The 72,089-nt window shown below is 36.6% G+C and overlaps 1 protein-coding gene across 1 annotated transcript; it reads right to left on the minus strand.

The window, feature by feature from the left end:
- Window positions 1-28,046: 28,046 nt before the first annotated feature.
- LOC133324209 (glutamate receptor ionotropic, kainate 2) lies at window positions 28,047-41,194 on the minus strand. Its single transcript, XM_061533054.1, has 11 exons — window positions 41,102-41,194; window positions 40,925-41,014; window positions 40,696-40,853; window positions 35,231-35,906; window positions 34,998-35,167; window positions 30,689-30,949; window positions 30,494-30,625; window positions 30,236-30,434; window positions 30,061-30,172; window positions 28,411-28,530; window positions 28,047-28,349 (listed from the first exon to the last, which is right to left on the minus strand). Exons 1-11 carry the CDS (start codon window positions 41,105-41,107, stop codon window positions 28,054-28,056), a joined length of 2,220 nt encoding a protein of 739 aa, XP_061389038.1. The 5' UTR covers window positions 41,108-41,194; the 3' UTR covers window positions 28,047-28,053.
- Between the last annotated feature and the right edge of the window lie 30,895 nt (window positions 41,195-72,089).

Here is a 72,089-nt window from a genome sequence, read left to right on the forward strand (position 1 = left end):
CATCAGTTGTTTTCTTCTTTTGGCTTGCTTCAAGTGTGTTCGACGTGCAAAACTCATTGATCGGTCCACAACACACCGCAGCACACAGCAAACAGGTGATGCTAGAGGTAAAGATGTAACAAATGCTGGTCCCATTGCATCAGCATCATCGACATCTCGATTCGCTTGTTTTTTTTTTCAATATTTCGAGGTTATCGTTAGCTGGATAACACATTTCGGGAATTACATCAATTTTTGCTAACCATAGCAAAACACAAGCAAGAAGCAAAAAAACCTGGGGAAAACAAACAAGCTAATAAATGGTAACATTTGCATTTAGTATTTTCCACATCCGAATTTCGACGCCACATCCGTTAAGGAAATCAAAAATGTATTTTCATATTTCCAGTGCTATTAAAAGTGATGAACAAAATATGCTAATTACGTGTAATATTGTGGGGATATGTATGTTTGGATGTTTGTATCTATATTATATAACAGCTAACAAATGTTTTGGGGAAAATCTGTTTAATATTTTATAAATTACATAAAAATAGCTGTCTGGATTTTTTTCCTATTTAAAAAATACTTTAAAATAGTCCTTCAAAATATATACCTTTAAATAAGGATCTAATATTGGTAGAAATCCTTTATTAAGTTCATATAGCCTATCATTCTGTTTCAATGTCGGTATTTTGGGGAGTTTGGACACGTTTATCAATCAATTAGACTGTAGCTTTATATTTTGTATTCTCATTGGGTGTCAAAAATTCCTATCACAAACTATCAATATCGGAACCAATTTTTACAGAGCTCATATAACGTTAAACCCACTTCAGTGGCCATTTTCAATATGGGAGTCTGCGAGGAATATCCACTCATGGTAAAGAGGTGGAAATTCCCTTTTTTAAAAACATTCGAAAGGACTTATGTTATATAGGAAACATACAGAGGATCTTACATACATATACCAGATGTTAAAAGGTTTAAAACTGTAAAGGATCGTATGTATATAGGATAGCTATATGGGGAAAACATTACAATTTTGTTGTAATGTGACATAAAGAAAACACGAACACATATTACGTGTATATGCTGCAAACCGGCTCAGATATAGATCTCATATATATTTCCCAGTAATTTAATGTAAATAAAAAGGCAACTGTTCAACATCTGCCAGATTGATGGGAAATTTACATAGGAGACTAATTTCAATCTATAATAAGATGTGCCAAATGTGGCCTAAATCGGTTCCACAATTGTCCGCAGTTCAGAATGACATGTCAGGAGAATTGATTAAACTCGAATTAGATTTAGATATAGCTACCATTATATCTGGTAGCTATATCTAATTCTAATTGTTCGTTTTCATTTAATTTAATGTAGTGTAGAAATCTTATCGGGATAATGGTGGTTTGAGTTATGAAAATATGACTGTTTAATCAAGGTGCTGAATATGCCTGATCATCATTAAAATTTGTGTCATTAATGGTTGGTTCAAATCGGACATTCAGTTCTCCTGATGCTGGATTTATAAATATAGAACATTTTTACCATTTGAGGGGGAGGTACCAAAAGGAGTGAACCAAATGTGTGGACTTGATCTAAGCTTTCAAAAGGCAATAGATTGTGCACAGTTTGGTACAGATCGAACATTCCATTCGCCTGATTTTGGATTCATAAATATTGACAATTTTGACAATTTGTGGAGGAGGTAGCGAAATTCTCCATCTTTGAACTTTAACTGAGTTTGGATACTCCCTTTGAGAGTTATGGTGCTCACCAGCCAGACTGAAAAACGGACGAACATTTGTAAATCGACTCTAAATTGTCTAAGACGGATTAGGTCCACAGAAACATGGGGTCTAAAACCTCATTAGCCATCAGGGTGAGAGTATAAAAATGCCAGGGTATGAAATTGAAGATGTTGACCTCCAATAAGTTAATAGGTTGCAGATATCGCAAAATATTGCCCAGGTTCGGAATAAAAATGGGCAGATTGTTTACGTTCAGTTGCGACGGAAATGTGCCCAACGTACTGCATTGAGCTTAGAGTGATGTATATTGACTTCTGTTTAAATAGGTTCAAATGTAACCTCTATATATTTTCGTCTGATTTCATATAAGTGCATGAAAGCACATGTGTTTCAAATGCCTGTTCTATCTACATGATATTTTACACCGGGGCATATCTTGTATGTACCCAAGTAGAAGGGAATCATATTGTCAATCCGTCCCACTTTCTTTACTGGTTTTACATATAAGGTTACCAGAATTTTCAATCATTTTATCGTGTGATTAAGCTAAATGTCTAGTCTAATAATTATGTTTATCAAACCTGATCTTTATCATATATCACGGAAATGAACTTTAGGCAGTATCATTCAAAACCATTCAATCTACGTTGATCTATAAAGAAGACAAAAGGGCTCCATAGGAAGCCTTTAAAATATGATTGACTAGCATATGCCCGCTACTTCGTTAGCGAATATGGGAAATATTTAAACACGTATTAACATATTATTATATATTCATAGAAAACTACATATGTCAGAACAAATAAGCAATCCACACATTAATATCGACAATAAATTAAATTTGAGTACTTCGAGCTCTAAAGGTTCACCAAAATCCAAATTTTACAAAATTTAGTTCCATTTAGCACACATTACTTCCATAAGTACCCACCTCAACCATCCAACAAAACTTTCTGCGTACCCCGATCCTACACCCCCACAATGATTCCAAATATAAATTTCAAGATTCCCACTCTAATGGTTCACCAACAATTCAAATTGTACCAAATTTAGTACACAGCAGTACGAATTTCCAAAACTTCTTACTTAACCCAATTCTACACCCCCACAGTGAACCTAAATCCAGAATTTCAGAATTCCAACTCTATCGGATCACCAACAATTCAAATTGTACCAAATTTAGTACACAGTAGTACGAATTTCCAAAACTTTCAACATAACCCAAACATTCGAACTCTATCGCTTAACCCACAATTTAAATTGTACCAAATTTAGTACAAAATTCCAAATCTTCCTACATATCTAACTTCAAATTTCAGGATTACCGCTTCATCGGTCCACTAAAAATTTAAATTTTACCAAATTTAGTAACATTTAGTATCCATAAGAATTAATTTTTTGAACTGACACCATTCATGCACCCCAGCAATGATCCAAATTTCAGGATCCCAGCTCTATTGGTTCAACCGAATCCAAATTGTACCAATTATAGTACGATTTTGTACTTTTCGTACACATAAGTATACAATTTTCAAAACTGTGTACATTCTAATCATATTTTCCGGCGGTAATGTTAATTTTAAAATTTAGGATTTTAGCTCCATTTGTACGTCCAATTAAAAATTGTACCCAATATAGTTCTATATAGTACTTTTCGTATACATGAGTACACGATTTAATAACCACCTCCTTATATCGACATTACTTCTCAACCTTAATTCGTATTCCAAATTTCAAGTTTTTAGCTCTATCCATTCACATGCTACGAAAGTGTACCAAATTTAGTACATTTAAGTACTTTTCGCATACCTATAATTCGAATGTCCAAAAACCTCTTTGCTATATCTATTTTACACTCCATCAGTGACCCACATTTAAAATTTAAGAGTTCTAGCTCTACAGGATCGCCAAATACAAATGGTATCACATTTAGTACTTTTCGTACCGTTCTAGTACGCATTCCCAAAAACATAGCCCAGGGTCACTTTTGGTCTATATAGTACTTTTCGTATACATGAGTACACGATTTAATAACCACCTCCTTATATCGACATTACTTCTCAACCTTAATTCGTATTCCAAATTTCAATTTTTAGCTCTATCCATTCACATGCTACGAAAGTGTACCAAATTTAGTACATTTAAGTACTTTTCGCATACCTATAATTCGAATGTCCAAAAACCTCTTTGCTATATCTATTCTACACTCCATCAGTGACCCACATTTAAAATTTAAGAGTTCTAGCTCTACAGGTTCGCCAAATACAAATGGTATCACATTTAGTACTTTTCGTACCGTTCTAGTACGCATTTCCAAAAACATAGCCCAGGGTCACTTTTGGTTCAAAAATGACAGATAACCTTTGAACCAAAAGTAACCCTCTCCCAAAAATTCAAGATTCTATCTTCAGCCGTTTTGTCTGGGCGTTGATGAATCGTTAAATCAGTCAGTCTATTACTTTACTCTTTTATTTGTTTAGATTAGAAGACATTCAGAGGGACAATTTCATTAAGAAAAGTCATTCAGAAAATTATCTCTAAGAACCGACGTTAAGAAATCTTACAGAATGTCTTATATATATGGAAAGTTCAGAAGGTCTTGTATGTAATTTATTCCATATATATTTATGTATCGTTCAAATGTACCGTCCATAGAAGACCTTAAAAGCACTTATTTGTATAAAATACTTTTAGAATACATTCTGCTTTGAGAAGGCTACCATTAAGGAATTCGCCGAACATTCAGGCATTGGAAGTACACATAAAGTGTTGTTTATTTTTTTAATCAATTTTAATAATGGATAAGTTTAAAAGTGTGTGATTGGCTACGTTCTTTAATACCGTTAAAGCCCACTTGTGCCTAAGTGTAACTAAAGTCTAATGGCCTACCCTGCCTCATAAACAAAAATAAAATAATACCTTCCAACACCCCCGTAATAAAAACCAGTGAGCGGAGCAGTATAGTCGGACGGGGCCGACCATACGATACCCTACACAACTACCACGAACTCTAACTTTCTGAGGATGTTTATTCCGAGTCTGAGTAATATTTCGTGATATTTGCCCCCTCTTGTCCGATTAGAGGTTAACAACACCTCTTCCTTACTATTTTCGAATATGCAGTACAGTCCTTCTAATTACTTGTCCAGATTACCTTCACGGTGGGTTGTGTTGTGATTTTTGGATTATACTCTACTCGAAAACACACAAAAAATTATATTCTCCGTCCATTTCATCCCAAAATTTTAATCTGATCATCACCGAAAATTATAGGCGTTGTTCTTGACCATAACTGGAACCTCATGAACAATTTCAAAGCCATCAGCGCGATATTTCTCCCTCTAATGTGGTAATGGGTTACTGAATAATATCTGAATACGTAAGCACCTGTAAATATTTGACTGTAACTCCCACATCTGAGTAGATAAATCACTATATTTGGTATCAATTTAAAGGCCAACCACTCCTCTTGGATATGCTATCAACTCCTGGGGTCTACATCCTCCAGGAGTAAATATATATGCCATAGAATACAAATTTTGTCATTTTTCACACAAAAGTCAGGGTCCATTTGACCCGCTAAATATTGACCGATCTTTATCAAAACATGCATGCTTATTCTCTGGCCCGATCCCCTTCTCCATGCAAAAGTTCGTGGTGTTTGGGCCATAATTGCGGCCTCTGGAGCGACCAGAAAAACCGACAAAAATTTAGTATTTGGTCCATTTCATCCCCTAAATATTAACCGATCTTTTCCAAAAACAATAGGGGTCGTCATTGGCCAGAACCCAAGTGCAAAATTTCGTGAAGATTGGTCCATAACTGTGGCCTGTATCGTGTTTACAAATTATAATGGACAGACGGACGGACGGACGGACGGACACTCAGCAGTCGAGATAACAATCGGTATACTTAAAATAGGACCAATATTTCGCGGCGTTACAAACATTTGAGGTGCACAAAGCTATAATACCCTGACAACATAGTTGTGTAGGGTATAATTACTAGCAATCAAAATGAGATCAAATTGCTGTAATACTTGAGTTGATAATTTGTTAATAATATATTTAGGGAATTCATTTTCATTGCTTCTAGGTTTAAGAGATATTAGACGCCCCGAAGAAAATAAAACGAAATTGTTTAACAACAATTTTATCTATGTTTAGTTCATGGCATCAAAATTGCAGTTCAATTGTTGGAGGTAATAAAAACAAGAGCACACACACACACAGGAACAGTGGTTCAAAAAAATATATGGTGAAAAAAACGTTGTAAAGAACATTGAAAAAACTTATTGTTAATCAAATTAAGAATAACATGAGATCGGTAAATCAATGGTATGAGAGACCATCAAGAGTTTCTAATCATATACGGCAGCAAAAATATACAGTGACATTTCGGCTTTATTACAAAAAGTGTCAAAAATACTTACAAAGATCTCAATCGAGAAAAAAACAACTTCGATTCCGACCAACTACTTCTAACAAATGTACATAGATCTAACTGTTGTTACACAGTAGGAAGGGCATTCCAAAAAATCATTACATCATACTGATGTAGCACCATGCTACATCAACCAGGTCAATTTTCGCATCTGAGGCTAGTAAAACACCAGGAAATGTGGCTTAGAAATATCTCCATCCTTTAACCCTACGGTCAATAACAAAAAAAGTATACGTAGATCAATAACCGTGGGACATTTGTACCCATCCAAAGATAGCTCTGTAACTCATTAAAAATTGGACTATCGTGAGGTTTTTTGTTTGAAATTAGTCTATACGGATCTGATCTAGATGTAGGAACTCAAAATTATATATACATTAAAATAATATATACTTAAATCCATGCTTAAATGAAAGGGTTAAGCTTTTTTAGTTATTTTTTATTGGGATCTTATTTAGGTGTTCCTCAACCCCTCTGCAAATTTTTGTGGCCCTCAGGGCGACTCGTGGAAGTCAGAAACTACCCTGGTTTCCCCTTGGTATACAGGGACAAAAACAATGATTATTGTATATTATATGTGGAAAATATTTATAATTTTTTTCTTCGATTATGTGTAAAAATACCTCAAGAATGATTCCTCAAAATTTGATCCAAATATCTCCATTATTAAAAATTTTACAGCATTTTTATTCAAAAAAAAAGTACAAATGTACCCGGTTATTGACCGTAGGGTTAAGTATGAAGCGGATTAAAGCACGGCGATTAAAGCCCCGTACTTTTGTGAAAATGACGTGGGATAAACATTCAGGGGGAATTTATTTTCGCATCGAGAGATGATTAACACTTTTTTAGGATCGGAGTTGGGCTAAGACCTCAAAAATATCTAAATATCAAACGTATTTTGAGTTTGAGACAATACTCAGTGCGCGATGTATTTTTTCAACACGATGTACCCACTTAATATCATGTATTGTATTTTGTATTAAATATTTTTGACAACCCTGTGCAACATTATATTGTTCCCAAATGAAGACCAACAAAATATTGGTCGCTGGCAACAAGGCGTAACATTAATTGTAACGACCAACCGGTTACAGCCTACAATAACTGCTGCATTCAAACAGACAGTTGCATTCATGCATTCCGTCATAAATTTGTAACATTTACCCTCCGCCCAGCACCGCACCACCTCACACATACCCACCATTGAGAAGAAGAAACAGAGTGGCAACAATTTGTTGAGGAAGTACCGAAAAACTAACAACGGAAGACTAGATGAACCCAGTTGCAGCTGCAGCAACTATGACAACCATGCAGCAGTGCAAGGCAAGAAAAAACACAACAACTCTCTCGGTTTTGTAATATGAAAAATGTTACAACAACTAGTTGTTGCAACAAGAAATAGCTGACGTTGTTTTTGCTGTTGTTGTGTTGCATTTTTCGTAGCCTGTGCCACTACCATTTTTAGCCAAGAGGCTCGTGTCATCATAACTTAATTCGAAATGTAGAGTTCAGGTTCAGCGCCAGGAAATAATATAATCATATGCCACAAGAGCAACTGCAGCAACAACAGCGACTGTGGCAGCAAGGCCAACGTTTCTTATCAATGCAACAATAGCAGCTGCATCAAGTTGAAACCATAACGAAAATGAAATGATTTTTTTGTTGCCATTTGTGTTTATGTCTGATTATTTACTTGGTCGAAAAAAAATTAAGCTGGCCGTCTAACCATGATTGCCATGTTGTCCAGACCTTATATGGAGTCTGAGCTAACATATTTCATTGTTGAGTTCAAAATTTTAATTACTAACCAGATTTGTTTTCAAATATGTTTAAGACATAGTCCAATCCCATGGGGAAATAGATATTTTTAAAGTTCATAAAATATTTCAATCACCTGGGAAAACGATTCCTCAAAAACTGGGAACACAAGAAGTACAATTAAACAAGTAAGAGAATAGTTAAGTTCGGCCGGGCCGAAAATTTTCTTCCCTCCACCACACGACTTTATATTGAAAAATAATGTTCAAAATTACATACTCGTAGGTTGTAAAGCTGGAGTAAGTACTTCTAGATACCGATAATGAAACGGGACATTTGTAGGGGAGCTATTTAAAAAATAACCAATATAGAGTAATTTGTAGAAAGAAGCTTTTTTTATCCGTCAGTAATCCGATTTCCCAAATTATAGAAAATTCAATTAAAACCTTTAAAGTTAAACTTAACTTGGACTTATATAGATAAATTTCCACAATATGAATATTGAATATTTGAATATTTTCTGCAAATAGCAACGCATAATGCGATGGAGAATTATTGGGAGAAAAGGTGAGAGGAGAAACGCATTTTAAGAAAGAAGAAGAAGAAAAACGGGAGCATGAACAAATCGAGATGTACAGGAGCCAGAATGAGAACCAGAAATTTTACCTACAAGTAAAATACCAAACCGAAGGCTTTGGTGCAGGCACAACTTCCTGTAGAGATGAAGAAGGAAACTTGGTGACAGACAGAGGTAGAGTGCTGAGGATCTGGAAGGAGTATTTTGAAAAGCTTCTTTTATCAAATAGTGGTGGTGAATGTGCTATCCAGTGTGCTGTGTGAACGACTGAAGCCAATGGCCAATGACATTATTGGGATTTTCACTCTGCGCCAAATCCTGAAAAAGACCCACGAAAAACATTCCACCTATTCGTCGATTATAAAGCCGCATTTGACAGCCCTATCCGTTCAGAGGTATTTAAAGCCATGTGTGCGTTCGGCTTTCCTGCAAAATTTATACGACTATTTAGGATAACTTTAAGTGGCTCAAGGTCACCAGGAAAGGACATATCGGAGACCTTCAATACCGAACGGGGATTCAGACACGGTGACAGTTTGTCGTGTGACATTTTAAACATCTTGCTGGAAAATGTCATACAAAACACATGATACTATGGTCTAAGTAAACAGTTTGGGAACTAGGCTACCTGCCGCCAGACCAAATGCACACTTTACAAAACGCTGATACTACCCGTGCTGTTATATGGATCTGAAGCATGTGTACTTGCGCAAGCAGATGAGAAAGATCAAGTAGAAGACAACATCTCGGAACATGGTCTTTCAAATTGGAGTAGATGCGCACAAGGCAGACGCGCTCATACATATTTTTTAAGCTAGGCATATGGAACAACCGGTAGAACAAAATGAAAAAAATCGCCTTTGGGCCTCGGGCTACGTCGTTGTTTATTACCCATCCCGACAGGTACAGTTCAATAATCTATGTATGAAGCGAATTGATATTCCATACGATTTTGTGTGTACCCTTGTATGGGAGCTACCCGAATTTGGTAAACAATACAAATCCGATGTACCAATTTTCAGCGATTTCGGTTGAAAAAAGAGCTCAAGAACCCCAAAATACCGAAAATTGGGAGGTAGCCTTATATGGGAGCTATTCTTAAACGTGGATTGATATAGCCCATCATCGAACTTGACCTGCCTGCAGACAAAAGACGACTCTATGCAAAATTTTGGCGATCTACTCAATTCGTTTAGACGCTAGAGTGATTACAACAGACAGACGGACATGTCTAAATCTTGCTTTATAATGTCGGAAATGATTATTTCTATGAGTTACAAATGGAAAAACAAAACTAATGTACCATTCATACTATGGTGGAGTGTATAAAAATGCGAAGTTCCCTTTATAACGGTACTATTCCAACACTTGTACCTATATTTCCATTTACATTACCAAACATCTTAGGAATATTATGGTGTCTTTTACAAAACATTTTGACGAGTTGCTCACAATTTCTTTATGGAGGGCACACACTGAACACACAGTGTATTGCGCTACGTGTTCCATCCTTGTCAGAGTTCATGCCTTTATTTAATTGATTTATTTTTCAATTCTACATTGATTTTATTCCGTATATTCCTTTCATATAAATTAACTAAGTGAAATAACAGTCACATCCCCAACAGGCAACTGTGGTAATCTTACAACAGTTTGATTGAATTTGATGATTGCACTTTCAAATCTGTTCATATTTGCATCAGTTAAATCTAATCCATGCAATCTGTATTCAAAACGGAAATGTTCACATCAACAGAAGAATCAACATACAAACAACACGAATTATTTTACTTGTTTACATGTCATAAACATAAATACCAGCATCATACACCACTCAACATTCAACAAGTACAATGTCAGACGAAATCAACATGAAGTTTTGTGAAATGACCTTAAGAAAAATAAAATGCATCATTGAATAATGTGTGGTCAGTGTTGAATGTAAATTTTTTTGGCCACTATTGGTGCATAGGATTGGAAAAAACCATAAAAAATAATATATTGTAACTAAAAATGTCGGGAATAATATTAAAATTCCATACAAAAATATTTTTTATAAAGTAGTTCTCAATTTACGAAATATCCAAAAAAGTACTAAATATAGTGAAAACTGTATTGAGCGATCGGAAGGAGTTAGAGTCGTACCAGAATCCAAGGGAAATAAGCTAGATTTATTTAATTGAATGTGGTTCCCTTTATATACCCTCCACCATAGTATGGTGGAGGGTATAAAAAATTGTAATAACTCTAGCTTCTAAACGAATCGATATCACCAACATTTCTTTTGTCTGCAGGCAGGTCCAAGTTTAGACATAGCTCCCATATAAGCGTACCCCCCAATTTTCGGTATGTTGGTGTTCGTGAGAGCGTTTTTCAACCGAATTCGATGAAATTCGGTACATTGGATTCTTATTGGCTACCAAATTTCTTCCCTAATAAAAAATACCATATAACTCGCGGTAATTTGGTATTTTGCAGTCATATATATATTCGTCCCTTCACCACTCTGTGGTACAGCGTATTATGTATGAATATGTTTTTAACAGGCAAAAGGAAACGAGATAGACGCATGGTTTCTTTTGAGAATATGCATAGAATCACTTTTTAAGTCGTCCATTATTAAATTGTAAACAAAGTACAGGTCGCATTTTTGATTCGAATTGGATGAAATTTGCATAACTCATTTATTTGGCCCAAGGATGAACCCTATTGAAGTTGGGAAAAAACGGTTCAAATTTAGACATAGCTCCCAAATATATTTTCGTCCGATTTCATGTAAATAGTGTACCAAGGTCCCTATACATTTTTCGATTTGCAAGAAATATTGCACAGCGTATTTAATTATGTCTAGATTGAGGTGTGTCACGTTTCGTGATAATCGGTTCATATTTACATATAGCTTCCACATATATATGTTCGGCCGATTTAAGGTAAATGGTGCACCATATAGGGACTTTGGCAGGCGACTCTAAATCTGTCCAAATTAAATTAAATTATGCATAGGTAGCAGAAAGGCATGAGTATGTTCTTTCGAGGGAACATTGACATTCAATTGTATGGATACATATGTACAATATACCCAAAGTGGTGGAGGGTATCATATAGTCGGCCCAGTCCCACTTTACTACTTTCCTTACTGGTTTATATTAAAATAATTAGTTGATTTGTTCCGTGTGTTGGGATTGTTCTCATAGTTTCTCGAAATTCTCAGTTTTTATCTTACAAAGTTTGGAATTTTAAGTCGATTTAGCCATCTGTTGTATTAAAGAAGATATCAAAATAAAACCAGTAAGGAAAGTTCAAAAATCGGACGGGCCGAATATATGATACCCTTCACCACTTTAGGTACATACAAGAGATTTTAATATATACAATATACTGTAGATAGAACAGACATAGAATCTTTGGAGGACCATTGTGATGGAATCGGGCGAAATTAAATGTGCTATCTAGATAGCAATAGAAAAAAAATCCATACACATACCATTCTGAAATCAATGAAAAATTGCATGTCAAATGGGCAGACTTGGATTCTTTGGGGGTACCATTTGTATGTAATCGAGTAAAATTATGTATTGGAGCTATTTATAAACACATGGATCTAATTGCGCAACAGTCGCATACACCATTTGTTCTTTGTTATCATTCTATAATCAATTTAATACCCTCTGCCAAATTTCGTGTAATTCGAACAAACATGGCCCTTGGTGCACAATTTACATAAAATCGAACGAAAATATATATAATACCTATATCAAAATCTCAACCGATTTCAACAAACCTTATTACACATCATTTTTCCTCAATTGCATTCGCTAGGCAAAATTTTGTACCAATCAGATAAATATTGGGAGTTTGGTGTATCATTCACAAAAAATCGGACAAAATCTGAACCGATTTTAACAAAACTTCGCAGAGATCAGTCTGGACCTAATTTAGTACTCTGTGCAGAATTTTGTCCCAATCGGACAGATATTGGGAGTTTGGTGTATAATTCACATAAAATCGCACGAAACTATGTATGGGAGCTTCATCTAAATCTGAACCGATTTTAACAAAACTTTGCATACATAAGTATGGTCCTGATTCAGCGCGCTGTGCAAACTTTTGTCTCAATCGTACAAAAATTGGGAGTTTAATGCATCATTTACATAAAATCGGACGAAACTATATACGGGAGCTATATCTAAATCTGAACAGATTTTCTCCAATTTCAATAGGGTTCGTCCTTGGGTCAAATAAGTGAACTGTGCCAAATTTCATCCAAATCGGATCATAAATGCGACCTGTACTTTGTTCAAAAAAAATGCATGGACGGACGGACGAACAGATGGGCGGACATGCGTAAATCGACTCAGAAAGTGATTCTATGCCTATGCTCAAAAGGAACCATGGGTGTATCTCGATTCCTTTTGCCTGTTACAAACATATGCACAAAGACATAATAACCTGTACTACAGTGTGGGGAAGGGTATAAAAAAGTCGAACCTGACGACAATATCGGCCAGCATTTAGGCGTCTCCCCCATATAATGATACTTCCTGAAGGAAAGAATTGACATACAAAACTGAAGCATTGGGTTCGACATTGACATGTATCGGTCATTAATTAGACATAGCCCTCATATAATGATAATCCCTGATATTCGCTAATTCCTAATCAATATTGGTCCCCCTTTATACTCTACCATGCGTTATCAGTATCAGTTGTACACGTGCAACAAAAATTTTAAAATAGGACTTTGGATATGCACCTCTTGGTATAGGGTATTATATATAAGGCCCCTTCGTTTTTGGTATTTTCCTTAATGTATTTAATAGAACGTGAACCAATCCGCAAACTAAGTTGCAGGTACTTCTTATTACAATATTTTCTAACATTTATTTTAAATATACAGTCGGATAACATCGGAATATTCCAAACCTTTATGAATACGAAGAACTTCGATAAAAATCTATACAAGTACACCAATGTTTTTTTTCTTTTCAATTACATTGAACTTCACGTTTCAATGTAATGCCACAAAACTAAAAAAAAAACACAACAATCATGCCACCGCAAAAAAAAACTCCAAAACGGAAATCAATTCGCAAAAACAATTTAACCAGTTTCCAAAACAATCACTAAAACTTACAAACAAAATTCAACATTTATTTTTATGGCAACATGAAAACACACACATAAACACGCGCCAATCCGAAACAAGAAAATCATCTGTGGCATTCATCTTAACATGAAGCACATCATGCCACTCAGTTCGTTCCGATGATTTTCCGTTCACCTTCATCATTATCATCATCATCATTGCTGCACTACCACTACTATTTCCATGAACTACTTTTCTCGACATAAATAGTCGGGTGGTGAAAAGCTGCTCCAGGACAGGATATGTGCCAAATACGGAAGATAATTTGACCAGTCTCTCAACAGTCTTAATAATTTGTGACATTCAGTTCGAAAGGAGAGATGCAATGTGTGAGTGTGTGTATGCTCCCCCTGTGTGTTTGTATGAGCGCTGTGGCAACATTGTAACAGGTTTGGTTTTGTGGAAAATTGGGAAAAAATACCACCATCTATCGAAATAGTATGATTGCGCAATATTTCCAATTTTGATTCCTTACAAATTTTACAACTCCCGCCATCCGCCTTTCAATGCTGTATATATCTACCATCCTACCTACCCACAATGGAGCATCACTGACTACCGGTATTGGTGGTGTGGATTTCATTGAATGCCAAGGCAATACTTGATTTGGACAGGATATTTAATTGCAGCAACAACAACATTTTAAATATAAATCCAATTTTGAGAATTTTTGTTGTAATTTTCGTGTGGATAAATTGATTCGCAGTTGAGATGGATAAACTGGATTGTAGTGTGCCCATTAGGCATTGTCCATTGCAAAGGATGTTTGACTGTAATCCCCCTAGTTTGTTAAGTGCCAATTTACAACTGAAAGTAATTTCGATGTTATATCTTGTCAATCGAACAGCTATTTATGGCCGTCGCCTGTCACATTTTAATGACGTTTTGAATAAATGGATATTCCAATCAGCAACGGTCTCTGCTGCTGCAAAAAAGTGTCAAAACAATTAGATTTTGTATCAGTTTTTCTCGGCAAAATATGGAAGTTTTTCGCAACTCCGACAGGTATATCCGTGTACGTGATATTTGCATACATCCATCACTGTATAAAAGAATTGGAAACATAAATAGAAAAATAGAAGTCAATATCCAACTGACATTGTCCGCCTACTAAATAATTTTATAGCTCGTCATATTGAAGTGGCATTTATATTAATCCGTAAGGAGACACGATTATTTTCACTTAAGTCCTCCTATAGAGAAACCCCTCTGAGTTCATGTTCTGATACCATTGTTATGTTTTTATGAATGATCACCTCACCATGGTAAGAAGTATACGAATTTTGGCCCGGCTAAACATAATATATAATAGGTCAAGTTCTTGATTTATGACATGATAATTTATTTATTATTTGTATGCCTTTTATTTCGAGGCATTGTGCGTCCAGCAGGATTTAAAATACTTTACTTTTACTTAGCTGGCTTGTTACAGAACGGTTGTTCCATAAGCCGAGCTTAAAAAAAGATTTCTAAGCGCGTCGGTCTTGAGCGCATCTCCGCCAATTTGAAAGGTCACGTTCCAAGGTGTTGTTTTCTACTTGGTCTTTCCATCTGATTCGTGGCCTTCCCCTTCTACGTGAGCCATCAGTAGGCTCGCTTTTATATGCCTTTTGAGTTGGGGCATTCTCATTCATTAGCACAACATGGCTTAGCCATCGTAGTCGCTGCATAGTCAATACGACTGAATATGTCGATGTCCGCGTATAAATAGTAAACCTCGTGGTTCATTCGACGCCGATATTCACCGTCGATGCAGATCGGCCAGTAGATCTTTCGGAAAATTTTTCTTTCAAACACCCCAAGAGATGCCTCATCTGCATGCGCAAGTACCCTTGCTCAGATCCATATTACAGCACGGGTAGTATCAGCGTCTTGTGGGTTTGGTCTGGCGGGAGGTAGCCTTGTTTCGAAACAGCTTACTTAGACCATAGCATCTGTTGGCCATCACAATCCTTCTCCGAATTTCGAAACTGATGTCATTCGTTTTATTTATGCGGTACCAAGGCATATAAAATCTTTAACTACCTCGAAGCTGTAGTTCTCAAGTCCCACAGTTGGTCCGAGTCTACTAGACGTCTTGCGCGTTGATACCGTCAGCTTGGTCTTCTCGCTAGGGCTCCGATAACTGCTGACCACTTAAAGTTATCCTGCATAGCCGTATTAATTTTGCAGGTATGCCGAACGAAGACATGGCTTTAAGCACCTCTGAACGAATAGGGATGTCGAATGCGGCTTTATAATCGACGAATAGGTGGAATGTGTCGATGTGTTTAATGTGGGTCTTTTCCAGGATTTGCAGGCCTGAAGCCGCATTGGTTTGTCCCAATAATGACATTGACTTCAGTCGTTCACACAGCACGCCGGATAGCACTGTATAGCGATGGGAAAGAAACTTATGCCTCTATATTTGTCTCCCTTTATTTGCACGGGACACAGGATGCTGAAGATCCAATCATTGGGCATGCATTCCTCTAGCCAAATTGTACTAACCAGCTGGTGCATGGTCCTGACCAGCATCTGAGCACAAGTTTTGAATAGTTCGGCTGGTAACCCATCAGCAGCTGCTGCTTTATTATTCTTCAGCCGATTCGTTGTTATTCTGACCTCATCTTGGCTAAGTGGTATACACTCTATCATCTCTAATTGGTTCTGAGGTATATTCTTCACCGCTACTATTTTATACCAGAAGCTTTTCAAAATGCTCAGTTCAGATCCTCAACACGCTATCTGTCACCAGGTTTCCTTCTTCATATCTACAAGAGGATGTACCAGCACCTTGTGCCTTCGGTTTGGTGTTTTACTCGTTGGTAAAATTTCCGGACTTTATTCGGACTCCTGTACATCTCGATTTGCTCACGTTCACGTGTTTCTTCTTTTTTCTGAAAATACGTTTCTCCTTCTATCCTATCCGATAATTCTCCATCGCATTACGTGTTGTTAATGTCTGCAGGGTTGCCCTATAGGCTGGGTTTTTCACATCAGTAGCCTTACGACACTCCTGATCGTACCATGGGTTTCTTAATGGTGGTTTTTGGTATCCAAATGTTGCTTTTACTGCAGTTTGTAGGGAGTGGTCAACTCTTTGCCATTTTGCTTCCATACTATTATCGGGACAAGGAGTGCTTTCGTCAAGCAAGTGGGTAAGTTGAGCGGAGTAGACCACTGTTTCCGTGTGGTGTTAGATTGCACCTTTGCTGCTACATTAATACGAGTGCGAACCTTGGCTGCTACAACGTAGTGGTTCGAATCGATATTCGCTCCTTGGTCTAAAACACTGGATGAATGCCTTCCGTCTATCACAACAAGATCGATTTGATTTCTCGTTACTTGATCAGGAGAAATCCAGGTGACCTTGGGTATAGCGAGATGCTTGAATCTGGTGCTGCTAACTACCATGTTTTTTGCTGCCGCGAAGTTAATCAATCTCATGCCGTTGTCGGATGTTTCTTCCGACAGTGGGACTAAAAATATTTTCCCTTCCGATTTTTGCATTAAAATCTCCTAGCAGAATTTTAATGTCATGAACAGGGCAGCGGTCATATGCAGTTTCTAGGCGCTCGTAAAAAATGTCTTTGTTCTGTACATCTTTGTCTTCCGTCGGAGCATGGGCGCAAATAAGACTGATGTAGAAGAACTTCGCTTTTATACGGATTGTAGCGATTCGCTCATCTACTGAAATGAATCTGGAGACGAGGTATTTTATTCTCCTATTAACCATAAATCCGCAGCCAAATTCACGTCTCGTTTCATGGCAGCTATAATACAGGGCGTAATCATCTGATTTACCTACGCCTGTCCCCCCATCCATCGCATTTCCTGTAAGGCAATAATATCTGCTCCTCGAGTAGATTCGCCAAGGCCAAAACTGCGCCTGTTCTGTACAAAGTGCACACATCCAAGTACAGATTCGCAGATCGTGGTCCTTTATACGTTTGCGGGGATATTAAACGTTGTGGGGTTTGATTTTCTTTATCGTTGCTTTTTCATAGTAAGAGAGGTTTTCCGAGAGTGGACAACTAACCCGACTCCTCAAACCATTATTTTATAGTTCTTATGGGTGAACTCGCGGCACATATTAGCTCACTATTTCAATGGACGATGAAAATAGTTATCCCAGGTGACACCGCGGAGAGGTCAGTGTCTACAATTGAGATGAAAGAGAAACCAAGATAAGCCTGGGCTTGGCCATGCTAAAGCCAATCAGAGCCGTGGCTTTGTGTCTCTCATCCCCTACGTCACCAACGGATAATTAAATAAAAATACATATATCTTTTATAATGGTAATGGTAAAACTTGAGTGGTCTAAACTTGGCAGACATTAATATTTATACTAACCACATATTATATGCAACTATGGACTATTTTAGGTCATTATCTCTGGCATCCCCCACAAACTATCGCAATATTAAAAAGTTATTAATGTACTAAAAAATTGTTCCATCTCGAAAATAGATAGTGACAAAAGTCAACATTTTTTCATGTTGTTTAAATTCAAGTTTCTTAAAAACGAATTAACATATTTATTTACTGAATGTGAGCAATCCAATACACACCATCTTAACCTTAAACCTGATGCATATCTTTATTTCTTAACACTTTACAAACCGTGATTATTTTATTACAGCAATTCCGCATTTTATCTTTGTACATACAAAACAATCAAACACAAATACTCACCTTATGACAACAATAACAATGTATTATATCATTTTGCATGCAACATCATGCACTATTACACTGGTGTTGGATGATGATTACGACGACGACGATGTGTTGCATATGAAAGTCTTGAACCTGAGCTTGACCTTGTGAAAGTAGCTGCAACAAAATAATTGCGAAATATAATCGCAATTCTTCCACCAACTGTTTCTGCTGCTGTTCGTTTCATTTCATTTCCATGCCTAATTATTTCCATTGAACTCAAATAAAACAAAACGTAGCATAATAATTATAATTGATGTAATTACTTTTGCCAATCTGGTCATAGACATTGTAATTAAAGAAGAAAACAAGACAAACGTGTAACATTGAAAAAAAAACTATCACGATATGTCGTCCGAAAATAAATTTTACGACGAGTGGGAACAAAGTAAATTTTAAATATATTTAGCCAGCATAAATAAGTTGTAAGGGTGTTACAGCTTTGTGTGGCCCCAAGAGTTTGTAACGCCGCGAAATATTGATCCTAGACACACCTTTTAGTATAGTGAATATCATACCTCGAATAACTGAGTCGATCTAAACATGTGTTCCTGCCAGTCAGTCCATCGAAATTTATAAATATTGTATAGGTCACAGGTATGCACCAATCGCACTGGGCCAATTTTCAATTTTAGATAGAGCCGATAAAACGTTATATGTTTCAAATCTAGAGACTTTGAGCTTTGCACCCGTAGAATTTTATAACATTTATATCTGAACCAGTAAGGAAAGTAGTAAAGTCGGACTGGACCGACTATTTGAAACCCTTTATTTTTGGGTATATTCAAGAAATGGAATCCTAATATGTCATTCTGCAACCTATACTAAGTTTTTCATTTGGTCAGATATAGAGTTGCTTCTTACAATGGGACAATGTTATGTAAATCAATTTAAAGCAAAAAGTTTTGTGCATATCTGCCACATTTTGAGTTCTTGGGGCAATTTTGTGTCAATCGGCCTAACTTTAGGGTGCACCATTTACATAAAATCGGACGAAACTATATATGGGACCCATATATATCTGAACCAATTCCTACAAAACATGGCACACGTTAGGCTATACTAATTTCAGTACGTTTTGCAACATTTTGTAGCAAACGGTCTAACTTTGGGTCTTTGGTGCACCTTTTATATAAAATCGGACGAAAATATATATAGGAGCTATATCTAAATCTGAACCGATTTCAACAAAACTTGCTGCACGCTATGTTATAATAATTGTTGTGCGTACGTTGTGCAAAATGGTGTGCCAATCGGACCCACCTGGGATGCTTCTAACTTCTACGTTATACTAACTTCAGTACGTTGTGCAAAAATTTTGTGTAAAATCGGACGAAAATATATATGTACAAACTATATCAAAATCTGAGCCGATTTCAACGAGACTTGCCAGAGTTTAACTTATATTAACTACAGTTCATTGTACAAAATTGTGTAGCAATCGGACAAACTTTGGGTCTATAATCCACAATTTACATAAAATCGATAGAAAAAATATATAGGAGCTATATCTAAATCTGAACCGATTTTCACGAAACTTAACACATATCATTCTTGACTTAATTCAGTACGCTGTGCCAAAATTTGTGCAAATCAAACGATTTGTAGATACTTTGGTGCACAATTTACCTAAAATCGGGCGAAACTATATATGGGAGCTATATCTAAATCTGAACGATTATCACGAAATTTAACACACATCTTTCTAGACTTAGTTCAATACGCTATGCCAAATTTCGTGCAAATTGAAGGATGTATAAGGACTTTAGTGCATCACGAAAATATATATGGGAGCTATATCTGAATCTGAACCGATTTTTTCCCAATTTCAATATGGTTCGTCCTTGGGCCAAATAAATCAGCTGTGCCAAATTTCATCCAATTCGGATCATAAATGCGACCTGTACTTTGTTAACAATTTAACATGGACAGACGGACGGACATGGATAAATCGACTTAAGTGAAGTGATTCTATGCATATTCTCAAATGCTTATGCATATTCTCAAAATATTAATATGAAATGTAGGTTAATTTTACAGATGGAACTGCTGATTATAATGAAGGTTGAAAATTACCTTTAAACATTTAAACATTCCAATATTATTATCTGATCATCACCGAAAATTATAGGCGTTATCCTTGAACATACCTCATGGAAAATTTTAAAGCGATCCGCGCTGTATTTTCGCATCTAGTGTGGTAATGTGTTACTAAATAATATCTGAGTACGTAAGCACCTGTAAATATTTAAATGTAACTCCCACATCCGAGTACATACGACAATGTAATGGGTATCAATTTAAAGGTCAATCACTACTCTTGGATATACTATCAACTTCTCGGTTCTATGTCATTCAGGAGTAAATATATACGTTATAGAATACTAATTTTGTCATTTTTCACATAAAAGTAAGGGACCATTTGATCCCCTAATTACATTGTGTTACAAAATAACAAAAAAAAATTTCAGGGGTTCTAATGTACCAATTCTTTTTAGTTGGAGCCCCGGGATCACGAAAATACCTTTGGTTTTTCTGGGTCACTTCGAAAATTAATTTTATAACGTGGTTTCATGGATTTTCCATTTGAAACTTGAATAACTTATTTACTTTATAACGGATTTATATTATTCTTTTTTTCTTTCGAAGAGTACAATTTTTCCTTTCAAACAAGATATATATTTGGTACATCGGTTGAGTATTGGCTGAGTTACAGCGGTTGAAATGTGAAAAAATGCGCATAAAATGACAAAATTTATTTTTCTTCGGACTGTACGATGAAATTATGATATCAAGCCATATAACTTTTATTATATTACGGGGAAGCAAATTAAATTAGCTTTCGAAAATGATAAAAATCAAAAAAATCGGTTAAAAAATGGATGACTTATACACATTTTTGTATTGATTCTATGCATATTCTCTAAAGGAAATATGGGTCTGTATCGTTTCCTGTTACAAACCGTTATGTTTGTAACTGGCAAAAGGAGACGAGATAGACCCATAGTTCCTTTAGAGAATATGCATGGAATCAATACAAAAATGTGTATAAGTCATCCATTTTTTAACCGATTTTTTTGATTTTTATCATTTTCGAAGGCTAATTTAATTTTCTTCCCCTTAATATAATAAAAGTTATACAGTCCGAAGAAAAATAAATTTTGTCATTTTATGCGTATTTTTTCACATTTCAACCGCTGTAACTCAGCCAATCCTCAACCGATTTACCAAATATATATCTTGTTTGAAAGGAAAAATTGTACTCTTCGAAAGAAAAAAAGAATAATATAAATCCGTTATAAAGTAAATAAGTTATTCAAGTTTCAAATGGAAAATCCATGAAAACCCGTTTTTCTCTATATTTACCGTTATAAAATTAATTTTCGAAGTGACCCAGAAAAGCAAAAGGTATTTTCGTGGTCCAGGGACTCCAACTAAACAGAATTGGTACATTAGAACCCCTGAAAAATTTTCGTGTCGCACAGTGTTATTGATCGATCTTTATCAAGACAGGCATGTAGAAATTCGTGATGTTTGGGCCATAATTGCGGCCTCTAGAGCGACCAGAAAATGTAGTTTTTTGTCCATTTCATCCCCTAAATATTAACCGATCTTTACCAAAAACAATCGGAGTCTTCATTGGCCAGAACCCATCCTACATGCAAAATTTCGTGAAGATTGGTCCATAACTGTGGCCTGTATCGTGTTTACAAAATATAATGGACAGACGGACGGACGGACAGACACACATGTCTAGATCAACTCAGCTAGTCGAGATATGATGATCGGTATACTTAAACGTGGGTCTAGGACCAATATTTCGCGGCGTTACAAATTTTTGGCGCTGCACAAAGCTATAATACCCTGACAAAATAGTTGTGAAGGGTATAATAATTTGATTAATTGAATTAAAAAACCAGTGAGCGGAGCAGTATAGTCGGACGGGGCCGACCATACGATACCCTACACAACTTCCATGAAAATCTAACTTTCTGTGGTTCTATATTCTGAGATTGGGCAATATTTCGCGATATTTGCACACTTTTGACTGGCTAGAGGTCAGCAAATGTTAGTAATAATCAGTACAGCACCTCTAATTACTTGTCCAGATTCCCATCACCGTGGGTTGTGTTGTGATGTTCGGCTTTCGATTCGAAAAGTACAAATAATTAAGTTTTCGGTCTTCTTCATCCGAAAAATATTATCTGATCATCACCTAACATTTTAGGCGTTGTTCTTGACCATAACTGGAACCTCATGGAATATTTCAAAGCGATCAACGCTATATTTCCGCCCTCCAGTGTGGTAATAGGTTACTAAATAATATATGAATACGTAAGCATCTGTAAATATTTATGTGTAACTCCCGCATCCGAGTACCTACGACAATATAAATGGTATCAATTTAAAGGTCAACCACTCCTCTTGGATATACTATCAACTTCTCGAGTCTATGTCTTTCAGTGGTAAATATATACGCTATAGAATACACATTTTGTCATTTTTCACACAAAAGTTAGGGTCCATTTGACCCGCTAAATATTGACCGATCTTTATCAAAACATGCATGCTTATTCTTTGGCCCGATCCCCTTATCCTTGCAAAAATTCGCGGTGTTTGGGCCTCTGGAGCGACCAGAAAAACCGACAAAAATAAAGTTTTTGGTCCATTTCATCCCCTAAATATTAACCGATCTTTTCCAAAAACAATAGGGGTCTTCATTGGCCAGAACCCATCCTACATGCAAAATTTCGTGAAGATTGGTCCATAACTGTGGCCTGTATCGTGTTTACAAATTATAATGGACAGACGGACGGACACACATGTCTAGATCGACTCAGCTAGTCGAGATATGACGATCGGTATACTTAAAGGTGGGTCTAGGACCAATATTTCGCGGCGTTACAAACTTTTGGGGCTGCACAAAGCTATAATACCCTGACAACATAGTTGTGTAGGGTATAATGAACGTCGTTTTCGATCCACACCATTTACATTTTTACGTTTCTTCTTGCAGGTTCGTAATCAGCGTCCTCGAATTTCTTATCTATATATATAAAAGAGCTTAGTGTTAAGTGAGAGAGTGAGTGAGTGACTGACAGATCATCGCCCAGACGAAACGGCTAAAGCTAGAAGCTTGAAATTTTGAGTGTGGGTTAGTGTTGGTGTGTAGGCGTGAGATAAGGCTGGGTTTTTGGAAATTCGAACTAGAAGGGTACGAAAAGTACTAAAATGTACCATATATGGTACCATTTGTATTAGGCGAACGGGAAGAGCTAGAATTCTGAAATTTGGAATGTGGGTCACTGATGTAAAGTTAGGAAGATGTACAAAAGCGTTTTTGGAAATTCGTACTAGAACGGTACGAAAAGTACTAAAAAGTACTAAATGTGATACCATTTGTATTTGGCGAACCGGTAGAGCTAGAACTCTAAAATTTGGATTGGTGGTCGCTGATTGTAGGATAGATGTACCAACGTGTTTTTGGAAATTCGAACTATAAATATCCGAAAAGTACTAAAATGTACTTAATTTTGTACAATTTCGTAGCATGTGAATTTATAGAGCTAATAACTTGAAATTTGGAATGCGAATTAGGGATGAGATGTGTACGCATATGTACGAAAAGTACGATATGATACTATATTTGGTACAAATTAAATTTGGAGATACAAATCGAGCTGGAATCCTGAAATTTGAAATTAACATTACCGTCGGAGTGTAGGATTGGGAATGTACGTAGTTTTGGAATTTTTTTACCCAGTTTCAGTAATTTATATTCATTGGTACTAAATGGTACTAAATTTTAAACAATTTGAATTTTATGCGAACCAATAGAGCTAGAATCATGAAATTTGGAGTCAGGATCACTGTTGGGGTGTAAGATCGGGATATGTAGGAAGTTTTAAAAATGTTTACTAATGTGTACTAAATTTGGTACAATTTGAATTGTGGGTGAACCGACAGAGTTGGAATCCTAAATCTTGGATTTAGGATCACTCTGGGGGTGAAAGTTTGGGTTAAGTGGGACGTTTTGGAAATTCGTACTACTGTGTACTAAATTTGGTACAATTTGAATTGTGAGTGAACAGAAAGGGTTGTAATCCTGAAACTTGGATTTAGCATCTATGTTTGGGGTAAGTAAGAAGATTTCGAAATTCGTACTACTGTGTACTTAATATCGTACAATTTGAACTGTAGGTGAACCGATAGAGTTGAAATCCTGAAACTTGGATTTAGGATCACTGTGGGGTGTAGGATTGGGATATTTAGGAAGTTTTGGAAATTGGTACAACTATGTACTAAATTTGGTACAATTTGAATTGAGGGTGAACCGATTGAGTTGAAATCCTGAAACATGGATTTAGGATCACTGTGAGGGTGTAGGATTGGGGTCTGTAGGAAGTTTTGGAAATTCGTACTGCAGTGTACTAAATTTGGTAAAAATTGAATTGTGAGTGAACCGATAGAGTTGTAATCCTGAAACTTGGATTTAGGGTCACTGTGGGGTTGTAGGATTGGGGTATGTAGGAAGTTTTGGAAATTGGTACTACTATGCACTAAATTTTGTACAATTTGAATTAAGGGTGAACCGATGGAGTCGGAATCCTGTAACTTGGATATAGGATCACTGTGGGGGTGTAGGATTGGGGTCTGTAGGAAGTTTTGGAAATTCATACTACTGTGTACTAAATTTGGTACAATTTGAATTGAGGGTGAACCGATAGAGTTGGAATCCTGAAACTTGGATTTAGGATCACTGTGAGGGTGTAGGATTGGGGTCTGTAGGAAGTTTTGGAAATTCGTACTACAGTGTACTAAATTTGGTACAAATTGAATTGTGAGTGAACCGATAGAGTTGTAATCCTGAAACTTGGTTTAGGGTCACTTTGGGGTTGTAGGGTTAGGGTAAGTTGGAGGTTTTGGAAATTCATACTACTGTGTACTAAATTTGGTACAATTTGGATTGTGGATGAACCGATAGCGTTGGAATTCTGAAACTTGGATTTAGGATTACTGTGGGGGTGTGGTTTTAGTAAGAAGTATTGGAAATTCGTACTACTCTGTACTAAATTTGGTACATTTAAATTTGAATTTGGAATCATTATGAGGGTGTATAATCGGGGTATGCAGGAAGTTTTGTTGGAAGTAAAAGGGTACGAAAAGTACTAAAATGTAACAAATATGGTACCCTTTTTATTAGCGAACGTGAAGACCTAGAATTCTGAAATTTGGAATGTTGGTCACTAATGGAAAGTTAGAAAGATGTGCAAAAGGGTTTTTGGAAATTCGACCGATAAGTGTACTAAAGGTACTAAACTTTACTGAATTTAGTTCCTATTGTATATATATTGAACATATATAGCTGGAATCTTGCATTTAAATGGAATACAGGTTGGGAAGTGGTGTTGATGTACGGAAATGGTTTAAGACATTCGTACTTATGTGTATAAAAGTGTAAAATGGTACTAAATTCCGTACTAATTGCCCTCAGTTGAGTGTGTAGAGATGGAATCGTGATAATCGGAATTAGCTTTAAAAAATCGTACTTATTTGTACGAAAAGTACTGAATGGTACTAAATTTGGTGGAAGTTGGATTTAGGTGAACAGATAGAGCTGAAGTCTTCAAATTGGGAATAAAAATGACTGTTGGAGTGTAGGACTGAGGTAGATTATGAAATTCGTACTTATTGGTACGAAAGGTATATGTGGTACTAAATTTAGTACAATTTGGATGTTGCTTGAAAGGATAGAACTGAAAACCTGAAATTTGGAATTAAGGTTTCTGTTGAAGATTGAGCTATAGAGACATCTTTGGAAACTCGTATTAATGTGTACGAAAAGTACTAAACGGCACTAGATGGATTTGGGTGAACGGAGAGAGCTGGAAACCCATAATTTCGACTAATGGTTGATGTTTGAATATAGAATTGAGATATGGAAGCATATTACCTATGTGTACTAAATAGTACTATATTTGGTACAACTTGATTACGTGTGAACGGATAGAGCTGGACTCCCGAATTTTTTAATTAAAATTACTGTTGAAGTGTAGTATTGAGCTATGGAGACAACTTTGGAAACTCGAATTTATGTGTACCAATAGTAAATAGAATAGAAAATTCACTTAATTTTGAATAATTTGAATTTGGGTAAGGGAGAGAGCTGAAAACCTAAAATTTAGAATGTTGGTCATTGACAGAGAGTTAGAAAGAAGGACCAAAGGGTTTTTGGTACTAAATTTAGTGGAGGTGACGGTATAGAGGTAGTCTTGAAAATGTATAATTATGTGTATGTATAATGTATAATTATGTATAATTATATGTACATGTGGAACCTGTACGTTTTTCCTAATGTGTGGATTTCGGAAAATAGTGCTTATGTGTATGAAGAGTACTTAATGGTAATAAACTTGATATTAAATGTACGAATAGAGGTGGAATTCAGAACTACAGTACAACGATTTCCATATGAAATATTTTATTATTCCTGTTCCGCATACGAAGTAGCGGGTACTTTGCTAGTATGTGATATTTACTTACTTCATAAAACAATGGTCTAATTATGACCAAAAAAATGGGATCTCTGGCCCATTCCACCTTATGGTGAAGGACATAAAAATGGTTTAATAACTTAGTTTGGCATATGTATAATTATGTATAATTATATGTACATGTGGAACCTGTACGTTTTTCCTAATGTGTGGATTTCGGAAAATAGTGCTTATGTGTATGAAGAGTACTTAATGGTAATAAACTTGATATTAAATGTACGAATAGAGGTGGAATTCAGAACTACAGTACAACGATTTCCATATGAAATATTTTATTATTCCTGTTCCGCATACGAAGTAGCGGGTACTTTGCTAGTATGTGATATTTACTTACTTCATAAAACAATGGTCTAATTATGACCAAAAAATGGGATCTCTGGCCCATTCCACCTTATGGTGAAGGACATAAAAATGGTTTAATAACTTAGTTTGGCATATGTCGAATTCCCGTCCTATACTTTGGAAACCACGAAATGGACAACCCTGTACTAATTGTTTCACTTTGTGGTATGATTGATATTCCATCACGCAATATATAATCTCTTTATTTTACTTCCATCGAATGAGTACGTTCTTTTTATTTGGGATTTTCTTTAATTATATAATATATACTAAATCTAATATTACTTATGTTTTTGGAAAAGAAAAAAATCTTTTCATTTCATGTCTAAATCTATAGGTAGCTTAACTTATAATTACAATTCCCATTTAATTAATTATTATTATTTTTTGTTGTGTAAATGCAAATACTTAAATATATTCTCAATATATATTAGAATGTCATTGTCACTATCGAAGATTTCCCACTGATGTTCGGATAAATGATGTGGTATTTGAATTTTTCGCCCAGTTTTTCAAAGACATTCCATTTGCTTAAGTCTCGTTTTTGATTTTCACTGAAAGGCTTGCATTTACCATAAAGGAAATTTTTTTGATTTCACTTTTTAATTAATTACTTCTGCCGGCGCTCTAATTTAAATATATGGAAGATTGCTAAATTTTGTGATCTATGGAGTTTCAATCATTTCACAATTCGTTTCTAATTTCGTTTATTTGCTTTTCCTAATTTCTCCTCCTTCTCGTTTTATGGCTACATACTTAAACCCACACATCCTGGGTTTATTGTTCTCATTCTCATTCGTGTAATATGGCACTGAGACGTTCTTCGACAGCCACTTTCCGTGATTTCCAGACAAATTCACAAACGGCAACGACACAAGCCACACCCATGCCGCCCATTAGAACAACGAAAACGCCTCCTACATTTGCCAAACCCAGTTCATTTGCTGCCGATGAAGACTTGGAAGTTTCTACACGACATTTGCCACCGCCACGTTTTTCTTTCCACCATTTTGTTTTGAGAATGTGTAGTTTACCCTCTTCCTGAAGTTTTAGAATGACACTGTTGATGGCGGTGCGATATGGGGAATCTGAAATGGAAATTCGAAGTTTAGTTTTATTTTTGACAATTTAATCATATTGTTGACTTACTCGGTGGTGTCGCAATGCCATAGGATTTTGTGTCCAACATTCCACCCACTTGTGTTAGGTCACAGTTACGTTCTGTCACATATTCAATGGATGTCGATTCCATAAGGAAAGCATAATTTCCTACAAAACATCAAAAAAATTCAAGAAAATTAAGGGATTATTCTTGTAAGGAAAGTAGTAAAGTCGGTCTGGGCCGACTATATAATACCCTTCACCACTTTGGGTATATTCTACATATGTATCCTAACAGACGTCGCGTTTTTTTTATATACCTATATCTGAACCGATTTCAGGGAAACTTGCCAGAGACTAATTTATATTACTTCAGTACGTTGTGTCAATCGGCCTAGCTATGGATCTTTTCACGAAGCTTAGCAACATCATTCTAGACTTACTTCCATATCATATACCAAAATTCGTACAAATCGAAAGATATATAGGGTTTTTGGTGCACCAATTACCTTAAATCGGATGAAAATATGCATGGAAACTATATCTAAATCTGAACCGATTTTCATGAAACTTAGCACTCGTCATTCTAGGCTTAATTCAGTACGATATGACAAATTTCGTGGAAATCGAATGATTTTCAGAGACTTTGGTGCACCAATTACCTAAAATCGGATGAATATATGGGAGCTATATCTAAATCTGAACCGATTTTGACGAAACTTTGCACACATCATTCTAGACTTAATTCAGTATGCTATGCCAAAATTCGTGCAAATGAAAATATTTTCAGGGACTTTGGTGCACCACTTAACTAAAATCTGGCGAAACTATCTATGGTAGCTATATCTAAATCTGAACCGATTTTCATGAAACTTAGCACACATTATTATAGACGCAATTCAGTACGCTATGCCAAATTTCGTGCAAATCGAAAGATATATAGGGTCTTTGGTGCACCAATTACCTTAAATCGCATTAAAATATATATAGGAGCTATATCTACATCTGAACCGATTTTTACGAAAATTTGCACACATCCTTCTAGTCTTAATTCAGTACCCTATGCAAAATTTCGTGCAAATCGAAAGGTATATAGGGACTTTGATACACCATTTACCTTAAATCTGACGAAGATATAAATGGTAGCTATATCTAAATCTGAACCAATTTTCACGAAACTTAACACACATCAATCTAGACCTTATTCATTACGCTGTGCCAAATTTCGTACAAATCGAAAGATATGTAGGGACTTTGGTGCACCATTTAGCTTAAATCGGATGAAAATATATATGGGAGCTATATCGAAATCTGAACGGACTTTTCCCAATTTCAATAGGGCTTGTCCTTGAGCCAAACAAGTGAGCTCTGCCAAATTTCATCCAATTCGGATCATAAATGCGACCTGTACTTTGTTTACAATTTAACACGGACAGACGGATGGACAGACATGCATAAATCGACTCAGAAAGTGATTCTATGCGTATTCTCAAAAGGAACCATGGGTTTATCTCGATTATTTTTGCCTGTTACAAACATATGCACAAAGACATAATACCCTGTACCACCGTGTGGTGAAGGGTATAAAAATGGGCCCACATAGAAATCTTCTATACTCTCCTTCCACCTCATAGTGTGTGGTACAGATATTTACCCTATCCGAAATTAACGACGTTTTTGCTTCTTACTATTCCTTACCTTTTCCCTTAGCAACTCGTTCAACACCTTCACCATTACTTGACGTAAACACAGAAGGTCTTGCCGATTCCATGAAAGACCACATTCTCTGATAAGTGGAGATTTTAGAATCCTGTAAATATTACAAAGGATTAAAATTCAAATAGTACCCAATATTCCCAACTTCGTAACATACCCTAAAGAAAGCTGCTGTACTGCCACCTTTCAAGGCACCATATTTGATGCGGGTCTGTTTGGCCAAATCTTCAGCACTTTCAATGGGGGAATCCATGCGTTCGACCGTAAGGAAAGCAGCCAAATTGGCAGTATACGATGAAATCATTATCAAGGTAAAGAACCACCAAATACCAGCTACCATACGAGTCGACAGGGCTCTGAAAATAAATACGGGATTAAATAATCATACATTTTGAAATGTGTCCTTCCATCTTACTTGGGCAGAAAATCACATCCTTGCTGCATCAGCGAACCAATTGCAAACCACATGCAATTCAAGAGAGTAAATTGACTTTCCACTTTTTCGCCATGTGGATCGGTATACGATGGCCATTCATAGGGTGTAAATCTGAAATGGAAAGTGAATTTTAATAAATCTAAACATTTATTTGAGAATTTCATTGTAACTCACTTGGCCAATATAAAGAGTAGCACCGAAACACCCAAATATGCCGTGGCCATATAAATCCAAACATCCAACGATAGAGGTGATAGGAACGAAAATAGATTCGGTGGTTGTTTCACGGGTTTGCGATATAATATCGAAACACCCAGATTCATAAATGGTGTGGTAAAATCAACAGCTTGTTCTCTTTCAAAGGTGATTGTCAAATCTGCAATTGCCAAATCGGCTCGCTGTTCTAGCAGTTCTCGAATCATACCATTCCATTCGCTGTAAATAAATAAAAATTAGATTCGCACATATATGAAGGGTTATAATTAGGTAAAAAAGTCGTCAGGTCCGGTCGGAGCAAATGAAAATCCAATATATAATATAACAGCCAACTTGGTTTAAAAAAGTGGCGAAATTTGCGATATACCTTTATATGATACTTTTTAAAAGGAATATTTTCTACTGGGAACCCAAAATAGAGAATTACAATAATTTCACAAGGATTAATTAGTCTTTTTGTCTTTTTTGCTAGCGTCGTTCATTGTTTTATTTTTTATTCCAGCTATGTATATAATTTGTCTACTGTAGCCTGTCCTAGATGATGAGAATGCCATCTACAGTTGCATAGAGAAAACGCTTCTTTGAATTGTTACAGTCGTTGGTGACTTTGTTTATTTAATGATATTCCTATTCCGGATGCCGAAGTTCCAGTGAGGAGTTATCATGCCCTAAAAAATGTCTCCTGGAAATTGTGTGCAGTGGTTGGGGTCTTTGCTATCGTTATATTAGTTCCGTTCCAGAACCTAAAAGAAATTTGGTCTAGTAAAAATGGTAAACAGGAATGCCTACTTCTGAGTGGCTGTTATGTTGATTTTGAAGTATTGTCATATAATTTTTGCATATTTACTAGATTTGCGTTCCCGAACTTTTCAAATTATTTTGTACTCTGAGAGTAATTTTGAAATGTTTCCCTTTTACTAGATTTACTATTAAAAATTACCTCTGTGCGGCGCTATCTCCTACCATTTCTATTCTTAACTGCGGATGCCTTTAATCTGGAAGGGGAAGAAGATGTAAGGTGATTTTTATAAACTTTTGACTACCGTTTTAAATTAACTTTCCCTTCTCTGGTGGGATTCGAATCCGGAACACGTAGGCTTGTGGTCTGATTCCAGCAATAAATACATTTTAAATAGGTCCTATAAAATACACTACATCCTGTACCCACTTTATTGTCGAAGGTCGTTTAGTGCCTGGTACCAAAGGGAAATTCTTACTAAATGACCTATTTTGCTGAATAAAAAGACGACCATTTGCTTTGAATTGTTTCTTCAACTAATAGTTTTCAACGAAGGCGAATTTAACTTAACGTCTATGAATGTTTGTCAGCTAGTCTAAAGATTGACTTCATGTCGAAGAAATTCTGTAAGCTTGTCCACAGAGAAAAAAAATTACAAGCAAATATTATCAGTGAGCGGAGCAGAATAGTCGGACGGGGCCGACCATACGATACCCTACACAACTACCACGGAATGCTAACTTTCTGCGGATTTATTCCGAGCCTGGGCAATATTTCGTGATAGTTGCACCCTGTTGCCCGATTAGAGGTCAACAGCACCTCTTCCTTACACTGACATATTTTCCGAATATTACTAATATTCCGTACAGCCTTTTTAATTAATTGTCCAGATTGCCTTTACAGTGGTCTGTGTTCGACTTTCAATTATCTCGAAGATACTCAAAAAAGTAAGTTTTTGGTCCAATTCATCCCAAAATTATTATCTGATCATTGCCGAAAATTATAGCCGATGTTCTTGACCATATCTTGATTCTCATGTAAAATTTAAAAGCGATCAGCGCTATATTTCAGCCCTCTAGTCTGGTAATGTGTTACTAAATAATATATGAATACATAAGCACCTGTGAATATGTAAGTGTAACTCCCACATCCGAGCACATACGACAATATAATTTGTATCAATTTAAAGGACAACCACTCCATCGGGTCTATGTCCTTCAGGAGTAAATATATAGGCTCTAGAATACAAATATTGTCATTTTTCACACAAGAGCGACCGATCTGTATCAAAACAGGCATGCTTATTCTTTGGCCCGATCCCCTTCTCCATGTAAAAATTTGCGATGTTTGGGTCATAATTGCGGCCTCTGGAGCGACCAGAAAATCCGATAAAAATAAAGTTCTTGGTCCATTTCATCCCCTAAATATTAACCGATCTTCATTGACCAGAACCCATCCTACATGCAAGATTTCGTGAAGATTGGTCCAATAACTGTGTTTAAATTCCCGATGTTTGGGTCATAATTGCGGCCTCTAGAGCGACCAGAAAACCCGATAAAAATTAAGTTTTTGGTCCATTTCATCCCCTAAATATTACCCGATCTTTACCAAAAACAATAGGGGTCTTCATTGGTCAGAACCCATCCTACATGCAAAATTTCGTGGAGATTGGTCCATAACTGTGACCTGTATCGTGTTTACAAATTATAATGGACAGACGGAAGGACACTCATGTCTAGATCGAATCACCTGGTCAAGATATGACGATCGGTATACTTAAAGTAGGTCTAGGTCCAATATTTCGTGGCGTTACACACTCTTGGGGCTGCACAAAGCTTTAATACCCTGACAACTTAGTTGTGTAGGGTATAATAATGCTGACTCAGGATTAGACTACGAAAAGTCGACTCTTGTGGTGGTGAACATTCATTCCGAGAGAGGTTACATTTTAACCTTAAGACTGCAGACGGAATTGATGAGATGATAGTCACTCACCGGTACCATCGAACTTATGCCTCTTTCCGGAACAAATCTCTCCAGAAATGTTGAAGTATTTACAATAACATTGAGGAAATTATATCTGGTAGAGAGAAAATACCCGCATAAATACTAAAAAATGTATCCTTACTTTAAGAAAATTGAGTCAGCTAGACTGATGATTGTCTTTACTTGTGGGAAATAGCAGTATACATGTATAGACCCATGGTTCCTTTTGAGAACATGCATAGAATCACTTTCTGAGTCGATTTATGTATGTCCGCCCATTTATGTTAAATTGTAAACCATAATCCGAATTGGATGCAATTTGGTATAGGTCACTTATTTGGTACACGGACGAACCCTATTAAAATTTGTGAAAATCGGATAAGATTAGGTATAGTTCCCATATATATTTTCGTCCGATTTCATTTGGCGCACCATAGACCCTAAATTTTTTGCATGACATACTGAATTGAGTCCGAAATCGTAAAAATCTGTTCAGATTTAAATAAAGCTTCCATATATATTTTCGTCCGATTTTATGTAAATGGTGCATCAAACCCCCTATATTATTTTCGATTTGCAAGAAATTTTACATGACATAGTTAATTGAGTCTAGAATGATATCTGCTAAGCTTCGGTATATATCTGTTGATATCTCTTCAGATTTAGATATAGCTCCCACATATATTTTTTCCGTTTTTATGTAAATTGTGCACTTAAGACCAAAAGTTTGTTAATATAAATTAATCTCTGGCAAGTTTCGTTGAAATCGGTCCAGATTTAGACATAGCTTCCATATATATTTTCGTTGGATTTTAGGTAAATGGTGCACAGATAGACACGAAATGTTTATATATTTCCATCAGACGATTGGGATTACATTTTGAAAAGTGTGGCCAAAAGAGTTTGCTCTAAATCGATTTACATAAATGTATCCAATTGTACGACTCTAAACTTTCGCGAATTAAATGAAATTTATCATAGCTTCCATAAAGGCATTTTGAACAATTATGGAAGTGAAGTCAAAACATGAAACTGTATTGAACATTTATTGCATGGAAGCCGGAATGCCAAATTACAATCACTTCGGCTAGAAAAAATGGCGAAATATTCATATGAGCCAACACATGAACTTATTTCGAACATTATCTGCAAAAGTGTTTTTCGCTTACCAAAACCCCGGAATACCAAAATATTGTCCTTTGAAAATCCCACTCTCTCTTAAGTACTGCGATCTCTATCGTAATTCCAATAGACAGACGATTCGGACTAAATCGCCATATAATTTTATTCTGATAATATTCCAACCGAAGTGGTTGTTGTAATTTAACAAGGTGAAAACAATTTTACGGAAAAATGTCGACATGGGTGATGGATAATTTAAAAGATATGACGAAATACACACTCGGAACATGTAAGGTCGCCGTGAAATAGTCACAATTTCATCTTAGTCTAAATAACATCACTCTAAGTGTCCCATAATAAAATAAACAGGGTTTAAAATTCCCATTGAATATTTACGTTTTATATGATTTTATAACTTACCCTGTTAATTTATTGAAGCTGCCATAACTTCCGTCCGGAACCAACTGAATTTTATAATTAAAACCCAGCGATTTGGAAACTTCGTGTATTAAATCTACAGCATAACCTTCAAATTGATCATTGCCACTCAACGAGACCACTGATTCCTTTCTCATGCAATATGGATTACTCTGTAATAAGTGAAAATAAGACGTCAATAAATACTCAATATATTCTCCCCCTTCTTTTCTTACCAATATTGTTGTTACGATTAGCGTTTTATTTTTTAAATTCGCCTCGATTTCCTGCTGCTTCTGTCCAAAAGTCCTTGTAAAGTTCACTCCATCCGGCAGAGTGGAATTCCATGTACCAACTTTACGTATCCCTCCCGGACTCAATTCCACAATGTCCATTATAAAATCACTACGAAAACCTTGATGATCGAATTTGATGACGTTTGTCAAACCCTTCATTTCGACAATTTTCATATAATTGATCAGACTAAAGCCATGCTGCCATGTATTCTGCCCATCACAACTCAAAGGGTTTATATCGATCTGCTGCGATGTATCCAAATCATGTAGAGCTTTGGCGAACAAATGCACAGCATCATACATAAGAGCTGTTTCCGTTTTAATTGTTGTTAAATTTGCCGAACGCAAAACACCCTTATCCTCGATACTCCATTGGCGCACAACATCATTGACAATTTTCTCATTGATTAACCGAAATCCGGTGATGTTTGTCCCACCATAACGAAACTCATCCAAATTGATGGCATGCAAATCGAGCGATGTTATTAAATAGCTGTGATAATCACTCATCAGGCCAACTTGTTGTGCCTGCTTCAAAACTTCGTAGATTTTATCCGCTGAACAGTCCAGCACAATGTGCGATTCTGCGGTGTTTTTAATTTGCTTCAACATTGGCCTGCAAAGAGAGAAGTAAATAATTAATCTATGCAAGAAAATGAAACTCCATGGCCAGTACAAAAATAAGAAGACTGGATCTGATTTAAGTTGTATTATTTTTTTTTTTTTCGAAATTATCCGATATATTTACGGTAAATACTTCAAAAGATTTCAACTTTTCTTTATAATGTAATTTAAAGACCCAACCAAAATAACGCCACTATGAGAAAATTAGTCCATGGTTCAAAACAGAAGAACAAAAAGTAAAATGTAACAATCGGGGTAGAAGGATCCAATTTCCAGGAGCTATAAATTAGCTTTGCGGGATAGGTATGAGAGGGAGTGGAACGATTCGTCTTATTTTTTGGCATGATAATATTGGGAAATTTTACCAACGAGTAAAACAACAAACCGACGGGTTTGATGCTGGCACATCCTCCTGTAGAGATGAAGAAGGAAACCTGCTGACAGATACATATAGCGTGTTGAGGATCTGAAAGGAGGATTTTGAAAAAAACTTCTGGTATCAAATAGTAGCAGTGAAGAGAATACCCCAGAACCAATAACTGATCACGGTGTAGAGTGTGTATTACCTAGTCAAGATAAGGTCAGAATAGCAATCAATCGGGCGAACTATTCAAGACTGGTGGTCAGATGCTGGTCAGTATCATTCACCAGCTGATTAGTACAATTTGGCTAGAGGAATGCATGCCCAATGATTGGTATCTCAGCATCCTGTGTCCCAAACACAAAAAAGTAGACAAGACGATATGTACCAACTATAGAGGAAAAAGTCTCCTTCCCATCCGCATAATAAGCGTACTGTGTGAACGACTAAAGCCAATGATATTATTGGACCATACCAAGGCGGCGTCAGACCTGACAAATCCACCATTTACCAGATTTTCACTCTTTGCCAAATCCTGAAAAAGTCCCACGAAAAACACATCGATACATTCCACCTATTCGTCGTCTTTAAAGCCACATTCGACAGTTTTATCCGTTCAGAAGTGTTTAAAGTCATGTCTATGTTTGGCATTCCAGCAAACTTAATACGGCTATGTAGGAGAACTTTAACTGGCAAGATCAGCAGGACCCAAGGACCTCTCGGAGCCCTTTAATACCGAACGAGGATTCAAACATGGTGACAGGTTGTCGTGCGACCTTTTTAACATACTTCTGAAAAGGTCATAGAGAGGGAAAGGTGAACATATGTTACTCGCATTCGCCGATGACATTGATATAATGGGTCGAACATTGCGAGCGGTAGCAGCCACATTTGAACAAATTAAGAAGGAGTCTGGCAAAGTGGGTCTGGCAGTAAACGGCGAGAAGACGAAGCTGATGGTATCAACGCGCAAGACGTCCAGTAGTCTCGGATCAACTGTGGAACTTGAGAACTACAGCTTCGAGGAAGTTCACGATTTTATATACCTTGTTACCGCCATAACATCAGTTTTGAAATTGTTACATGGTCTAAGTAAGAAGTTTAGGAACAAGGCCACCTCCAGCAAGACCAAACTCACAAGGCGTTGATACTATCCGTTCTTTTATATGGGTCCGAAGCATGGGTACTTACAAAACGATCTGACAACCATGAGTTGTACCATATATTCTCGGACATCGGCATTGTCAGTTCTTCACCTAGACAGCCACGTTTATTCCATGGTCAGATCACTTTCTTCGTATTAAATTTCGTTATTTTGGGGTCATAATTGTTACATCTAGAGCGCCCGAAAAAACAGACAAAATATGATTTTTGGTCCATTTCATTATTTCGCGGTGATACAAACTTCTGGGACTACACAAAGCTATAATACCCTTACAACATAGTTGTGTAGGGTATAAAAAACTTTAATTTTTCAATGTTCCGTATTTTCGGTTTGGACCATGGTCTTTTCTATATATGACCCATATTAATGTCCAGCCTCATTGTCAGTATTTTTAGGTTTTCAGTCGCATATTTCTACCGAAGTGATTCTTTTTCTACCGGGTAAATGTATTTGTAAAAAATTGGCGATAAAAGTCCCAACATAGCCCCCATGTAAAAGTGCCGTTCAATTGTCAGTATTTGAAGGTTTCAGTCGCATATTCCCATCAAAGTGGCTGTAATTTGGTATTCCGGACTCATGGATGGTGACAAATTATATAGCGAGATAATATCAATAGAGATTCGTATTTGTATATACCTCCCATCGAAAGATCACGGTCCTGTCAAGCCGCATTTTTCTAATGAAATGGAATTCCAGGGTCCTCCACAATGGGACATTTTTTGCAGAAAATATGTCTTTTTTAGACATACCTCAAATAATGTTTTACAGAAATTTTGTCAATATAGGGCGATGTTTAGACATAGCTCCTATATAAAGGTCCCGTCTATATTGGGTATTTTGAAGTTTTTTGGCTATTTACCAACCTAAGTGGTCTTGAATGGTGAAAAATACATATGTCGAAAAGTTTTGATAAGAATCTACCTTTTAACACATAAAAAATACACAGTCCCCATATAAAGAGATACCAGCCATATTTCTATTATTAAGGCCAAGGTGATTATAATTTGGCATCCTGGACTCTTAAACGATGAAACATATTTTTGTCGAAAGTTTTCGATATGGACCCATGTTTTGGCATAGTCTCCCTACATAAAGATTCTTCCCCATTTTCAGTATTTTGAGGGTTTTATTGGAATTTTCCCACCGAATTGGCTACAATTTGGCATTCCGGATTCTTGGAGGATAGAACAGATTTTTCCAGAACATATTATATATGGGTTCATGCAGCGACGTAGCCAGAGAGGGTGCCCTGGCCCCGGCCCATATATTCGGTATTTGTTCCTCTCTCTCCATTTTCGGTATTTTGAAGATTTAGCCCAAAGTGGCTAATTTAATTTCCCGGAAAAAAACTTCTTCCCAGAAAAAAAATTTGTGTCAACTATAGATGTCACAATGTCCTGGTACCCAACACAACCGATAGCTGTAAGTAAGTTCTTACAAAGCTGCTCTACACTTGAAGACGCCTCAGATTTGATATAACAAGATTTGATGGCTTTAAGAGCTGCTTGATTATCCACTAATATAGTCACCGGTTCACCGACTTCGCATCCAGACTTTTTATCAATTCCGCTGCCTTCCAAACCGCGAAGATTTCAGCTTGGAAAACACTACAGTTGCAATCCCGCTTGTAGGTTAACTCATGGCCTAGCCTTTCACAGTAGACGCCCGCCCCGGCCCCGGCCCATATATTCGGTATTTGTTCAGATTTTCTCCGAATTCTCCCACCAATTTGGCATTCCACCAAGGGTCAAAAAGTTTGGTTCAGAAGATTTTCGATTAAGTTCCATATTTTCACGTAGATGATAAAGAAGACCCTCTCCATTTTCGGTATTTTGAAGATTTAGCCCAAAGTGGCTAATTTAATTTCCCGGAAAAAAACTTATTCCCAGAAAAAAAATTTGTGTCAACTATAGATGTCACAATGTCCTGGTACCCAACACAACCGATAGATCAGATTTGATATAACAAGATTTGATGGCTTTAAGAGCTGCTTGATTATCCACTAATATAGACACCGGTTCAACGACTTCGCATCCAGACTTTTTATTTATTCCGCTGCCTTCCAAACCGCGAAGATTTCAGCTTGGAAAACACTACAGTTGCAATCCCGCTTGTAGGTTAACTCAAGGCCTAGCCTTTCACAGTAGACGCCCGCTCCTGTACCTTCTTCCATCTTGGATCCTGATCTGTATAGAAGGCCAGACCGTCCAGAGGAGGGTTACTTCGGTTCCAGTCGTCTCTACTAGGAATAACAACATCGTCAAATCTCAGGACTGGTGATATATAGTCGCTTAGTTTTACGCGGTGGTCCAATGTCATACCTGGCACGTTCAAGATACGGCCATGGCCAAAGGTAAAACTTCGCCATAGGTTTTGTTCATGCTACGCGCGGCCTGACAGTTAATGCCCAGGGGCCTAAAATTCGGCATTGCATTCAGGGCTGCTTTTGGCGTTCTCCTTCTGGCTCCTGTAAGTAAAATCTTATCTAATTTACTGGATGTCGACTTGTGGCGTAGACAGTTCCACCACACGATAACCATAGGATAGGATGGGCCTTACCACAGTGTTATACAACCAGTGTATAGTAGATGGTTTTAGAACCCAGCTTTTCCCAATGGAGTTCTTGCATGCATAGAGTGCAATCAGCCCTATCTTCGCTCGTTCCTCAGCGTTCCTATTCCATCATAGTTGACAGTCCAGGATTGTACCTAGGAACTTTGCTTCAGGAGATAGATGAAGTTGCACTCATCCATTGTTGGTGAAGCAAAAACGCAGAGCTTACGCTTCCTGACGAACATTACCAGTTCCGTCTTTGTTGGATTTACACCATGGCCGTTCATCCTGGCCCAACGCGACAGCGTCAGTAAGGCTCTTTGCATAAGCTCCGAGATTGTTGACGGAAATTTTCCGGAAATCAATATCACCACGTCGTCCGCATAAGCTACAACTTTGATACCTTTACCGTCCAGTTCCATCAGTACCAATAGCCATAGCAACGGCGAGAGCACCCCTCCGTAAGGTGTTCCTCTAGTTGCCGTTTTCCTGATGGAGGATACGTATTATAAAAATAATCTTCCTTCAAATTGATTGAAGAAATTGTCCAAAATTTTCATTTTACAGGTTCGCCATTTTGTTAAAATTTGTGTGATGTTAAAAATTCTAGTGTATACCAGACCACGACATGTACTCTTTCGAATCACAGCAATTTCTATCTTCTCTCTTCGTAATATAGTGTAGAAATTCAAAACTACTTACCTATGATCACCATACATATCCAATTGACGAACATTAATTGGAAATGGTGTAGGACCGTGCTCCTTAAGCAACTCCTGGACACGCATCAATCCATCATTATTTTCATAGATGATTGTAAAGGATTTCCAGCCCCATTGTCTGACAATGTCCACATAAGCCTAAAGCAAATTCAGACATAAGTTAAAATAAATTACAAATCTAAAAAAAGCAACAACAAAAGTATACCAACCTTTGCCAATAGATTTGGATTTGGATATAGATTTACCAGACAGCTTTCTCTACGCAAACGATAATCCCAACGATTTTCTAAATGGGGAATCTTGATTGACAAAAACAACAAAAATGAAATGCATTATTTAAAAGGTAAATTCGTTTGACCTCAATTTCGTTGCACCCGAAAACTCACCTCCATATTGTCACATATACTCTGAACATGACTGGCCGTGTGTGTGGATTGTGGACCAAATATGGCAGCAACACCGACATTTAAAAGACCGCAAACTGAAAAATGAACATGAAAGAAAAAGAGGTGAAATTCAGTTAACAGACTGTCCATATTGTGTCCCTCCTCAAAGGTCCACCCTAAGCAATAGAAGTTGATTATTTTTGTTAGTTCTTTTTTCTTCTAAATTAATTGCTTAGCAAGACCATCATCTTAAGTTTCCCCATTATATCCCTTTATAGCTCTTGACATATTCGCCTGACGACATGTGTTGCACTCTCACATCAGTGATATGTTAGAATATAAGTCTTCATCCGAACGACTTACCTGCCACATATTTCTTAGATGTATCACTTATTACCTTTTGAGAAGTGTTTGGATGTGTGTGTGTGTATTCAAGTCTGTCATCATCAGTGTCATATAACCAACTAACATCAACACATAAATGTCTAATGTGACGAAATGAAGTCGTTTATGCTGCACGATGAGCATGTTTTCAGAACATGAACATTGCATTTAGCTGCAATGTAGTTAGTGTGCATGACCCAATTTTGGGGGGTATTTTGTCAAAATCTTAAATTAAATCCAGTGAGCGGAGCAGTATAGTCGGACGGGGCCGACCATAAGATACCCTACACAACTACCACGGAACTCTAACTTTTGCGTATGTTTATTTCGAGCCTGGTCAATATTTCGTGATATTTGCTCCCCCTTGACCGATTAGAGATCAACAGCACATCTTTCTTACACTGACATATTTTCCGAATATCCCAATATTCAGTACTGCCCTTCTAATTACTTGTTCAGATTCCTTTCACCGTGGGTTGTGTTGTGATTTTCGGCTTTTGTGTTTTTTGTGCTTTTTTCGAGTCAATATATACGCCATATTGACTCGAAGAAAACACTAAAAATTTAGTTTTCGGTCCACTTTATCCCAAAAATTTAATCTGATCATCACTGAAAATTATAAGCGTTGTCCTTGACCATACCTGGATCATCAAGGAAAATTTCAAAGCGATTACTGCTATATTTCCGCCCTCTAGTGTGGTAATGTGTTACTAAATAATATATGAATACGTAAGCACCTGTAAATATTTAAATTTAACTCCCACATCCGAGTACATATAATAGGTATCAATTTAAGGGCCAACAACTCCTCTTGGATATACTAACAATTTCTCGGGCCTATGTGTTTCAGAAGTAAATATATATACACAAAAGTATAGGTCCATTTGACCCGCTAAATATTGACCGATCTTTATCAAAACAAGCTTGATTATTCTTTGGCCGATCCCCTTCTCCATGCAAAAATTCGCGATGTTTAGGCCATAATTGCGGCCTCTAGAGCGACCATAAAATCAGACAAAAATAAAATTTTTGGACCATTTCATCCCCTAAATATTTACCGATCTATAAAAAAACAATAGGGGTCTTCATTGGCCAGAACCCATCCTACATTCGAAATTTCGGGAAGATTGGTCCATAACTGTGGCCTGTATCGTGTTTACAAATTATAATGGACAGACGGAAGGACACACATGTCTAGATCGAATCACCTGGTCAAGATATGACGATCGGTATACTTAAAGTGGGTCTAGGTCCAATATTTCGTGGCGTTACAAACTCTTGGGGTTGCACAAAGCTATAATACCCTGACAACATAGTTGTGTAGGGTATAAAAATATGTATTCTAAAATCAGATTATCTACTGGCCTAGAAAAATGTCTTCGGAACATCTAAAGACAAATCTGTTCTAGAAGTGTGATCAGAATAAAATTCTTTGTCGATTTATTCGTATCCATCTGCCTATCCGTTCGTCTGTAGAAATCAGAAAGCTTTGACATTTTGCACTGGAATTTCTATTACTTCTAGAATGGTTGGTATTACAAACGCGATATATCAGTCCATCTGTTGGTGTAGCCCCCGTATAACGTTAGTAATTTGCCGCATTTGGTTCTTATTGGGTACCTAAGTCGTCTGTCTATGGTATAAAACTGATTTAGACCAAAGAAACACATAGTCTAGAACCAATATTTCGATAAATCAAATTTTTGAGCTCCAAGATTGGCAACTGAATTATTGTGAATGCTATTCAGACCCCCTTTTGATCTAGAGGATCCCTTTTATAATGCTTTATATGGCTCACTAAACTGAAATCTTCGAGCGAACATTTCAGCATCTTAAATATTTACTTAGCTGGCGATTGTTCCATAAGCCAGGCGCGTCGGTCTTGTGCGCATCTCATTCAATTTGAAAGACCATTTCCCAGATTTTGTCTTCTATTTGATCTTTCCATCGGATTCGTGGCCTTCCCCTTCTGCGTGAACCATCACTTCGCTCGCTTTTATATGCCTTTTGAGCTGGGGCATCTTCATCCACTCTGACAAGATGGTCTAGCCAACGTAGTCGCTGTAGCTCGATCCGTCTGACTATGTTGATGTCCGAGAATAGATGCTATAGTTCATGGTTCATTCGACCGCGATATTCATCATCGACGCTGATCCGCTCATAGTTTTCAAGATCCACAGTTGGTCCTTGTCTACTGGACGTCTTCCGCGTTGATACCATCAGCTATGTCTTTTCGCCATTTACTGATAGGGGCCTTTAGCCGATTGCTTCTCAATTCGTTCAAAGTTGGCTGTTACCGCTCGCAATGTTCGATGTCGTCGACGTAGGCGAGTAACACTTTCACTTTTGCCTCTCGTATGACCTTTTCCAGCAGGATGTTAAAAAGGTCACACGACAAACTATCACCTTGTCTGAATCCTCGTTCGGTATTAAATCCTCCGAAAGGTCATTTCCTTGTGCCTGCATAACAGAATTAATTTTGGAGGAATGCCAAACAAAGACATGTCTTTAAACACTTCTGAACGGATAGGGCTGTCGAATGTGCCTTTAAAGTCGACGAATAGGTGGAATGTGTCGATGTGTTTATCGTGGGGGTTTTCCCCGATTTGACGCAGTGTGAAAATCTGGTCAATGGTGAATTTGCCAGGTCTGAAGCCACATTGATATGGTCCAATAATATCATTGACCATTGGCTTCAGTCGTTCACACAGCACACTGGATAGCACTTTATATGCGATGGGAAGGAGACTTATTCCTCTATAGTTGGCACATATCGTCTTGTCTCCTTTTATGTGCACGGCACACATGATGGTGAGGTTCCAATCATTGGGCATGCATTCTTCTAGCCAAATTGAACTAATCAGCTGGTGCATGCTCCTTACCAGCATCTGACCACCAGTCTTGAATAGTTCGGCTTGTAACCCATCGGCACCTGCTGCTTTATTATTCTTCTGCCGATTGATTGCTATTCTGACTTCATCTTGAATAGGTGGTATACATTCTATACTGTCATCTATTATTTGTTCTGGGGTATCCACTTCACTGCTACTATGATACCAGAAGTTTTTCAAAGTGCTCCTTCCCGATCCTCAGCACGCTGTCTGTATCTGTCACCAGGTTTCCTTTTTTATCTCTACAGGAGGATGTGCCTGCACCAAAGCCTTCGGTTTGGTGTTTTACCCGTTGGTAGAATTTTCGGACTTCATTCTGACTCCTGTACATCTCGATTTCCTCACGCTCACGTTTTTCTTGTTCTTTCTTCTTTTTTCTGAAAGTACGTTTCTCCTCTCTCCTTTTCTCCCGATAGTTCTCCATCGCATTACGCGTTGCTACTGTCCGCAGGGTTGCCCTATACACTGCGTTTTTCATATCAGTAGCATTACGACACTCCTGATCGTACCGCGGATTTCTTGATGATGGTCTTTGGGCCCAAGTGTTGCTTTTGCTGCAGTTTGTAGGGAGTGGGAAATTCTCTGCCATTGTGCTTCAATATTATTATCGGGACAAGGGGTGCTTTTGTCAGGCAGTTGGGTGAGTTGAGCGGAGTAGGCTTCTGATATCTGTTGAATTTTCCGACGGTGAGGCCAAAGATACTTTCCCTTCCGATTTTTGTATTAAAATCTCCTAGCCGAATTTTAATGCCATGGCCAGGGCAACGATCATATCCTGTTTCTAGGTGCTCGTAAAATATGTCTTTGGTCTGCTCATATTTGTCTGCGGCAGGAGCATGGGCGCAAATGAGACTGATGTCGAAGAACTTCGCTTTTATACGGATTATACCAATTCGCTAATCTACTGGAGTGAATCTGGAGACGAGGTATTTTATTCTCCTATTAACCATAAATCCGCTGCCAAATTCACGTCTTGTTTCATGGCGACTATAATACAGGGCGTAATCATCTAATTTACTTACGCCAGTCCCTTTCCATCGCATTTCCTGTAAAGCAATAATATTGGCTTGAGTACATTCGCGCCTGTTCTGTACAACGTGCGCACATTCCAAGTGCAGATTCGCAAATCGTGGTCCTTTATACGTTTGCGGTGGTCGTCAGCATTGTGGGGATTTGGTTTTCATTTTCGTTGCTTTTTGATAGTAAGAGGGGTTTTCCGAGTGTGGGCAACTAACCCGACGCCTCAACCCATTTTTATGACACCGCGGAGAAGTCAGTGTCCACAATTGAGATAAAAAAGGGACCAAGATAAGCCTGGGCTTCGCTATGTTAAAATCAATCAGAGCATGGATCAAAAATACCTTATGGAATCTCCGAAGAATATTTTAAGATTATGCATTTTTTACAATTCGCCATGGAGGGGGACTTTCAATATACCTAAAATTTGTCCGAACTATATAGGGGTATATGCCATGATAAACTGTTGCAAAGAGAAAACGTAAATTACAGATGGGAAAATTGGGATAGGATCTTGAACATAGCAAAAATGACGCGTGGTCTTCGTATAGGGTCTATGTAGAAACATAGATTTAAACAGGAAATATTCTGTGAAGAAGTTATTTGTCCACCAGGATCCCTTAATGTAAAAATACAGCCGCTAGCACTAAAAGCAAAGATGTTTATATATCAGGGTATGTGAGATAAATTTGAAACTTCGCATTGAGTGAACTTCGGCTCAGTTTTTATAACCTATACCTAACCCTAACCTACACTTAATCGGTAACGCCTGTATATGTATTTTTTATAATCCGATTCAAATAAAATTTGACTGTTTTCTTGAAGCTGTTGAGAATCGGTTCCGATTTAGATATAGCTCACATATTATTTCCGAATAAGAAATAGCTCCAAAATTAGATATAGCTCCCATATACATTTACCGATTTTGTGTAAGTGGTGCATCAGAGACCTTACGTTTGTACGATTCACACGACATTTTGAATAGCCCATAATATTGAGTAGCACTCTAACCCCTTAAAAAATTTATTTCCCACATACAAGTATATAAACCGTTACCAAGAAGGTTGTTTCACAACATTCCGACAACATTTCTTTCATACCACTGTTACACCTAACCATCATTGTTGTTAACAACTGACAATGGTGATCAACTATTCAGGTGATTACATACATCTGGGTAGAATGTGCACAATTTCTTATGGAGCACACACACAAAAGGCCAAATTACATATGCACACATACATACATAAATATCTACCCACAAATATGTGGCGTGTACTTCTTCTAATTCAACATACAATATGAGTCGTAAAAAGAAAGGGTCATACACGGATCCAACTATATGATTTGGATGAGTTGACATTTTACCTACATTCAATGTACATACATATATATATATGTACATCATTTTGGTATGGTGTCTGTATGTCTGAATTTTTTAATCCCCATACCCACCTGTAATGGCATTTCTTGCGGGATGGATGGTTGGATGGATACAAGTGCAGTTTACAAGAATTTCCAAGAGTTTTTCTTCATAGTTCATATAACACATCATGTATATTCCCGTACGTTCATTTATGTACGTACGACATACCTATGTACCCTTCATGTATCCGATTATAATGTTTATATCTCGCAACAAAATTCCATTCGAGTATTATGTGCCACAACAAATATTCCAAATGCACTACCAAAAAGAGGAACAATAGAATATAATGCGGATATCATTCGAGCTTTAGATTAAACTAGTCACTTGTAATAGATATTGTTTAAAAATGATGTACAAATACATATATAGCCATTCATACATACATATATATCCTTAAGTGTTTATATGCCAAAAAAAACCTATCTCAAGTTCTTAAAATGCTAATATCTTCCACTTTGTGTTGTATTTAAACCATATATTATTTCAGATTTCTCGAATAATTTTCTTTGTGTGTGTGTGTTTCCGTTAACAGTATCCATGTAATGGTGCTTATCCAAAAGCATTCTTAACTTTGAGTACTAATACCGTAAGAGCTTAAATATTTACTTGTAGATTAAGATTACATCTTTGTGGTTTCTTTATCCGGTATTTTGTGGGTCATATTGTACGAATATGTATCGAGTGATATTTGCATTGAATGTGGTTATATAAACTAATTAAGTAAACAAATAAGTATGTAAGAATGTGTAAAAATATAATGTATAATAAGTAAATGATAGAACGATTTTTACAATGAGACATTTAATGTTGGTGTCTAAAGAAAAATGTATGGTGATGGAAGCCCTTGTTCAGAAGGGCAAATAACCCACAGGTCAAGATTTTTTAATTATAAAATGATCGAAGAAAAACCCTCTATACACTGGTGGCCAAAACTAAAGCAACTGAAATTGCAAACTGAATAAATGACCTGTACCTTTTTTAAAAAATAAACTAATAGTGATTTTTTATACCCTCCACCATAGTATGGAGGGTATATTAATTTTGTTTTTCCGTTTGTAACACATCGAAATAATAATTTCCGACCCTATAAAGTATATATATTCTTGATCAGCGTAAAATTCTATGACGATATAGCCATGTCCGTCTGCCTGTCCGTCTGTCTGTCTGTTGTAATCACTCTAGCGTCTAAACGAATTGAGATAGATCGCCAAAATTTTGCATATAGTCGTCCTTTGTCTGCAGGCAGGTCAAGTTCGAAGATGGGCTTTATCGGTCCACGTTTAGGCATAGCTCCCATATAAGGCTACCTCCCAATTTTCAGTATTTTGAGGTTTTTGAGCGCGTTTTTCAACCGAATTCGCTGAAATTCGGTACATTGGGTTATTATTGGGTACTAAATTTCCCCACTAAATATTATAAATATGGGTCCATATTTTCGGATAGCCCCCATATAAGGGTACCCCCAATTTTGCAATATTTTAGGGTTCTTGAGCGCGGTTTTCAACCGAATTCGCTGAAATTCGGTACTTTGAGTTCTTATTGGGTAGCAAATCTCTATACTAAAAATTATAAATATAGGTTAATTTTTTCGGGTAGCCCCCATATAAGGGTACCCCCCAAGTTTCGGTATTTTAGGGTTCTTGAGCGCGGCTTTTCAACCGAATTCGCTGAAATTTGGTACATTGGGTTCTTATTGGGTACCAAATTTCCCCACTAAAAATTATAAATATAAGTCCACTTTTTCTGGTAGCCCCCATATAAGGGTACCTCCCAATTTCCAGTTTTTGGGGGGTTTTGACCGGATTTTTTCACCGAATTGGCTGTAATTTAGTAATTTCAGTTATTATTGGGTAGTAAATCTTTCCACAGAAAATTATAAATAGAGGTAAATTTTTTCGGTAGTAATTCCTTAAAAAAACGCAAAATTTGTTTTGAAATAAAAAAAATATTCTATTGAATACAAGCAAATTTGGCTAGCAATCGGCATAATAAAATTTTGATTAAGGCAACACACACCTACGAGGCATTGAATCAATAAAATGCTGAATTTGATCCGGCATAATAAAATTTTGATTAAGGCAACACACACCTACGAGGCATTGAATCAATAAAATGCTGAATTTGATCCTTGAGTATATTATTCCTTGCATGAACTTGAACCTTTGGGAAGAGTCACATTCTATGTATGTTTGTGAAACTCTTTCGATTTTGCTATCTATGATACTCCAAAGATTTTTCCGAAACCAATATTTAACATATTTTTATGTATGTTTGGAAGTTATTGTGAGTATTGCCAAAACTTTGTTGATAAAAATGCTACATTTTGTTTAAACAAGTGCTTGAAAGTGCTAAAATAATTTTAACCACCACGGAACTGTAACTTTCTGCGGATATCACTGACATATTTTTCGAATATTACTAATATTCCTTCTAATTACTTGTCCATATTCCCTTCACCGTTGGTTGTGTTGTGATGTTCGGCTTATAATTGTGGCCTATAGATCGACTCGAAAAAAAAAAAAAATAAGTTTTCGGTCCACTTCATACCAAAATCACCGAAAATTATATGATTGCTCCATAACTGAACCTCATGGAACATTTCAATGCGTTCAGCGCTATATTTCCGCCCTAGAGTGTGTTAATGGGTTATTAAATAATATCTGAATACGCTAGCACCTGTAAATAAATACGTGTAACTACCACATCCGAGCTCATCCGACAATATAATTGATATCAATTTAAAGGCCAACCACTCCTCTTGGATATACTATCAACTTTTCGGGTCTATGTCCTTCAGGAGTCAGCGTCCATACTTCCCAGTTTCCTTGCAATACTGAGGCCTGAGTCTTCCATTTTTGGATTTTCTCACGGTAATTATACCCTACACAACTATGTTGTCAGGGTATTATAGCTTTGTGCAGCCCCAAAAGTTTGTAACGCCGCGAAATATTGGTCCTAGACCCACCTTTAAGTATACTGATCGTCATATGTCGACTAGCTGAGTCGATCTAGACATGTGTGTCCGTCCGTCTGTCCGTCCGTCTGTCCATTATAATTTGTAAACACGATACAGGCCACAGTTATGGACCAATCTTCACGAAATTTTGCATGTAGGATGGGTTCTGGCCAATGAAGACCCCTATTGTTTTTAGGAAAGATCGGTTAATATTTAGGGGATGAAATGGACCAAATACTAAATTTTTGTCGGTTTTTCTGGTGGCTCCAGAGGCCGCATTAATGGCCCGAACATCGTGAAATTTTGCATGGAGAAGGGGATCGGGCCAAAGAATAAGCATGCCTGTTTTGATAAAGATCGGTCAATATTTATCGGGTCAAATGGACCCTGACTTTTGTATGAAAAATAATTGTTTGTGTTATTTCCGAATCGATCTATAGACCAGAAATGAAAGCCGAATATCAAAACACAACCCACGGTGAAGGGAATCTGGACAATAGCTGTACTGAATACTCGTAATATTCGGAAAATATGTCAGTGTGAGAGGTGCTGTTTATCTCTAATCGGGCAAGAGGATGCAAATATCACGAAATATTGCCCAGGCTCGGAATAAACATCCGCAGAAAATTTGAGTTCCGTGGTAGTTGTGTAGGGTATCGTATGGTCGGCCCCGTCCGACTATACTGCTCCGCTCACTGGTTTTTTCATGTCTAAGTTTATATACCCTTCACCACACTGTGGTACAGGGTATTATGTCTTTGTACATATGTTTATAACAGGCAAAAGGAAACGTAATAGACACATGATTCCTTTTGGGAATATGCATAGAATCACTTTCTAAGTCGATTTATGCATGTCCGTCCGTCTGTCTGTCCATGTTAAATTGTAACCAGGGAGCCCTTTCCACAAATTGTCAACATCTCGACTTTTCCTCATAACAACTGTATCCAAAGTCTCGAGAAAAGTTCTACCCTTTATTAGATATCGTTTATAACGACATGTCGCTTATTGCGACAATTTTCGCCAGCCCCTCGGCCGTCGTCGTTATAAGCGATTTCGACTCGACTCCATCATATGTACATCCCTAAAATAAATGTTGGGTTCAGTACGGTCAAGTTTTTCATACACAAGAGAAAGATTATTACAATGAGTCAATTTGCGAAATGTGTTTCGGGTAGGTGAGAACTTTATCCCGGGATATTACAAATAAGTGAGCCAAGAATATCTTGTAACCCACTGGACACCATTAATACTTCATTTCAGACGATTTTAATGGAAAATTCTATTAAATAAAGTATTACCACTAAGTTCGACGAATATTTAGAACATTTTTTTTACAAAATTCCTGAACGGAATCTACGAATCCAAAATTAAACATAAGTAGCGGTTACAGTATCTGACCCATAAACACCATTCACAATTTTAGCCGCTTGGCTTGCATTTTCGAATTTTCCCTTTGTTCACTTCCATTTTTAACATCCTGTAACTCACAACTGATATACCCTTCACCACACTGTGGTGAGGGTATTATGTCTCTGTGCATATAGGCAAAAGGAAACGAGATAGATACATGGGTGCTTTTGAGAATATGCATAGAATCACTTTCTGAGTCAATTTACGTATGTCCGTCCATGAATTTTTGTGAACAGGTCGCATTTATGATCCGATTTGGATGAAATTTGTTACAGTTCACTTATTTGGCGCAAGGCCCTATTGAAATTGGAAAAAATCGGTGTAGATTTAGATATAGCTCCCATATATATATATATATATAGTTTCGTCCGATTTTATGTAAATGATGCACCAAACTCCTAATATTTGTCCGATTGGAACAAAATTTTGCACAGAGCACTGAATTAAGTCCAGACTGATGTCTGCGAAGTTTTGTTATAATCAGTTCAGATTTAGATATAGTTTCGTTGCACCAAACTCCCAATATTTGTCCGATTGGGACAAAATTTTGCATAGCGAATGCAATTAAGGAAAATATGATGTGTGATAATGTTTGTTGAAATCCGTTCAGATTCTGATATAGTTCTTATATATATTTTCATTCGATTTTATGTAAATGGTGCACCGAAGGACCTATTTTTGTTCGATTTTTGCATAGGGTATTAATATGAATGTAGAGTAATAACAAAAAACGAATGGTATATGCAACGGTTGCTGAATTAGTTCCATGTGTTCATATATAGCTCCCATACATAATTTTACCCGATTTCATACAAATGGTACACCAAAGAATCCAAGTCTGGGTTTTTCAGTTGGTTCAAATATCTATCTAAATAGCACATTTAATTTCGCCCCGATTCCATCTCATGGTCCTCAGAAGATTCTATATCTGTTCTATCTACAGGTATTACTGGTGTTTAAATGCCCGATTTAAAACTAAACCAGTAAGGAACACCCTTCACCACTTTGGGTATTCAACAGATGGGATCCTAACAGACGTCGCATTTTTGAAGGACCAATAACATGAAATTAAACATGTCATTCTGCAACCTATACTAAATTTTGGTCAGATATAGAGTTGCTTCATACAATGGGACAAAATTATGTAAATAAATTTAAAGCAAAATATTGAAATCTAATCGATTTCATCGAAACTTGTCACATGTTCGGCCACATTTTGAGTTCCTCATTTACTTATAAATCCAAATTTCGTGCAAATGGAAGGATATATATGGACTTTGGTGCCCCATTTACATAAAATCGGACGAAAATATATATGGGAGCTATATCTAAATCTGAACCGATTTTCACGACATGTAAAACACATCGTTCTAGACTTAATTCAGAACGCAATGCCAAGTTTCGTGCAAATCGAAGGATATATGGGGACTTTGGTGCACTCTTTGCCTAAAATCGGACGAAAATATATATGGGAGCTATATCTAAATCTGAACAGATTTTCACGAAATTTAACACACATCGTTCTAGACTTAATTCAGTACGATGTGCCAAATTTCGTGGAAATCGAAGGATGTATAGGGACTTTGGTGCACTCTTTACCTAAAATCGGACGAAAATATATATGGGAGCTATATCTAAATCTGAACCGATTTCCACGAAATTTAACACACATCGTTCTAGACTTAATTCAGAAGGCAATGCCAAATTTCGTGCAAATCGAAGGATATATAGGGATTTTGGTGCACCATTTACATAAAATCGGACGAAAATATATATGGGAGTTATATCTAAATCTGAACCGATTTTTCCCAATTTCAATAGGGTTCGTCCTTTGGCCAAATAAGTGAACTGTGCCAAAATTCTCCAAATCGGATTACAAATGCGATCTGTACTTTGTTAACAAAAATACATGGACGGACGGACAGAAGGACGGACAGACGGACATAAATAAATCGACTTAAAAAGTGATTCTATGCATATTCTCTAAAGGAACCATGTGTCTATGTCGTTTCTTTTTGCCTGTTCCAAACATATGCACAAAGACATAATACTCTGTACCCAGGGACGTACGCAGGGGGGTGCCCGGGGTGGGCCGGGCCCGAAATGAATTTTGTCCACTGTAAATTTATGTTTACAATCGCGAATTTTTCATTTTGTACTACCTGACGAAAATATATATATATATGGGAGTTACGAGTATATCTAAATCTCAACTGATTTTCTTCCATTCCCAATCGGGCTATAAATGCGACCTGTACTTTGATTTCAATTTTACATGGATTCAGATTGCATATTTTCAAAAGTAATCATGGGTCTATTTTGTTTCCTTCTTTATGTAAGAAAAACATAATACCCTGAAAGAGTCTCATAGTTTGAGAAAAACTCAGCTGTACCACATTATCCGAACTTACTATATATGAATTGGTCTTCGGCTTAAAATGTAAGTTAATGGGGATATGGAAACATTTTGTCTTATAACCACTATCGATGTATTCAATTGCTTCTATAGTGCAGATATTGTTTAGTATTATCATTACCACACTAGGGGGCAGAAATGTAGCGCAATAAAGGTTTCCTGGAGGTTTCAGTTATGGTCAAGGACGACGCATAATGATCAGATGATATTTAAGGGAAGACAGAAGGGGTCTGTCAAAATATTTACAATGAATTATCGGTTAATATTGAGCGTATCAAATGAACCGAGACGTTTGTCTGTTACCAAAATTCGAATCTTATGAAAAAACGTGATTCGAAAACGATAACAGGGTAAGATATGTAGCTGTTGGTGAAGCGTGTGCAAATATTCCGTGTCTATGTCTTTCAGAATATATATGCCCCTGAATCCATTTTTATACCCTTCACCACACTGTGGTACAGGGTATTATGTTTTTGTGCACATGTATGTAACAGGCAACAGATATATTTTCGTCCGATTTTAAGTAAATGGTGCATAAAAGACCCAAAATTAAGCCGTTTGCTACAAAATTTTGCAAAACGTACTGAAAGTAGTATTGCCTAACGTTTGCCAAGTTTTGTAGGAATAGGTTCCGATTTAGGTATATCTCCCAAATATAGTTTTGTCCGATTCTAAGTAAATGCTACCCTAAGAACCCAACGATAGGCCGATTGACACAAAATTTTGCACAATGTACTGAAGTTAATATAACCTAGCATGTGAAAGGTTTTATTGAAATCGGTTCAAATTTGGATAGATCTACCATATATATTTTCTCCGGATTTTAAGTAGAATTATTGCACCATGAACTCAAAACTTGGCCGGTGTGCGCAAAACATGACATGTTTATGGATCCAATTTAATTGTACTGATCATTCAAAAATGCAACGTCTGTTTGGATTCATCTGTTGAATATATCCAAAGTGGTGAAGGGTATCATATAGTCGGCCCCGTCCGACTTTACTACTTTCCTTACTGTTTTTTATACCCTCCACCATAGTATGGAGGGTATATTAATTTTGCCATTCCGTTTGTAATTCATCGAAATATTCATTTCCGACCCTATAAAGTATATATATTCTTCATCAGGGTAAAATTCTAAGACGATCTAGCCATGTTCGTCCGTCTGTTGTAATCACGCTACCTTCTGAACGAATTGAGATAGGGTGCTGAAATTTTGCATAGGGTTGTCTTTTGTCTGCAGGCAGGTCAAGTTCGAAGATATATCGGTCCACGTTTAGGCATAGCTCCCATATAAGGGTACTCCCCAATTTTCGGTATTTTGGCTGTAATTTTGCATTTTGAGTTCTTAATAGGTTCCAACTCCCTCCACAAATAATTATGAATATGGGCCCAGTTTTTCGGGTAGCCCCCATATAAGGGTACTCCCCAATTTTCGGTATTTTGGGGATCTTGAGCACGGTTTTCAACCGAATACGCTGAAATTTGGTACATTAGGTTCTTATTGGGTACCAAATGTCTCCACAGAAAATTATAAATATAGGTCCACTTTTTCTGGTAGCCCCCACATAAAGGTACCTCCGAATTTTCAGTACTTTGGGGGTTTTTGATCGCATTTTTCCACCGAATTGGCTGTAATTTTGTATTTTGAGTTCTTAATAGGATCCAAATCTCTCCACAAAAAATCATGAATATGCGCTCATTTTTTTGGGTAACCCCCATATAAGGCTACCCCAATTTGCGGTATTTTGGGGTTCTTGAGCGCGTTTTTCAACCGAATTTGCTGCAATTTGGTATTTTGTAGTCATATATGGTAACAAATCTCCCTACCAAAAATTATTAATATTCGCCCCTTTTTTGGGGTAGCCCCATATAACCCCCTTTTTATATTAAAATAGTTATCTGATTTATTCCGCGTTTTGAGTTTGGTTCTAAGACTCTGTTGTAATCATTTCATCATGCGGATCAGATAAACAATTAGAACGTAACGTTCGATAATGCACTATAGCCGCATTTAGGCCTAGGCCCTGTGTGAAGGTTCCAGAAGAAGTGGACCGATATTCCCCATCTTCGAATTTGAACTAAGTTTGGAAGAAATAATAAGATGGGCAAAGTTTGAATGAAATCTAAATTTCCTGAAACGTATTTGGTCCGAAGAAACATGGGGTCTAGAACCAATATTTCGATGAGAAACATTTTCAGAGTGTTAAAGTGTATACACCCTCATCAGCTATAAAGCTGAGGGTATAATTATCCATTATAAATTTCTGAAATTTGTATTATGGTTGACATAACCCGTTTTTAGAAATGTCGGTATAGGTCAACTTTTTGGTATGTTCCCTATATTTTAATTTCTAGTACCTATCAGTGTATCTATGGTGGAGGGTATCCAAAGTTCGGCCCGGCCGAACTTAACGCTTTTTTACTTGTTTTTTTTTTAACTTTTCACACAAAAGTCTGGATTCATTTGACCCGCTAAACATTGACCGATCTTCATCAAAATAGTCATGCTAATGCTATGGTCAGACCCCTTTCTTTTTGTAAAATTTCGTGATATTCGGGTCATAGAGCGAAAAGACAAAAATACATTTTTTTGATCCATTTCATCCCTTAAATATTAACTGATCATAACCAAAAACTATAGAGGTCTTCATTGCCCAGAACCCATCCTATACACACATGGACACACATGGGTACTCATGTATAGATCGGCTCAGCTAGTCGAGATATGACGATCACTATACATAAAATTGGGTCTAGCACCAATATTTTACAGTGCTACAACATTTTGGGGCCACACTAATCTATAATACCCTTGCAACATAGTTGGGTAGGGTATAATGATCGGGTTTGTAGTTAGCACCTTGCCTAACCAATTATCAATATTGGTCAAGGCGTCCATAAAACGATACTTCCAAATAGATGCTCAAAAATTGTCCCCAATTTCGAATTTGTGATATCCATTTACCGCGCTTTTCCTTACATTTGATATTTAGATACACTTTCCAACATTCGTTGAATTATCTACAGTACAGTTGCATGTGGGATTGAATAATTCGATGAAAATAAAGGTTAAAAACCTTCAGCCCTCCAGCGGAATGAATATAACACATTAGTAATTATTGCAGCCTTATAGTATGTATACCAGTCAAAAATACCAGTCTTATCACACATGCCAACATTGAATACCCGGTAAATTGGGTAAGTACCCATTTGTGGGTATTTATTTGGGTATTTACTATATTGAATGGGTAATACAACATCTTAAACCCTATTTCCGGGGGTCTGCTATCAAATCGATTTAGAATGGATAATTTTATCATTAACCAAACCACTTGATATAGGCGACCAAAATTTTGCATAAAATCATGCCAAAGCAAATATAGAAATCCAAAATGGTGTCCCTGGGTATAGCCCCCATATAACCGTATCTCCCGATTTAAGGTATTTTTTATCTATTAGACACATTTCACAACCAAATTGGCTGTAATTTGGCACAGAGTGTTCTTTTTGGGTACCAAATGTGCATGCAATTTATGTATGTAGATCCACGTTTACTGGTAGCCCCCATACAAAGGTACCCCTATTTTGAGTATTTACCCAAAAATTGGGTATAAACTCCTTAACTGCCGAACCACTTGACATAAGCCACCAAAATTGTGCATACTTGTTTTTAATGTCAAAGCAAATATAGAAATTCAAAATGGGGTCCCTGGGCCCAAGGTTGGATATTTACCCACGTCTTTATAGTATCGTAATACTATCCATACTAAATCGATTTGATAGCAAAAACCCGTAAATAGGGTGTAAGGTATTGTATTACCTATTGAATATAGTAAATACCCAAATAATACCCACAAATGGGTATTTACCCAATTTACCGGGTATTTATCATTTGGGTATTTACCCACTGCCCATCTCTAATTATTAAGATTGAAATTAATTATTTAGATTTACCAGAGGGTTATTATTTGTAACCTTTTTTTGAATAAAAATGCTGTAAAATGTTTAATAATGGAGATATTTGGATCAAATTTTGAGGAATTCTTGAGGTATTTTCACACATTATCGAAGAAAAAAATTATAAATATTTTCCATTTTTATAATTTTTACAATTTTTTAAAGTTATTACCTACGTAGATCAATAACCGTGGTACATTTGTACCCATCCAAAGATAGCTCTGTAACTCATTAAAAAATTGGACTATCGTGAGGTTTTTTGTTTTAATTAGTCTATGCGGATCTAGTCTAGATGTAGGAACTCAAAATGATATATACATTAAAATAATATATATTTAAATCCATGCTTAAATGATAATCTATCTAAAACAATCATAGTAAATTCGTTATAGCTTTCGAACGGGTTAATCTTTTTTAGTTATTTTTTTATTGGGATCTCATTTAGGTGTTCCTCAAACCTTCTGCAAATTTTTGTGGCCCTAGACAACATGGGGCCATCAGGGCGACTCGTGGAAGTCTGAAACTACCCTGGTTTTCCTTTGGTATACAGAGACAAAAACAATGATTATTGTCCGTAATTATCCAATTATTCTTCATACTGGGCCTGAAACTTTTTCTATAATCGAATTAGTCTGATTTATTACAATCATAAATTGGCGTAAATATATAAACTATCATTAAATAACGTATTAAAGTATTAAATAGTGTTAAAAATGTGCCAATCGCAATCTTTAAACTCATAAAATGTGAATAATTGGCAATAATAATTGTTTTAGTCCATGTATACCAAAGGAAAACCAGGGTAGTTTCTGACTTCCACGAGTCGCCCTGATGGCCCCATGTTGTCTAGGGCTACAAAAATTTGCAGAAGGGTTGAGGAACACCTAAATGAGATCCCAATAAAAAAATAACTAAAAAAGATTAACCCGTTCGAAAGCTATAACGAATTTACTATGATTGTTTTAGATAGATTATCATTTAAGCATGGATTTAAATATATATTATTTTAATGTATATATAATTTTGAGTTCCTACATCTAGACCAGATCCGCATAGACTAATTTAAAACAAAAAACCACGATAGTCCAATTTTTTAATGAGTTACAGAGCTATCTATTGACCGATAGGGGGTCATCCTAATGTCCATATAACAATAGAACTTCAACGGTTATTGATCTACGTATACTTTTTTGGTTATTGACCGGCATGGAAGCTGTCAAACGGTATCGGGAGGATTTTAGTACTCCCCACAAAAACGTAAACAAAGCTGTAGCACATTTACATCACTCTCACGCAAACAAACACACATAAACATACTCTCGCACATACATTGTTTGGTGTAGTAACAACACCGCCAACACTACACACACACCAGCACCACCACCAATCACTCAAGAGAGTAGATAAACTGCACAAAAATTCTTTAAGCAGATACATCCTAACGTTTTGTGAATTCACGGACGGACGGACAAATGGAGGAAATGTCACCGAAAATTTTTATAGTTGAGCCTTACCAATTTTTATAACATCCGGTAATGACGTAGAATAGGAAATTAAACCGATTAAAATCACACCCGTAACACAGATTACGGAATTCATTGTCGCAGCGAACATTTCACACAACTATTTTTCACGATTTTCGATGGGATTTGAGTTAGAAATTTATTTAATTTTTGTTGCTTCGATTTTTGCAGAAGATATGAAAATCTTCAGCCTGCGGTTGATTGTTGTCTTTATGAATTTTGCATTATTCCGTATTTGCGATTTGTTGCGATACCTCCGAAAGCTGTTGATGTACTAAAGCTGAGCGGCTCAGAGCGACAGCTATTATCAATGCGGGTACATTTGTTATTGTTATTCAGCATCACCGTTTAATAATAATCAGTATTTTGGAAGATTTGACAGATGTTGAAGGACCTGCGCATTGCGGATGCTGTTGAGTGACACACAATAAAAGCTTCAAGGGTTTTTGGGTTGTAGAATTAGGTTTTGAGGGATGTTATTAAGGTTGGTGTCTGAAGTTAAAAGTTTTGCAAATTGTAGGTCCATGTTTTGACATAGCCACCTATAAAGATCCAGCTCCATTTTTGATACTTTGCAGCATTATCGAACCGAATTCGATGTAAATTGATATTGAGGGTTCCACATTTTGGTATAGCCTCATATTGCAAGACCGGCATAAAAAATCGCAATTTATGAAATAATGATATTTAGTAAAAAATCAGATGAATGTATCTTACACACTCGGAGAAGTTCCAGTCTTCCTAGTAAAGTGTGACCAAATTGAAAATTTAAAGCTCATTTATTTATTCCGGTCTTGTTGCAAATGAGTCATATAAGGTTCGGCCCCATTTTCGCTATTTTCAAGGTTTAGGCCGTATATTCTAATCGAAATGGCTGTAATATGGTTTTTCCGTGTTCTTGGGTGATGGCAAACATCTTCGCTAAATGTTTCCAAGATGGGTTCATGTTTTGACATGCTCCAAATAAGGTCGGATCCATTTGAGGTATTTCGAATGTCTTATGATCATTTTTCCAACCCAGGTGGCTCAAATTTGGCAATTTTGGATTTTGGTGGTTAAAAATAAATTTTCGACTAACATTTGTCAACGTGGGTCCTTTTGAGGACATAGCTCCCATTTAAATATACCTCACCATTATAGGTATATTAAAGATTTTAGGATAATTTTCAAAACGAAGTTGCTGTAAATAAACAATTGATACTATTGGAGGATGAAAAACATATTCGCCTAAAAAAATTGTAAATGTAGGTCCATATTTTTACATAGCTTCAATATAAAGTATTTTAAAGGCATTATGCTCAATTTCAAAACGAAGAACTTTGGGTCAGAGATCTTAATTGTCGACCTTAATTAGAGCAGTAGGTCTATGAAATAAATAAATTTAATTTCTGGATTGCTTTTTACGATTCTGCAAGAAAAAGTACTATCGAACTACTTTACTGGCTTGTTACAGAACGGTTGTTCCATAAGCCAAGCTTAAAAAAGATTTCCAAGCGCGTCGGTCTTCTGCGCACCTCCTCCAATTTGAAAGACCATCTTCCGAGATTTTGTAATCTACTTGGTCTTTCCACCTAATTCGTGGCCTAACCCTTCTGCGTGAACCATCAGTAGGCTCGATTTTATATGCCTTTTGAGCTGGGGCATTTTCATTCATTCGCACATCATGGTCGCCGCAGCTCGATACGACTGACTATGTCGATGTGCGCGTATAGTTTGTAAAGCTCGTGGTTCATTCGACGCTCATATTCACCGTCGACGCAGATCGTCCCGTAGATCTTTCGGAGAATTTTTCTCTTAAAGACCCCAAGAGCTGTCTCATCTGCTTGCGCAAATACCCATGCTTGAGAGGGTCGATCGAACATCACAATCAATTTGTTATATCCTTCACCACACTGTGGTACAGGGTATTATGTCCCTGTGCATACATTTGTAACAGTCAAAAGGAAACGAGATGGACCCATATATAGAATCACTTTCTGAATCGATTTATGCATGTCCGTCCGTCTGTTGATGTTAAATTGCTAACAAAGTACAGGTCGCATTTATAATCCGATTTGGATGAAATTTGGAACAGCTCATTTATTTGGCCCATCTAAATCCAAATTATAAAATATTTAGTACCATTTAGTACACATACATACAAATTTTCATTACTACCTACATCATACATTCCAATGGAAGTCTTATTACCCTATGTCAGAGTTCCAGCTTTATCTCTATTTGGTACTATTTACTACACATTAGTACGAATTTCCAAAATTTTCTACATAGACCAATTCCACACCCCAACATGATTCTAACATCAAATTTCAAGATTCCAGCTCTATCAGTTCACCAAAATCTAAATTTAGTACCCTTCAGTTCACATGAATATAAATTTCCATAACTACCTACTTTCAACAATCATAAGTCGAATTTCAAAATCACCACAATTTTAAATCCAAATCTCAAGATTCCAGCTCTATAGGTTCACCTAAATCTAGCTTATATCATATTTAGTACTATTTAGTACACATACGTACATTGCTACCTACATCATGCAATCCAATGGAAATCTTATTACCCAATGCCAGGACTTTAGATATATCTCCATTTGGTACCATTTAGTTTTGTACCAAATTTCAAAATTCCAGCTCTATCGGTTCACATAAATCCAAATTTTGTACCATTTAGTACACATTAGTATGAATTTCAAAAACATTTTGTACATACCTATGCCCAACTATTATCCTAAATCCAAATTTCAGTTTTATCAGTTCTCCCAAAATTCAAATTATACCAAATTTAGTACCCATAAATATGAATTTCCCAAACTACAAACTTTATACAAAGTCCAATCATACACCCCCACCGTGTTAACGTCAAATTTCATGATTCCAGCTTCATTCGTGTCTCCAAATTCAAATTGTACGAAATTTAGTACTGCTTAGTACTTTTAGGTATACATTAGTACACGCTTTACTACTTTTTGGATATTTGTAGTTCGAATGTCAATAACCCTCAATCGAAATTTCAGAGTTCTGGCTACACCGGTTCGCCAATTACAAATGGTACCGTATTTAGTACATTTTAGTACAGATTCATGTATTGGCATGAACTCTGTGTAATTCCTATATTTTGAAGAATATGGAACTCTTTTCTAAAAAAGGGTCAATGAGTCCATATTTGGACTTTGGCAGGTATTAAACCTGTAAATTCCAATTCCATCAGATATTCAATGATGGCTCGGATTTTGAATATTCGAATATTTGTATAGACATTGTTTATACATTGTCGAACTTAGTTATTATATAGAAATGAACAATCACTTACTTGACGTTGAGGGGAATCTAAAATGCACAAAATGTCCACTACGATAAAAAATATAAAATTTCACGATTCCATTTATTTTAAAGATTACATCGTGGTAGAGGGTGTATCAAAGAGGTAGAAGATCATGTCGCATGTACTTAACCTAAACTGGCTTATCTATCCAATATAAATAAAACACCACATACATTATTTTATTAACTTTTTTTAATGCGTCATTTGTGTGGTTCGTGGTCAGATTTTATTTTAATTTTTTTTTCTAAAACGACAAAATGCCACTTCAGACCTTATCAGCACACACACAATGTCGATTTTTTATTCCTGTGTTTTTTATATGATAATCGCCAATAAAGATGTCATATGTCAAAATTTTAAAAACATATTAATTACAACAAACAAACAACACATTGATGATCTTCGAACCAGCTGGCATATACATTTGAAATTCATAGTTGCCTGTATAATCACTAAAATGTTTAACCTATGATTACAGGGATCGTCATCGAATCGGGGGCAAAAGAAACTATAAAAATTACCAATAATTTGATTACAATTATAATTGCCCCACGGAGGACATAATTAGTCAAATCTATTAATTTCTTAGAGATATATTGCTATAATTATATGGTATAATTAAAAACTGCGCTAAAGACCGATGCGCCTGGAAATATTTTTTAAGCTCGGCTTATGGAACGAAAGTTCTGCCACAAGCCAGCTAAGTAAGTAAGTATAATTGTATGTGCTATATAACCTACTCTTCGATGGACTTATATAGTCAATAGTTGCCCTAAGTCTATATTTTATGAAGTCTATCAAAGATTTTATCATTTCTTCGAATGTACTAGAAGAAATGACCCTATAGACCCACCCAATCTTCGGATTTAATGCAGGTTTAATAAAAAATATTACAATGCGCATTCCATGTATTAAAGCCCATACTTCATTGGTTTTAAACGTGTGGGAAATACCAGAAGGTATTAAAATGTCCAATCAATGGATCAAATCGTACGTTCCATTCCCTTGATATTTGATTTACGATGATGGACCTTATAGATCTCATCTTTGAATTTACTGTTGATTTAGTAAATTTAAATTTTCATTGTAAAATCTTGCACTTAATTCAAGTCGGCTTATCACTAGACATTTATATAAAAAAACCAGTGAGCGGAGCAGTATAGTCGGACGGGGCCGACCATACGATACCCTACACAACTTCCATGATAATCTAACTTTCTGTGGTTCTATATTCTGAGATTGGGCAATATTTCGCGATATTTGCACACTTTTGACTGGCTAGAGGTCAACAAATGTTACTAATAATCAGTACAGCCCCTCTTAATATTTGTCCAGGTTCTCTTTACCGTGGGTTATGTTGTGATGTTCGGCTTTCGACTCGAAAAGTACAAATAATTAAGTTTTCGGTCCACTTCATCCAAAAAATTATTATCTGATCATCACCTAACATTTTAGGCGTTGTCCTTGACCATCACTGGAACCTCATGGAACATTTCAAAGCGATCAGCGCTATATATCCGCCCTCCAGTGTGGTAATAGGTTACTAAATAATATATGAATACGTAAGCACCTGTAAATATTTAAGTGTAACTCCCGCATCCGAGTACCTACGACAATAAAATTGGTATCAATTTAAAGGTCAACCACTCCTCTTGGATATACTATCAACTTCTCGGGTCTATGCCCTTCGGTGGTAAATATATACGCCATAGAATACAAATTTTGTCATTTTTCACACAAAAGTTAGGGTCCATTTGACCCGCTAAATATTGACCGATCTTTATCAAAACAGGCATGCTTATTCCTTGGCCCGATCCCCTTCTCCATGCAAAAATTCGAGATGTTTGGGTCATAATTGCGGCCTCTGGAGCGACCAGAAAAACCGACAAAAATAAAGTTTTTGGTCCATTAACATTAACCGATCTTTTCCAAAAACAATAGGGGTCTTCATTGGCCAGAACCCATCCTACATGCAAAATTTCGTGAAGATTGGTCCATAACTGTGGCCTGAATCGTGTTTACAAATTATAATGGACAGACGGACGGACGGACGGACACACATGTCTAGATCGACTCAGCTAGTCGAGATATGACGATCGGTATACTTAAAGGTGGGTCTAGGACCAATATTTCGCGGCGTTACAAACTTTTGGGACTGCACAAAGCTATAATACCCTGACAACATAGTTGTGTAGGGTATAAACAGTAAGGGAAATGGTAAAGTCGGACGTCGGCGACTTTATGATACCTTCACCACTATGGGTATACTAAACAGATGCATCCTAACAGATGTCGCATTATTGAAGAACCACTAACATGAACATGAACTAAAATATGTGATCTTAATCTAAATGTGAACCGACTTAGATCAATACATAAACATTCGCTTGTTGCAATAGGACAAAATTATGAAAATCGATTCAAAGCAAATATTAGTCGGGCACCCGTTGAATATTTGGAGCCCAATTATAATGTCTATATAACGCAATTACGTCAATTTTCTACGTTGTGCAAATTTTCATATCAATCTGACAAAGATGAGGAGTTTGGCGCACCATTTACTTAAAATCGGACATGGAAAAAGCATGGCTATTTTAATGAAGATCGATCAATATTTAGAGGGTCAAATGGACCCAGACTCTTGTGTGAAAAATGACAAAATTTGGATTCTATGGCGAATATATGTACTCCTGAAAGACAACGACAGGCGAAGTTGGCAGTATATTCAAAGGAGTGGTTGGCCATTAAATTGATACCAATTATAATGTTGTGTGTACTCGGACGAGGGAAATTTTACTTTAATATGTAGCGCTGATCACAAATGAAGTTCCGTTTGTGGTCTAAGACGACACCTATAATTTACGAAGTGATCATATGATATAGAGAATGAAATGGACGAAAAATTGGATCTTTTAAACTAATTGAAATGTCTGTTTTGATCTGTCAATATTTACTGGGTCAAATGATCCAAGACAAAGTAAAATATAGACCAGGCACGGAATATAGATTCGCAGAAAGTAGATGTTCATGGGTAGTTGTGTAGGTTATCATATGGTCAGTCCCGTTACTGGCCGTTACTGAAAATTAAAGTTACAACACAACATGAAACTATACTACAGCGAATGTGTTTAGGAAATTTGACTAAAACCTACTATGGGATAAAAAAATGGGTCGGATCTTTATATAGGAAGGGTGTAGTGATATGAGGTTATATGCATAAGGCAATCATAATTGACTACATAGGTGGGAATATTTGGAACGAAACCCGGGAGGTATCATTATATGTGGGCTATGACTAAATGTGGACCGATATAGCTCGTTTTAGTTTTGTATCCGATACCTTTCGTCAGGGGTAAGCATTTACAATATTTAACCAGTGAGCGGAGCAGTATAGTCGGACGGGGCCGACCATATGATACCCTACACAACTTCCACGAAAATCTGACTTTCTGTGGTTATACATTCTGAGCATGGAAAATATTTCGCTATATTTGCACCCTCTTGACCGACTAGAGGTCAACAAATATTACTAATATTCAGTAAATCCCTTCTAATTACTTGTCCAGATTCCCTTCACCGTGGGTTGTATTATGATGTTCAACTTTCAATTGTGGCCTATATATTGACTAGAAAAAACACAAAAAATTAAGTTTTCAGTCCACCTCATCCCAATATTATTACCTGATCATCACCGAAAATTATAGGCCTTATCCTTGACCATTCCTGGATCCTCATGGAAAATTTCAAAGCGATCCGCGCTGTATTTCCGCCTCTAGTGTGGTAGTGTGTTACTAAATAATATCTGAGTACGTAAGCACCTGTAAATATTTACGTGTAACTCCCACATCCGAGTACATACGACAATTTAATTGGTATCAATTTAAAGGTCAACCACTCCTCTTGGATATACTATCAACTTCTCGGCTCTATATGATTCAGGAGTAAATATAAACGCTATAGAATACAAATTTTGTCATTTTTCACACAAAAGTTAGGGTCCATTTGACCCGCTAAATATTGATCGATCTTTATCAAAACAGGCATGCTTATTCTTTGGCCCAATCCCCTTCTCCATGTATAAATTCGCGGTGTTTGGGCCATAATTGCGGCCTCTAGAGCGACCAGAAAATCAGACAAAAATTTAGTTTTTGGTCCATTTCATCCCCTAAATATTAACCGATCTCTACCAAAAACAATAGGGGTCTTCATTGGGCAGAACCCATCCTACATGCAAAATTTCGTGAAGATTGGTCCATAACTGCGGCCTGTATCGTATTTAAAAATTATAATGGACAGACGGACGGACACACATGTCTAGATCGACCCAGCTAGTCGAGATATAACGATCGGTATACTTAAAGGTGGGTCTAGGACCAATATTTCGTGGCGTTACAAACTCTTGGGGCTGCACAAAGCTATAATACCCTGACAACATAGTTGTGTAGGGTATAAAAACTTTAGGAATAATTATTTAATGTGAACCCATATAGGCAATTTTTGCACATGTAAGATATATTGACCATGGCACAAAAAAATTCGACATTTTTGGCCAGAAGATTTGTGAATCAAATAGAACCCAACATAACCAAATTCAATAAATTCGATTATTGACATATTGTCATTTTTATGAGTACCGTTAAATGTGGCAATGTTTTAGACCTAGAAACAATCCAATATATAAAATTACAGCAATTTCGGTTAAAAACGAAATTCTCCAAAATTTAGACATATTGGAAGTATCGTAATATGGGTGCTTGCCGGAAAATTGGAACAATATTGATACCTTTGGTATGGGGAATTGGCGCCCAATAAGAACAACAAATGCCAAATTATAGCTAAAGTTGTTCCTAATCTCTAAAATACCGAAAATAAGTGTACACAAAAATTAGATTGTTCGATAATGGGATGTACCGATACATCCCATTATCGAACAATTTTGGCGTTACGCCAAAATTTTCGGTATTTTGGGGTTCTTGAGCGCTTTTTTCAACCGAATTTGCTGTAATTTGATATTTTGTAGTCGTATATGGTAACAGATTTCCCTCCAAAAATGTATTAATATTCACCCTCTTTTAGGGTAGCCCCCATATATCCCCGTTTTTATATTAAAATAGTTCACTGATTTGTTCCGTATTTTAGATTTGTCCCCATATAGTCATATTCCTTCAAAGTAGGGGGGATGTTCTGTACTCGAAAGTATGGAATTCTATGATATTTTGCTGATTTAGCCATCTGTTGTAATAATTCTGACTTCGGAGGGCATCGAGATAATTTTCATATTGAACACCGCCCCCGAAATATCGGTTTTCAATATCGGTCCACGTTTTGGGGTTTTGAGATCTTATGAAAAATCTCCATTTAAAATTGCTAAAATTTGTATTTGTGTACCAAACGGTTTACAACAATGGCGCGGTACAACTATCGGTATAGGTCTACTTTTTGGTATATTCCCTAAATTTCAAGAACCTGTCTGTATACCTATGGTGAAGGGTATCCAAAGTTGGATGGATGGCTTGAAAATAGGCAAAGTATTTCCAAATATCCCCCATATATACTTCCAGCGATTCCACGTTTGATCCACGATTTAGTTTTGTTATACATATAATTCGTAATTTTGAGTGTACCTTACTACATCTTAGGAGAGATTCTCACAAATCCTAAAGTAAATATACTTGAAATCATTTTTCCTTTGGGTTTCTTTCATACATGTTTGGGTTTTCCAAAAATATTTGTTATGAATTTAAAATCTCAATATGAATTTTCACTGACTACCTGTATGAGATTTCTACGAATTTGCGAAATCGTTTTATAATGCCAGTAAGATTTGCATTTAAATCCCATTTTATGACTTCTTTTGCTTTATTGCGAGGGTGCGAAATTCGTTACATACCTGTGCCATTGTCCTATTGTATTTTCGGCATTTTTCATTTTCTACTCTATATCAGTAGGCTTGTTAGGCTTTTGTGGGTATTCTGAAATTTTGTATTCTAGTTTGAATTGAACTGAAGTAACTAATTGCATTTTATAAATATGTCTGATAGTTTCAATATAAACAGCAAATGATATTAAGGGATTAACTAATTATTTAAATTGTACATGAGTTTATTGATTGTAATTTATATTTTCAATTGGAATGTTACTTAGTGACATCTATTGCCAAACGAAGACTTTACAGGGCAACATTTTCAAATTATAATTACGAATCATCCTGTATTTTATTAAAAACCACTATTTCATTGACACAAACCATATCATACAGCAAAGACACAAACCAAACACGTACACAATTAACCTTTCTAAAATAATTAGATGCTTTGAAACCGACGAAGACTATTTTGCATCATCTCCAAATATTTGTCGGAGCTGTTGGCACCATAAAGTCTATTTTTTTATGATCAGAAAAATTTCTATGTTGATTTACGCATGTCCCTATGTTCGTTGATATAACAATAGAGATCGCAATATATTAGGTTGGGGAAACAGAAATCCATTATAACAATAGAGATCGCAATATATTAGGTTGGGGAAACAGAAATCCATTATTTTTATAACATGCTTCGGAATGTTCGATTTGCAACAAATAGGTGTTTTTTTTTTTTTTTTTGTATGATTTGTTACCATTTTAAAGGTAACTTCAAAATGCTCTATTATAGAAGCCCTGCTCTCTATTTGCTAACAACTCTAGTAGTCGATTTTCACAATCCTCCCTAGATATCAATTTTTATACCCTACACAACTATGTTGTCAGGGTATTATAGCTTTGTGCAACCCCAAAAATTTGTAACGCCGCGAAATATTGTTCCTAGACCCACCTTTATGTATACCGATCGTCATATCTCGACTAGCTGAATCGATCTAGACATGTGCGTCTTCCATTATAATTTGTAAACACGATACAGGCCACAGTTATGGACAAATCTTCCCGAAATTTCGCATGTAGGATGGGTTCTGGCCAATGAATGTTTTTGGAAAAGATCGGATAATATTTAGGGGATGAAATGGACCAAATACTAAATTTTTGTCGGTTTTTCTGGTCGCTCCAGAGGCCGCAATAATGACCCGCAATAATGACCCGAAATTTCGCATGTAGGATGGGTTCTGGCCAATGAATGTTTTTGGAAAAGATCGGATAATATTTAGGGGATGAAATGGACCAAACACTAAATTTTTGTCGGTTTTTCTGGTCGCTCCAGAGGCCGCAATAATGACCCGAACATAGTGAAATTTTACATGGAGAAGGGGATTGGGCCAAAGAATAAGCATGCCTGTTTTGATAAAGATCGGTCAATATTTAGCGGGTCAAATGGACCCTGACTTTTGTGTGAAAAATAACAAAATTTGTATTCTATAACGTATATATTTACCCCTGAAGGACATAGATCCGAGAAGTTGATATTATATCCAAGAGGAGTGGTTGACCTTTAAACTAATACCAATTATTTTGTTGCATGTGCTCGGATGTGGGAGTTACACCTAAATATTTAAAGGTATCTCCGTATTCGTATATTATTTAGTAACCCATTATCACTCTAGAGAGCGGAACTATAGCGCTAATCGCTTTGAAATGTTCCATGAGGTTCCACTTATGGTCATGGACAACGCCTATAATTTTCAGTGATGATCAGATAATAATTTTGGAATGAAGTGGACCGAAAACTTAATTTTTTGTGTTATTTACGAGTCGATCTATAGACCACAAATGAAAGCCGAACATCACAACACAACCCACGGTGAAAGGAATCTGGACAATAGCTGCACTGAATACTCGTAATATTCGGAAAATATGTCAGTGTAAGGAAGTGGTGCTGTTTACCTCTAATCGAGCAAGAGGGTGCAAATATCACGAAATATTGCCCAGGCTCGGAATAATCATCCGCAGAAAGTTTGATTTCCGTGGTAGTTGTGTAGGGTATCGTATGGTCGGCCCCGTCCGACTATATTGCTGCGCTCACTGGTTCATCATTAAAAAAATTTTGCAATGCAAGAAAAATATCATAATCGCTTGGTGCCAAGTCCGGACTGTATGGCGGATGCATTAAAACTTTCCAACCAAGCTCCCGAAGTTTCTGGCGAGTCACTGTAGATATGTGTGTTGCCAAGCGTTGTCCTGGTGGAACACGATACCATTCCTGTTGGCCAATTCTGGCCGTTTCTGGTCTATTGATATTTTCAAACGGTCCAGATGTTGACAGTAGAGATCAGAATTTAGCGTTTGGCCATAATAAATAATCCCCTTCCAGACCAACCAAATACATAGCAGAACCTTCCTGACCGTTAGTCCTGATTTGTCCACCGTTTGAGGAGCTTTGACCGCTCTTTGACCACGATCGTTTTCGCACATTTTTCATCTCCAGTCACCACCCGTTTAAGCAATAGGTCTATCAGTTGAAAATTCGATCCGTCTATTTTTTTCAGTTAATTTGTGTGGCATCCCAACATCGATTCCCTCCAGCTTTGTTTAAATGGGTTTAAATAGTTTTATGGTCGATTTTTAGCTCCTGGGCTATGTTACGACTGCTAACATGCCGATCAACTTCCAAAATTTCGCCGATTTTATCGACATTTTCGACGTATTTCTTTTTCTTCATGATAATATATTCGGATTGTGAGACAAACAAGTCCATTTACAGCATTTGGAAGGATTTATTTATAGGGGGTTATAAAGGTCCCATTTCATTTTCGGTACTTTGACGATTTTAAGCACATTTTCCCATCCAAGTGGATGTTATTTGGCATTTTGGGTTATTGGAGGGAGACATATGTATATCTATGTAGAACGGTGTCAATAAAGGTCTATGTTCACACTACATAAATCCATCATAGTCCCGCCAATTCTTCTGGGATTCAAATGATTGTTGTAGGGTGAAAAACTTCCTTGAATAGTTCGTATATTAAAATATAAAGGTCTCCCACAAATTTCGGACTTTTGAAGGTGACCCTAATGGTTGTAATATGTCATTCAGTGTTCTGTGAGAACAAAGGTCCATATTCACCGGAGACCCATCTGTTGAAATCACGATAGAGTTCGCAATATTTAAGATAGAGCTTTCACATTTTACAAAGACATTGGTAGTATTCCTAAATGTTTGGTATTGCAAATGGGATATAAGGGTCTACGTTTTGCTATAGACCCCATATAACGGTATTCGACAATATTCGGTATTTTGGGGATTTTGAACACGATTTTAAACCGAATTACTTGAAATTTGGTATTTTGGTTCTGGTTTTTCAACCGAATTGTCGGTAACATGTTATTTTGTATTCTCATTGGGCGTCAAACCACACTTTCAAAAGTTATTAATAGCGATCAATTTTTCAGGCTAGCGCCCATATAATGGTGTCCCCATATATTGATACCTCCAATATCGATGCCGTTTTGGTATAGCCCCATAACATGAATATTTTCCTAAGACCCGCCCTTTAATTTAGATATTTTGAATGTCAACCTCATGGTGGTTCGGCCCGGTCGAACTTAACATCGTTTTGTATACTTGTTGCTATTTTATAGGCGTTAACCACATTTTCCAACAGTAGTGGTTGCAATTTGGTTCTTGGAGGGTGACGAATAAAAATAAATCTGGCAGGCAAATGTTTTGGTATAGCTCCCATATAAAATACCCTTCACTAGTTTTCAAGAAGTTAGTCGCATTTTCTAACCAATGTAGATGCAATTTG

Source organism: Musca vetustissima, unplaced genomic scaffold, assembly GCF_032173495.1.
Source record: "Musca vetustissima isolate MV318-11 ecotype Yass unplaced genomic scaffold, APGP_CSIRO_Mvet_v1 utg29865, whole genome shotgun sequence".
Classification (NCBI taxonomy): Eukaryota; Metazoa; Arthropoda; class Insecta; order Diptera; family Muscidae; genus Musca; species Musca vetustissima.

Bases quoted from the DNA above. Each gene is read 5' to 3' on its own strand.
- LOC133324209 (XM_061533054.1), bottom strand. The intron at 35,907-40,695 runs GTAAGTAGTTTT...CTCTCTTTGCAG, and splicing joins GATATGTATGGTGATCATAG to GCCAATGTTGAAGCAAATTA. The intron at 28,350-28,410 runs GTAAGTCAACAA...TTTCCATTTCAG, and splicing joins TGGCATTGCGACACCACCGA to ATTCCCCATATCGCACCGCC.